The sequence below is a fragment of the Panthera tigris genome, chromosome A1 (genome assembly GCF_018350195.1).
Source record: "Panthera tigris isolate Pti1 chromosome A1, P.tigris_Pti1_mat1.1, whole genome shotgun sequence".
Taxonomy (NCBI): domain Eukaryota; kingdom Metazoa; phylum Chordata; class Mammalia; order Carnivora; family Felidae; genus Panthera; species Panthera tigris.
In genome coordinates this window covers 111,859,425-111,930,435 of record NC_056660.1, presented here as the reverse complement: position 1 = coordinate 111,930,435, position 71,011 = coordinate 111,859,425, and the positions used below count along the sequence as shown (strand labels likewise).

The following is a 71,011-nucleotide window of genomic DNA, read 5'->3' as shown; positions in this document are numbered from 1 at the left end:
CTCAGTCAGTAGTCGGTGGGGCATATGACTCACTGTCTCGGGGCTGTGAGTTCAAGCCCCATGTTGGGTGTAGAGATTACTAAAAAATAAAATCTAAAAAAAAAATAATAAATTGAGTAAGAGAAGGAAAAAGATTCTGTAACATCCTCATCATGCAGCTGAAAGGCATCTTTGATCATTCTATCTTCAGCTATAATTTAGACAGTATAAAAACGAAAGGGGGAGATATTTCACTATCGCTCTGAATTAGCATGATAGAGTACATTGCCTGAATTATTTATTAAAATAAGGTTTTCTTTAAGTGAAAAATCTTTAGCCCACCTCACAGAGTAATCTAGAAGATCTAATTTCAGTTGTAAATAGTTTTATATTTGACATAGAGTCCATTAAAGTAACTTCCAAAAGTTTTTGAACTTTTGAAGTATTTACAAAACTTCACTTAAGTATAAATGCTGTTAAGAGTCACTGATGGCACTGACGTCAACCTCTGATGTCATTTGTTATTGAAACACTTACAACGTGAGTGTATGATTTGCCATCCGAATTGTTCACTGGTTTCTGGTGTTTATTTGTCCACATGTATGTCTGTGGTGCCGCAATACCGTCTCTTGGAGAAACACTAAAATCTTAGCTTAGCTGGTCAGCAATGTGCAGTCCTTTTGTGAGACGCCGACAATAGCACCACATGCAATTTTCACCATGGATTCTTTCATTCGACTGTTCATTCAACAAATACGTGTCATTCACTGTTCAAGACTCTGAAACCCAGAAGTGGACCAGACAGAAATGGTCCCTGCTTTTGGAACTTTTATTCCTGCGTGAGAGGGAAGAGACAAGGAACGAATGAATGAATGCATGAAAAAGACGATTTTATTTTATTTTATTTTATTTTTAATTTTTTTTTCAACGTTTTTTATTTATTTTTGGGACAGAGAGAGACAGAGCATGAACGGGGGAGGGGCAGAGAGAGAGGGAGACACAGAATCGGAAACAGGCTCCAGGCTCCGAGCCATCAGCCCAGAGCCTGACGCGGGGCTCGAACTCACGGACCACAAGATCGTGACCTGGCTGAAGTCGGACGCTTAACCGACTGCGCCACCCAGGTGCCCCAAAAAGACGATTTTAGAGGTTGATAATTGCTATTGAGTAAGCAACACAGGTCATCTGATTCGAGGGATGGGAGGATGGCAACATGAAGATGTCATTCGGAAAAATCCGTACTGAGTGGGTGACAACTGAGACCAAACCCGGATGAAGGAAAGCAGCCAGCCTGCATTTCCCAGTCTGGGAATAGCAAGACCCCAAAAGATGGACAGGCGTTGCATAGAGGAAGAGAAAGTGGCTGTGAGCAAGTGCGACAAGGCTAGAGACAGAAGCAGGCGTCCCAGCACACAGGACGCCACAGGCATGGTGGCAAGTTGAAACTTTGTCTAAGGGTTTGGGGAAGCTGTTGAGGGTCTTCGCGCAAGGCAATGATATCTGATTTATGTTTTGAAAAGATCACTGTGGCTGCAGGTGGATGATGAATCCTAGGCTGGAGCACAGGAGGGAGAAGGGGTACCGGCTGTTTTCGTAGCTTGGATCCTACACAATGGTGCCAGGCAAAGAGGCTGAGTGGGGAGTTGCAACCTAGCCTTTGTGCCACACACCAGGGCCCGTGTCCAGCCTGGGGCTATGTTCACCTGTACCAAGGGGCATCTTTTTCTATCATACACAAGGCACCAGATGGGCAGGAAGCAGCCTCATGGGTGAGAACGGGGTGGGGGGGGAAGAAATTGCAATAATCTTTGCAAGGATAAAAGTTATGGTGGAGAAAGAGAGAAGTGGGTCTAGGACACCTGCGGGGGTGGAGCAGGCAGGACTTACTGATGATTGGATGGGAGACTGAGGGTAAAGGAGGAATCAACAGTGAGCCTTAAACCCATGGGGATATGCTGTTATCACTGACTGAGGTAGGGAAAACTGGGAGTGGACCATGTTCTTTCTTAGGAGAGAGGTCAAGAATTCAGTTTGAGCTAGAGACAGTCTAAGATACACGTTTGATGTCCAATGGTCAGATTTATGAGCTGAGGAAATCTGTAATTCCAAAAGACAAAGAAATTATAGCCTCTTTTCAGATCTTCTTCATGATTCCTGACCCACTGGGGACTGGAGGCAGGCAGAGGGAAGGAACTGGAGTTAGTCTAGTCTGATATTCTTTGCCCAAGGGAAGATTTTTAATATGTTCAAACTCTCAGCTCTCCATCCCTGAACACTTCTCTCCCCCAGGGTGGTGGGAACCCACGGTGCTCTCCCAACTGTGCCTGGAAGGAGGCTTTGTATTTTGTGGCATCCTCTACTTCCTGTAAACTCTATAGCAATGCATCTTATTCACAAGGCCTTGTCCCTGCCTGCCTTGCTGGCATTGACTGTGACCCTGGCAGCCAGTGTGGCTTGGTGAGAGCTTGGTGAAGGCTCTGAGACGCCCTGGCAGACTCGGCCTCATGTGAGCTGGCCCTGTACACCCATCTGCGTGTCGGCCGTGTGCTCCCCCCCAATTCCTGGTCCAAATACCCACCTTGGCTCTGTGGATGTTTACTAGCTCCCTATCCAGCCATGACCCGTGGACACATGGCCAACATGTGGGGATTTCTGAGTTGCATCCTCACCAAGTGGGAACTGGGGATAGCTTTAGAGAGCTACCATCCAGCCTATCGCCGCCTGACCGTGCCATACCGCTGGCTTTGCTCTTATGTTCATCCACCATCTGCTCCCCACCACCAAGGCTGGCACAAAGGCTAACTAGGTGATGCTCTCCATTCAGAGCCTCCAAAGTAAAATGCGCAAGGACTCTCAGCATTGCCCTCAAAAGTGACAACACACCTCCCTCTGCCTAAGTGGAGAGGGAAGATCAGCACCCCTGTGTCTCCCTCTGCCTCTTCTGCCCCACCTTCTTTCCCCTGCAATCCTTTAATACCAGAAGAGGTGGGCTTCCAACTTTCATTCTTCTTGGTCCATGCCTCTCCTGCCCCAGGGCAGCAAGCTTCACAGCCCAGCCAGCAAAGTCAGGGGGCAATCTTCTCTTTACATACTGAATCCTAATATGTTGAAAGATACAAAAATTCCTTCTGGTCTCACTGCTAAACCTTGATGGCTGAGGGAGTGTGAGAAGTGGTGATATGAGAGGCACCTGGGTGGCTGTCGGTTGAATGCCCGACTTTGGCTTGGGTCATGATTTCATGGTTCGTGAGTTCGAGCCCCGCATCGGGCTCTGTGCTGACAGCTCAGAGCCTGGAGCCTGTTTTAGATTCTGTGTCTCCCTCTCTCTCTCTGCCCCTCCCCTGCTGTCTCTCTCTCTCTCTCTCTCTCTCTCTCAAAAACATATAAACATTAAAAAAAATTTTTTTAATTTAAAAAAAGAAGTGGTGATATTATCCTTCACAGGGAGGCAGAATCTGGGCATATTTAAATATATTACACTTGTAAAAAAATTTTTTAATATTTATTCATTTTTGAGAGACAGAGAGAGACAGAGCATGAGTGGAGAAGAGGCAGAGAGAGGGAGACACAGAATCTGAAACAGGCTCCAGGCTCTGAGCTGTCAGCCCAGAGCCCGATGTGGGGCTCAAACCCAGGCACCAAGAGATGATAACCTGACCCAAAGTTGGATGCTCAACCGACTGAGCCACCCAGGTGCCCTAAATATACTACACTTGTAATGCAAGTTTGTAGCTTGTAGCTCAGTGAAGCTGTCAGTGCTAGAGGTAGAATTTGAGAATCATCAGCAGTGGATGGGGCACAAGCCAGGACTTAGGGAGACATCTCAGTCATGATAAAGGAGAGTTGAGAGCCCAGAAGTGAGTACTGGCACAACCCCATATGGAGACGCAGAAAAGGAGGGAAGGAGCCAGCAAAGGATACAGAGAGATGGTGTATGAGGTAGGAAGAAGAGCATGTGGTGCCATTGAGGCCAAGAGAGAGGCAGGTTTCCAGAGGAAGGGAGCACTCAGGGGAATCAAAAGTTCCCAGGAGGTCAAGACTGTAAAAGGAACCTAACCCACACTCTGACCCTGCCCCTGCCCTGCCACAAACTCTCCACTCTTCCTTAGAAGGATAATGAGGCCAAATGGAAATTAATAACAGTAATAAAAAATAATAATAATATGCCAGGTAAAATGACCAGTGGTAATAAAGCTTCATAAAATCATGGCACCATTTTTAATTAATACGATGCTTTATTCAGAGAGTGCTGTGCTGTTTGAGGCAGACTGAAACCCCATTGGGATGACTGAGGTAATGAGCACTGGCGAGTGGGGATCCCCTGCTGTTACTGAGAACTTTTAGAAGTACTCCACAGGATCCTTCAGTTGGTTTCTGATGAAGCATCATGGGAAGCTGAGTAACAGTTTCTTTCTTTGTTTTGCTTATCTTTTTCTGAAACCAACTTGAAAAACACATTCTTTCAGATGGACACCAAAGCACATGCTTTTGTGGGTGGGGCCCTCCTGGGTGCTATGCTTGGCGTCCCTGGTGTTGTGGAGACAGCAGAGGTATAGCCAGAGGTGGAGCCTCCTTTCCCACCAAAAGGAGCTGTGAAGTAAACCCTTGGGGTGTGCATGATAACCCTACTCACCATGGTTCTGAGTTCCCGCGGCCCTACCGCTCCTACCCTGACCTTCGCTTTCAGTTGTGACTATGCACAGCAGGAACTTTATTCATTTTCTCTATCCCATTTTACCTATTTCATCAAACTGGATTATCTACACCATGGAAATAATAATTCCTGAATGGTGTTTGAGTGCAGAGTTTGAATCACCTATTTAATTTACTGGTCAGCCTCTGCAGCACAAACGGTAATGCAAAGAGAGTGGGTTGGATCCTGGCTGTTCCTCTCACTAGCTGAATGACCCCGGAGGTCTAAGTAATATAGTACTTTCGGGAATGGTGGTGGGAAGCCTGGCCGCTAACTTGGGCTGGGTTTCTAGAACTTGTCACTAGCCATGGAGGGAGAGCAGAGCTTTCCCTCTGGGGAAAAAGACTGAGGCAGGAACTAAAAAGAGAGTCTTGTTGAAGAGCTCTATCTAAGGGAGCAGGATAGAGAGGTAGAAACAGAAGCCAATAGTTTGCGTTTAGGGCCAACTAGATAGTTAACCAACCAGCGGGGGTGTGCAAGAAGTAGATCCCCCTACGATCCTGAAATGCTGGTACACAGAGCCCCGCCTCCTTTGCGATGGAGACCAGAGAGGGCCTCTGTGCTGGCTGATGTCCAGCTTCCCAGACAAGAGGGAGATCTGGGTCCGGAGCTAAGGTGAGATTCCAAACCAAGTAGCTCTCAGCCCTGCTGACCGCATTATCCCTGAACAAATGACCCACCCTCTCAGCTGCTAGAGAAAAAGCGTACATCTAAATTTGTCTCCTATTTGTGTTAAGGACAGAAAGAAATCGCAATGGTTGCCACAGGCTCTGTTGGGACCCATCTCGTTTAGGTTATCTTTCCCAACGACTGTTCATATGTATCAGGAAAGCAAAACATTACCAGATATGTAAAACCTCAGCAGTTTAAATAGAACATTCAGAGTGAATAACCCAGGGTAAAAAAATAAATAAATAAATACATAAAAGAGCTTCTCTTTCCTTTGTTTCTCCTTTCTCTTCTCTCTCTCTCTCTCTCTCTCTCTCTCTCTCTCTATATATATATATATATATATATAATTCTTATTCTTACATTGCATTGATAAGATGAGAAGACGAGAGCAGGCAATTATGGCAAGAAAGATAAGAAAAATAATTGCACAACTGAAAAGAAAAACAGAATCCCAGTCGCACTAAGCATGGATAGCTTCCATCTTGCTTTTTGATGCCAGGCTCCAATAAAAGGAATCTGCACTCTTTGCAGAAATGGCTGATTCCAGGACTGGCACAGTAAAGTGACAACATGAGCCTGGAACATCTTGTGGTGCCAGAAAGTAACATGGTGCTCACAAAACAAAACCAAAAAAGGTACAACGGTGGAGTCGAAAAGGACACAGAGGACAAATGAAACAACTCCCGATTACCAAAGCTGGAAAAGTCCAAGTAACAAAATAAAGCAGTAATGGATTGCAACCCGAAATGGAAAACAAATTCTGATGAGTCTATACCGAATTAAATAAGTAACTGAATCAATCAATAAATGAGGAGACAAATGTCCCAGGCAGAATAACCCCAAGTAATTTATGCAGATACTCAGTCCTCAAGGAAGTGAACATAACTCCCCACTCTTTATCTGTATGGTGACTTTTTCCCCAAAGAGTACATTATGGAAGGAGGGGAGAAGAGAAATCTACAGGTGGTTTCTGCCAGAGAATGAAGGTCATCGACAAGGATAAGTCATGCTGATGCAAATGCTCTGATACAATGTGATGAAAATAAAACTTGACTTCTGTGGTCTTCCTCCCTAACCTCAGTTTAATCATGAGAACATCAAGCAAATCCCAAAGTGAGGGACATTGTACAAAATACCTAACGAGTACTCAAAACCATCAAGGTCATTAAAATCAAAGAAAAGCCTGAGAAACGGTCACAGCTAAGAGGAACCTAAAGAGACATAATGAATAAATGTAATGAGGTGTTCTGGATGGGATCTTAGAACAGAAGAGGACATTAAGTGAAAACTAAGGAAATCTGAATAAAATATGGACTTTAGTTAAAAACAATGTACCAAGGGGCACCTGGGTGGCTCAGTCAGTTAAGCATCAGACTTCAGCACAGGTCGCGATCTCACAGTTTGTGAGTCCGAGCCCCACATCGGGCTCTGCGCTGACAGCTCAGAGCCTGGAGCCTGCTTTCGTTTCTGTACCTCCCTCTCTCTCTGCCCCTCCACCACTTGTGCTCTGTCTCTCTCTCTCTCTCTCTCTCTCTCTCAAAAATAAATAAATAAACTTATTTTAAAAACCCCACAATGTTATCAATATTGGTTCATTAACTGTAACAAATGTATCGTGTATATATAACAAATGTTAAAATGTTAACAACAGGGAAACTTGATGTGGGTATATGAGAAGTTTCTGTAGTACATCAACAATTGTCTCGTAATCTTAAACTGTTCTAAGGTAAAAACTTTAATAAAATTCAAAAAAGAAAACCAAAAGACACTGGTGAAGTATGGCAGAGTGTAGGCTGCCTTTAAGGTCTGGCAGTGGGTGTCAGATTTTGGAGAAAGAGAGGCTGGATGGCTGTGTCCAGGACAGAAAAACTTTAGTAGAAGTGAACGTTTCAATGGAATTTTTAATTCATTTAATTTTAGCGGAAAATGCAAGGCCATTTTGTGTGTCTTTGCCATTTGTATATACCATCTTTCTTCCACATTTTCACTGAAAAATGGTGCAGGGTGGCCCTCATGAGCTTGTTACATGCTTTTTGGGATGCATATTAAAATTTAAAAATATTAAAATGGAAATACGCATTGGTGGGAACAAAAACACTCAGTAGAGGTGGTTAAAAACAGAATGGATTCTGCAGATAACTGAACTGGTAATTGAAAGACCCAATCCAGAAGACCCCCCAGAAATCCGAAGTAAAAAACAACGATAAGAAATTCAAGGGGAAAACAAAGCCATGAAAAATAAGCTTAGAAGATTTCAACCTGTGTACGATAGAAATTACAGAAGGGGAAAAAAGAGAAGTGGAGATCAAAGAACAAATAGAAAAATATTTTTATGGGAGAAAGACTGTGATCTTAAGATCAAATGGGCTATGTGCTGATCAGGGATAAAAACAGAATAGCCACAACTAGACAAATTCTGGCAAAACTTCTGAGTTTCAATGATGAAGATCATGCAGGTAGAAAGCAAAGGGTTTCCCAAAACGATTTCCTACAGAGGAAAAAATAATGGGAGCTTCATCAAAGAAGAAACCAAAATGGGGGCACCTGTGTGGCTCCATCGGTTGAGCGTCTGACTTCAGCTCAGGTCATGATCTCATTCATGGTTCATGGGTCAAGCCCCGCATCCGGCTCTGTGCCGACAGCTCAGAGCCTGGAGCCTGCTTTGAATTCTGGGTCTCTCTCTCTCTCTGCCCCTCCCCTGCTCACACTCTATCACTGTCTCTCTCTCTCTCTCAAAAACAAACATTAAAAATTTCTTTAAAAAAAGAAGAAACCAAAATTGAAATTATAGACTGTTAAGAAATCAATGCGAGTGAGCTGACCACATACCAAAATCTACGCGATGCTGCCCAGGCTGTGCTCAAAAGAAGGTGGCCGCTAATCTGGGAATAGCTGTGTAATCCTAGGAAAGTTGCTTAACTTTTTAAAGCTTCAATCCCTCATCTTTAAATAATAATATGGACTGCTTCCATAGTGCTGATCACGTGCCGGACTCTGTTCTAGGGGCTCTAAGAACTAATTTATTCATTCCCCCACAACAGACCTGTAATGTGGATTATACAATTATCCCATTTTATAGCTAAGGAAACTGAAGCGCCGAGAAGTCATGTGCACGAGGCCACAGAGTTAGAAGTGGCAGCAACCATCTAGCTCAAGTCTGCACTCACCATCACTAAGCTACAAATATTTCTTAGGAAGCCACAGACGGTATTGTGAGAATTCAGTGGGATAATGCAAATGAAGCATGTAGCTCTCTGCTTGCCACACGGTGTGGTCAGTAACTGAAGCTAATATTTGTTTAAACACTGACGCAAACATATGACTCAAGGAGCTAGAAGAGGAGCAAGAAGATAAATCTAGGGGTGGCCTGACTGGCTCAGTCAGTAGAGCATGCGACGCTTGATCTCGGGGTCATGAGTTCGAGCCCCACGTTGGGCATAAAAAACAATCTAGGAAATCCAAATCACCTAAGAAGGAATGCACGTGCATAAAATGCCAAATTGGAAAGATGAGGAAAATCATATCCAGAAATGATCAATAAAAAGCATAACCTAAATATCTGAAAATAATCAAATATACACATTTCTTACAAGTTTCATCAAAGAGAAAATGTGGGTAAAATGCACAATCTTACTACTTTGTTAGCATTATTCAGGGATCATTTTCCAGGAAACCACACATAGAAAACTAAGAAGGAGAAAACCTAAAATAGCACTAAAAAGAAAAAAGCATAAAATTCCAAAAAAATTACCGCCCCAAAGCCATCAGATGCACGTCTTCTGGACAAGTTTATCAGAACTCAATTCATTCAGAAAAAAAAATTTTTTTAAAGAAACCTCGTTTTCCATCAAGCTTATTTCCGTTTTCTACTTAAGAGTCTGGAAAAACAGCTTAAGACCACTCAGTGGTTGTTCCTACGCATTAACCGCCGGCCAGTCCTCAGTGGCGGCCGGATGGGGCGGGGGGGGGGGGGGGGGGGGGGGGGGGGGCAGCACCCAGGCTCCGTGGGGTGGGCTGCACCAGCACCGAGGCACCGCTCACCTTCAGACCAGCCTGCCGTGTGGGGGTGAGAAGCAGTAAATTGGGGCGCTGGAGCAGTCCATGCACCCTGACGTGCCTCCCAGGTCAATCCCTCTCAGCAGCGGCCTGTTCTTCCCCTCCAGGGGCCTCCTAGTGGTCGGGGTGAGGCGTGACCGCTCGCCAGTTCCCGGGGAAGAGCGCTGCACATGCGCAGAACTGCCTGCGCCAGCATCCACCGCGTCAGAGCCGCTGAGGGAGCAGCCTGGTTGCTGCAGGGGATGGCAGAGGAGAGTCTGTGTTACACAGAGTGATGGTAGACAGGTTAATGTAAGAGGCCTCCGTGAGAGGCTGGGGTCACCCCCGGGGTCACTAGGCGCCCGAAGCCATCGCTCCTGGATCTGGGTGAGGCTGAGGTCACCCCCGGGGTCACTAGACACCCGAAGCCATGGCTCCTGGATCTGGGGTGAGGCTGAGGTCACCCCCGGGATCATTGGTGAAGGCTCCAGGAGCAAAGTGACCAGCACCAGGAGTGGCTCCAGTGGCAGCAGCAAACTTGCGGATAGCTTGCTGGTCAGTATTCTGGGAGGACAGGACTCTGACATCAGCCAGGTTGTCAATGGCACCAATGGCACAAGCTGCTAGTAGAAACCTCCCAGGTTCTCTTCAGATTCATGACATAGATGTTGTAACTTTTCCTATTGCAAATGCACTGTTCCACTTGGAAGTCAACCTTGGTGCCACCTAAGTGGGTTCCTGCTGCAAGGAATTTGAGGACATCCTCCCCTTCATTCGCAGGACATCAAGTGCTCTGGACATTGTGAAAGTTTCCCTTTAAGTTACGACAGGTACCCAGAACAATGCCGTATAGGTGGGTCAGCAGAAATACAGATTGATATATGGCATAGGCCATGAGAGCACAGGCTCTAGGATTAGATAAATCCAGTTCAAATTGTTAGCTGTGTGATTAAGGGAACTCTCTTAGCCCTCCTGAGCTTCAATTTCCTGAGCTTCAACATCTATAAAGTGAGGCTAATAAAGACTGGAGAGGGCTGAGTGCATTAATACATATGAGGTGTTTAATATATTACCTTGCATATAGTAAGGGTTCAACAAATGGTAGTGCCTTCCCCAATGTGGCCCAAAACAGGAGTTCTCATCCTTTTTTTAAATTTTTTATTATTATTATTTTTTAGTGTTTATTTTTGAGAGAGAGAGGGAGACACAGAATCCGAAGCAGGCTCCAGGCTCTGAGCTGTCAGCACAGAGCCCGACACGGGGCTCGAACTCACCAATGATGAGATGGTGACCTGAGCGACAGTCGAACGCGCAACAGACGGAGCCACCCAGGCGCCCCTTTCATACCTTTCTTTAGTAGATGAACACCAGTAAATTGTACACAGCAAAGCGGGGTGGGGTCCCACAGACTCTTAAGAAACACAGGGGCAGGTTTCAGGCAACAAAGGGCTGTATCAGTGGGAGAATGTAAAAATTCCTTTTACGAGAATAGCCTGGGTCGTTAGTCACCTTTGGTGAGGAGTAGCAGTGTAGAAGGGGTGGGGGCTGAGAGGAGTGGAGCCTGCATCTTGTAACTCTGGAAACTTCATGGAAGCTAAACGGGAAGCACAGGGCCCCAGGTCCATGGCCCCGGAATTTGCTTAGGAGCTGTGAAAGGAGAGGTACAGAGCTCCCACGTAGAAATCCCCCTTCCGGGGGGAGAAACCCCAGTAGGGATAACAGTGCACCCAGCGAGGCTTGCCCCTCACAGTTGGCTGGGAAATAATGACTTGGAAAGAACTATTTGATTAAGAAATTAGTGCTCAAGGATTCTCATAACGTTATCTCTTGGCTATTCAGAAGAAAAGACAGAATGGGTTTTACTTAGAAATTTAGTGTCTTTTTGTGTGTGTCATTTCATGCTGTGGCTTCCTAGAACAAATAACCATTTTTGTTTTATTAGAGAAATAATCCCTGACACATGGGTGTTTAATCACAAAATAAAAATGTCAAACTTTATCTTTGAAACAAAATAAATGGTGGGGTATTGTCTTTTGTCATTTATTGTAAAATATGTAATCTACGCTACATCTTGGTAAGCATCCCACTCTCCAATCTTCTTGATATTTAAAACAAGCGAGTAGTTCATTTCTGAGCTTGGTGTATTTCCTCTGCAGGAGATCATTTGCATACTCACATTCCGGTATCGCAATAAATCCTAGAAGCTAAACCTCAAAAGCTGTAGACTTTGCCTAGATAAACATCTGCTGTTTTAACGGTGTTTTAAAATGCAGAGCTGCCATTTAAATATTCTTAATTCTTTTCATTTTTATAACTGAAGTGGCTGGGAAGATAGAAAAGAATTGCAAAGAACAGTCACCTACCTCTCTCTCTCTCCCTGTTTCATCCTGTACAGACTCGGAGTTCCTACACCTGACCTGCCTTCTTCGTGCAGTTGCTAAGAGAACTGAAAGGGAGAAGAGCTTGAAGAACTCTTCAAAGTTCTGAAGGGACTGCATTGCAGGAGGGTGTATTTTGTTCATTGCTTACTCTTCAAATGCTTTCCTTGCTCAGGTTTTGTAAAGGCTCTATCTGTTCTTTGTTACTGATCCACTGGGAACACATCTTGGTCATTTCACAAATCACATACATTTAATACATTTTAAGAAAAGGACAGCTATTCGTCATTCATTCACTTAACCAGCAATTCCTGAGCACTGAGTATGGACTGTGCCCTGGGAATACAATAATGAACCAGAGTCTGACATCCTATCAGTTCTCCTGGAACTCAGTCCCGCTTGGAGGAAGAGACACAAGACAGCATCACGCAGATCGCAATGACTCTAGCACATGCTAATTTCCATAACTCCTGAGCGTCAAGATGCACGGTCTTCAGCAGGCAGTGATATCTAGCTGGAACTTAGTACCACTTTGGTATTCTTACTGTTACTTTCTATCGTCGCTTTCATGGTTTTATTTTTGTTTTTCAGGACTTTTTTCCATTTATGTAAAACGTTAGAGTTGTTATTGCTACAGTTCTCTGGTCCATCCCTGCATGGTTAGAAGATCGCTTCCGAAGCTGTTGCTAGCACATTCACGCTCAGATCGCAATAAGGTGGTAACGACGGGTTTCAGCTACTTTTGTCTCCTGTTACCGGAAAAGCAAATGAATTCTACAGACGTTGCAACCACCAGAACACGTCACATGGCCACCTGCAGCAGTGCAGCATAGTGACTGAAAAAGTGGGTGTTTGGCTGGGTACATTGCCATCCTGAACTAATCGAGCTTCTATTGGCAAGAAAAGGGCATCGCTACCAGACTCTGGCATAAAAGTATTTGGCGCAGGCTGGCAGGCCTTTGAAACGTCTCCTTGGTGCATACACAGGGCAGACATGGAGGCCAAGCTGCAGGAGGATCTGGGGAAGTTAGCAAGAAGCCATTTTTTTTTTACCTTCTTTGCTACCAAGACACCCCCTTTCCCCATAGTCCAATACCGCTCCTAGGGAACAGCATGCAATGAAAAAGCAATATTACCACATACTCTTCCAGCAGTGGTGAGAAAATCTTACGAGTGTGTCCCACTTGCTAGTATGGCTCAAAATGCTAAGCCAGAGAATCCCCACTTTTTCAGCCTCTAGCGTGTAGAAGATAAATTTTCTTAAGCCCACACACCTCCACATACACGTCCAGAAACTAGATTTGTAACCTTACACAATCATAGTTTTTGAGCACCTGTCTTACTACTTCAAAAACTTCCTTTCACATTCACGTTTTGATTCAAGAGGCATTTAGTGATAGCTCACTGCTCCTCAAGGAGTTTTCCAAGGGCTGAGTATATAAGGGTGAACCAGACCCATACGGGGCATATATCCCAGGGGGAGAGGCAGGCAAAAAACAGAGAAGTAGGGGGGCAGCTGAAGCTGGGAGCCAGAGTTCTGGATTTGAATACAGTGTTTTGTTTTGTTTTTTCTCCCTAGCTGTGTGGCTTTGGGCGAATTACTTGCATCTCTGTGCCTCAATTTCCCCATCTACAAAAGAATGGGAATAACCATAATACTTATAGGGCTACAGTGAGACATCTTTCTGGCTCACAGTGGTTAAGAACAGCTTAATCAAAGGGCTGGGAAGCTAGGATACAGACAGTGTTCTAATCTAAGATATGAAGAAATGGGAATGGCAAATTAGTACCTACCTCATTTGGTGGCTGTAGGTACTACATGACGCAATTCCCGTAAAGAGCTGAAAACTGTGGCTGGTATGCCGTAAGCGCTCAATACAGGTGAGCCGTTATCCTATCTCAAGCACCGAGTTTTGACTTGACAGCTGTGCAGGGTGACATAAGTTCCCTAAAGACACTAAGGAATCCTCAAGACCAATCTTAACAGACACTGTGGCTACATTCTTGCTGGTACAGTTGAAGAGTTCCCTCCTTCAGACACCTGTTTAAAGAGATACTGGCACAAAAATGCCTTGTGCTAGGCGGAGAATCTGGCCCCAGGCATGAAAAACGCTGTTAAGATTTGAGAATAAAATGTAGTAAGATTAAAGTTGCAATGACTTCATCGAGCTTGAGCTTGCAAAAACCCCAACAGAGCAGTTCTCCTGCATGATTTCTCACCCTCCCGCCCCCTCCCTGGCCCCTTCATTATAATACCTGTGACTGGCTATTATATCAGCATTTCCAATAAAGTAAAAAGGGGAAAATACAGACCTGGGCTTTCATGGAAAGTATTCTAACTCACACAACTAGAATATCTGCCTTAAAAAAAATTATGGTTTTTAGATCTTTAACTTTTCCTACAGTATCTCAGTACCCAAATTTTGAAAAGCATCTTTTCTGGGGAATGATATTTCCTAGCACAGTGTAACATAGTCTTTGCCAAGTGACTCAGTTCAATGTATATATGTATTTTTCAATGTCAAGTGGCCCAAACTTACATAGAAGTAGTGGGCACCTGGTATCAGTTTGATGTCAGGGTTTTTCCAGGTTTGCAAGAGGGAGCTTTAAATACGACTCGATTTCAAGGCAACTACAAGCCACCCTGCAGCTCCAAGTCAAGATGCTCCTGTCCGTGGTCCTTGCCTCTGCCCTGCTTCTCTGCTCTGTGGCCAGCCAGAGGTGTTCAACCTTGTCAGGGATCCATGATGTCACGTACCTCATTAACAAACTGCAGGTAAGCTGCAGAGGGGGGCGCCAGTGGGAAAGGGAACTCTTGAAAGTTTAAGTGAGGGGCGCCTGGGTGGCTCAGTTGGTTGTATGTCCTACTCTTGATGTAGGCTCAGGTCATGATCGTGGGATCGAGCCCTGCATCAGGCTCTGTGCTGGGCATGAGGCCTGCTTAAGATTCTCCCTCTCCCTCTGTCTCTCTCTCTCTCTCTCTCTCACTTAAAAAAAGAAGAAAGAAAGAAACAAAAAAATGTAGGTGAAACAAAAGGATGAAAAGCACACCACCCATTATGGGTTCTTGTTTTTCTATTTACTTTAGGAACATCCACCTTCAAAATGTGGCTGTGGCACCAACGTGAGTAAATGCTCTTTTAAGAACTTTCCAAAATGATTTTAATGTTTGCATCTGGAATCTTCACCCTGGGATTATTCTTTTCCAGGTGACCGATTGTTTGTGTCTGCCCATTCCTTCTGTAAGTACAGTAAAACAATATAATCTTGACGGTGTAATTTTAAAAAGTTTTCAAGTAAAAATAAATTGCTCGATTTGATATTTGAAATAAGAAAATGTTGCTTAATTGCAATTGTTACAGTTCAGGATTTCCTTTTAAAACCAGGCCCTTGAATTCTATACTAGATACATCGCTAGTATACATTGTATTTGGTCTGCTTTTATGCCCTTTGGGAAGTTTGAACACTATTCAATACTTTAAAAAGAATCTTGTATGTCTTCTTAGATTAGTGGCCATGTGCACAATTAAATCAAACTGGAGCTGAGAATGTAACAAACAATATAGCTTATATCGTACTGCTTACTAATTTATTTCCTAAAACTCAAGGGTTGCACAAGGAAGTAAAATAACTTTTTTTCTTTCCTATTACAAAACCTCTCTGGGTGCTATACCTTCTCCTTCACTCCTCCCTTCCTGTCTTTTTAGCTGATTTGGGGTGGCCCTCTCATGGTTTGAATGCTGGGAGGACAGGGTGTCTAAGGTAGAGAGAAAACGAAAAGCACTTCCAGAAGGTGATTCCCCACTTTCACAAAGAGTAAGTGAGGCAGGAATTTTCTGGTTCAGGGGAGGAGGAAGGTGCCTCCTGTATTATTATTGTCCCAAGCAAGGCCTGGGAGAATCTGAACTTGTCATCCTCGCTGGGGTCAGATATTACACCCCATCAGCCTGCATCCATTACACGAGACTAGGGTAGGGGGCCTTCTGAGGAGGAACCATGCATTTATAGCCCAGTCCCGCCCTTCAGTTTATGGTCCGTGATTTTAGCTACTGCTAAAACACTGGCTGTATTCAACTGACTCATGCCATCAGACTGGTGTGAGAAAGCTTTTCCTTTCTTTCTCCTTGGGAACCTACTATTACAAGACACGGAGCCCAGGAACATCGGTTGCAACGGAGACTAGAATGAGCTGTTTTCCAGAGTCCATCGGCTTTGTGTTCCTCTGCTGGAACATACTGGAAATCTCCAGGCAGTGACACTGTGGAAACATGGCCTTGACTTGAAATGCTGAAAGTCCTTTCCCACATGGGGAGAGGGACCTGTCTAAAAATAATACCAGTTTAGGTTACATTGGTTAAATTAAGGTAGTGTCTGAAAGCAAGCTCTTTGTGGTTCTTCTCAAAGTGGTCCTCAAGGTGTTTCTTTTAGTAAATTCTTTTCATTTACCAGGACGACTGCACCACACCGTGCTTCCAGGAAGGGCTGTCCCAGATGACCAACTCCACGGTGCAAACAAGTTTCCCCCTGATTTTCAACCGACTAAGAAGAACCGTCAAAGACCTAAAGAGCAGCAAGTGTCAGGTGAATATGTTTTTCCCTGTCTTCCGCTCTGGTTAGTTCTTTTTATGTGAATGTGAGTGACAACTCTAGCTAAACGAGAAACGGCGATAAAGCTGGAATTGGTGGTTCAAGGCCAATACGAGACCTGCAAGAAATGTACTCGGAATGACAAAATTAAAGTGAGATCTGCCCCTATAGCCCTGTAATTCCCCCTGGTTTAAAAAAAACACTCACACCCATGTTACCGTTTACTTCTTTCCACCTATTGAATAATGAAAGAATCTGTCCTGATTGTAATAAGAATCTGAGATCTAGAGAATCAGAGCTGTCGATTTGTTAACCCAGTGGGTGTTGTGGCCTGTAAAAAGAAGATTTTTTTTTTTTCCGACTGGCTAAGAAGGTATTTAAAGGAAGGAGCACTCAAATCCAGATGGAGGCTTGCCATTTGCCTTAAGTGCCCATCAGTATGTTCTCTTTTTCTGCATGTGCCCTGGTCCCTGGAGGGAAGGGAGGACGTGAACTCTTTGGGAATGAGCAAATCCATGTGTGTCCTCAGAAGGCTAAGAGCCTTCACCCAGCTACTCAGCTGAGTTACTTACCATCAACAGCTTGTAGTTCTAAATGCTTAATATATACTGTTTCATGACAATAGCATTTCAGTAACAATTGTTGCAATTATCATTTACCACCTTCACTTCATTTGGAGGAAACAGATGCTCCGTGAGGTTAACTAACTTGCCTAAGGCTAGATACTTAAGCAATGGCAGAGTTGAGATGGGAACTCTGGTCTACCTGATGCCAAATTCCCATTCTCGGCCATAGAGCTCTTCAGTGACCTTGGAAGGACGACCAAAAAAGGATAATAAAACGTTAGGATTCAAAGATTCCTGAGAAAAGGTTCCTTCTAATGAGGAGATTTAGGATTATTTGATAGGTGGGGGTGGGGGGGGGCACCCCTGAAATGGTAGCACAAAGTCAGCCATCTACACGGTCTACACGACATGCTAGCTCTGGACCTCCCCATGCATTTGCTCTATGTCTCAAGCCCTTGCTGTGTGCACACCCCACCCCACTGCACCCCTACCCTGCCTCTCACAGGGCTGCAGGCAGGGTGGTTCCTGGTCCACACTCTTTTAGTCACTCCATTAACTTTTCTCCCCACAGTTTTTTTCCTGTGAACAGCCATGTAACCAAACTGCAACAGGCAACACGCTGACGTTCCTGAAGAGTCTCCAGGAAATTTTACAGAAAGAAAGGGTGAAAGGCACAGTATGAAGATGAAATATTATTTATGCTATTTATTGAATTAAAAAGCCTCCTCTTTGAGTTGGGGCAGGTAAAAACATTAAGTAAAGCCATGATGAATCAAATTCAGTTGTAATAATGTGTTTAAAATTATTTCTGTATTTTGGAATAAATATATATGAAGAAAAAGAACACAATCTGGTTGCTAGGTGTTTATTCACTCCTTGCTGCTCAGAAGAAAGCAAGCTACAGGGGCACCTGGGTGGCTCAGTCGGTTAGGCATCTGACTTCGGCTCAGGTGGTGATCTCACAGTTTGTGAGTTTGAGCCCCGCATCGGGCTCTGTGCTGACAGCTCAGAGCCTGGAGCCTGCTTCGGATTCCGTCTCTCTCTCTCTCTGTCTCTCTGTCTCTCTCTCTCTGCCCTTCCCCCACTTTCTCTCTCTCTCAAAATAAAGTTTTTTAAAAAAAAAACCCTACAAACTCTGTCAAGGGACTGAATGGGTCAAAGCCTCCTGTACTAAGACCCGTTACCCTAAACAGACTGGAAGTCCCACTAGCTGTGCCTGGGGACGGAGAAAGCACAGTTGTGAAGGGTATGTGGGGACAGTCTGACCATTGCTGTTAGGGAGGCTGAAGGCACGCCTGAGGCACCCTGTGTGGGGGCGCTGGGGGAAGGATGCTCCCTGGGCACTGCCAGGGAGTTTGGGGTCCCTGCCTGCGTCCCTGAAATGAGAAGCCACCTGCGTCCCTGAAATGGGAGAAGGCAGTGTGGTAAGGCCAGGAGGCAGGAGCCTACCCGGGAATGTAGGCACGTACACCCAGAACAGAGGGAAGTACTTGAAGCTCAGCCAGGGGAAGACCCGGGGAGCAGACCTCCTGACTTAGAGCACAAAGCCCAGAAAGCTTGGGATCAATACAGTCACCTGTTCACTTGCCAAAGACCTTCAGGTAAGAACCCGCCACCAGCCAGGCGGAGTGCCCGGCTGACGTGCGGAACCTAATGGGGGGTCTACCCAAGGGATCCCTGAACCAGGTTGTTGGCTTGGCTTACAGTGTGGCTGTCTCTGATGGCAAATTCTACATGTCAGCTTGACCAGCCCGCAGGGCGCCCAGATATTTGGCTAAACGTTGCTTTGGGGTGTGTCTGGAGGGCGTTTCTGGATGAGATGAGCATCCGAATTGGTAGACTGAAATGCTCTGCCCAGTGTGGGTGGGCCTCATTCAATCCCACCGAGGCCCTGAAGAGGCAGGGGAAGAATTGGCTCTCTGTCTGACAGCTTGAGCTGGGACATTCTTCTATGCTCGGACAGGGACTTAAAACACAGCAGCTTTCTGGCTCTCAGGCCTGTGGACGCGTATCACCACCCCACCTGTTTTCCTGGGCCTCCAGATTGCAGACAGCAGCTCTTGGGGCACTTCAGCCTCCTCAATCACACGAGCCAATTTCTTCTTATCTATCTGTATATCTATCCCTCTGTCTATTCAGCCTATTGGTTCTATTTCTCTGAAGGACCCTAATGTACTACCCATCTTACCTTAATACTCAACCTGCCCCCCGCCCCAGTACCCCAGATCCTGTCTTCTGTTCCACAGTACTCACTACCTTCTAAGATGCCCTCCCACTTATGACTTTACCCCGTTCGGTGTCTCTCCCTGCTCAAAGGGCAGCTCCCCGAGGACGGAGAGCTTTGCTAGCCCACTGTTGAATCCCGGCTGCCTCCCCGAGCCCGCACTACCCCTCTACCAGAGCTGGCACTCCATAAATATTGGCCGAGGGAACGAAAGCCCTTTGAGACGCCAAAGCAGAGTATGAACTGGTCTGTAGGTCAGGAAAGTGCTCACTTGGAGAAGAGATGGTATCCAGAAACACGTTACAGGTGCTCAGAAAGGAGCGGTCCCTCCACAGAGCTCCAGGCAGCCTCCAAGCTTGGGGTTCACATTATCTGGCCCCTGGGGAGGGAGCCGCCTGCCAGCTGTGTGTGATGCATTGTGGGGGAGGCCAGGTTAGGTCTTGGATTGGGATGGTCTGACAATCACAATCGCCCTCTCCCCCGCTACCTGACGGGTGAGAGGATTGGGGAAGAATCTCCTGTGGGGAGTATTTTTCCAGGTACGGTCAAAATTAGAATCGTCCCCCCCCCCTCCATTGAGCTAAACCATCCTTGAGTACCTCTGACTACAATAATATGGAAAGTTCAGAGCATCAAAGGTTCCTCAAAGAGCTCTGCTCTGCCTTTCACCAGTCACAACGTCAAGCAATATCAGATGTGATCTGCACTTTAAACAGCCCTTGGCTAAAGGTGAGATTCTCTGATACTCTAAGTAGCCCCGGTCCCCGGAGTTGTGCAAACCTTTTAGCGATGGAGTGCCACAAAATTCGGTCCTGCACCTGCGGCTGAGTCCCTCCTGCCTGGGGCAGATGCGGCGGTTTTAGCGAGGAGTGCCTAAGGGCAGCTGAGCCATTCTGCTATCTTCTGAGCTGCAGAAATGGTGTGTACACAATCATAATTATTTGTGGACATCCAATTATAATTATTTTACTTCGCACAGAAAGAAAAGTTTCTTAGTGATTTCTTTATAGTGGCATGCATATGAAAGGGCCAAAAGTCAGATTTTCGTGGTCAAGAGGCTGTCAGAAGGAGACCACTGGTTTAGCCTTTGTCCTCAGTGCTGAAGGCTATCAACATGTTATAGGGGACACAGACCCTGAGACAAATAGACAGTCATCACATCTTGTTGACCCCTCTGCTTCCCCAGATAAGTGAGCAGCATCATGTAGCACTGGTGGGGGGTGGTAGGCAGCACTGGGGCACAGATTCTGCCAAAGAGGATTTCTGATCATCTCTCGTAAGAGTGGGTATGAGACTTCATGTTCCATTATTACTGTTTTTTTTTAAGTTCGTTTGTTTGTTTATGGAGAGAGAAAGAGAGAGAGAGAGAGAGAGAGAGAGAGAGAGAGAGAGAGAACCAGTGGGGGAGGGGCAGAGAAAGAGGGAGAGACAGAATCCCAAGCAGGCTCCTCACTGACAGTGCAGAGCCCAATGTGGGGCTCGAACTCACCAACCGTGAGATCATGACCTCAGCCAAAACCAAGAGTCAGACTCTTAACAGACTGAGCCACCCAACCGTTATTACTGTTTTTTAGTAGCATATTCTAATATCTTCCACATAATTTCCTCTCTAAGACCGGAAGTTCTGGGCACTAAGTGTCCTCAGCGTCTCACCCCCCTTCCTGTACAGGGTTCCCAAAACTGGGATCCCGCTCCCATACACTGAGCACAGAGCCCAGGCGCGGTTGTCTGGTCTGGCTCCCTAGCTGGTCTGTGGACGCCTGTGCACATGGCACTGAGGAAAAGAGTCCATCCAGGCAATACATATATCATTATCTATTAATATTAAGCCTGTAATCAATTACTAAGCCCTTACTCTGTATGTGCTAAGCATGCATTATCTCATTTAATCCCCTAATAACCACAGGAGGTAGGGATTATTATTTCTGTTATATAAGCAAGGAAATCGAGGCTCAGAGCGGTTAAAGACATTCCCAGGGCCCTGCAGCTGGTGAGAACTGGAGCAGGACCCCTGCCCCAGCTGTCTCATCCCAAACCCAAGGCTCTATCCTCTCTGTTCTTTTCTTATTCTGTGTATAGCAGGTGTGTTTCCTCTGACTACAGTCTGAGGGTAAAATAGATTCATAATAATATGGGACACATGCCCTTATCCCAACACCTGAGGACCAGATCGTTTTCAGAAATTAAACTGTTTGGCCTTCTAGATGGGGAACCCATAGCTCATGAGCCATATGTTACCTAACACCCAGGACCTGGGGCAGGATTCTGCAATTAAATACATTAATATTCTGCAAAACGAACAAACAAACAAACAAGACAACACACAGGAGTACTCAAAGCCAGGTGTGGCAGCCAAATGAGTCTCAGCAAATCTTGGGCTTTCAGAGCCGTTTGGATTTCAGAATTGTGATACTTCCGTAGCTCTGGCCCCAAGTATAGGGGGCACTCTTTCCCAAGGGCTTATCTGGAGCCAGTCTGGGCATCTCCAGGAGGGACAGAGGCTCCTGTAGCTCCCTGGATGGCCGCCACATGGGCCTTGGCCACAGGGCCTTCTCTCATCTCCTCCACCTGCGTTTTCTGAATGGCCTCAGACACAAGTCACACGCTGTGGTTTACAGCCTGCAGCACTGACAGCTGCCACGTCACCAGTGCTTGCCCCACACAGGGATCATAGCAAGGACAGACAGACGCTGGTGGTTGGAGATGGTTTCAGAACAATCGGCTGCCGGAGAAGACGGGCAGAGAGATGAGCGGCAGCCCAGTGTCCCAGATTAGTCACCAGTGTAGCTTGGTGGTTTCCCTCAGCTGTTCTGCAAAAGTCATATAACCCACAGGATACACCCCTGCAGACAAGCTCAACCCAGAGTTCTCAGGGCCTGTGATGAAGTGCCCAATAATTACTCTCCTGCCTGTGTCAGGAGAGTTGAGATTTATCTAAAAAGCACTTTGGAGAAAGAAGAACGAATATGTATTGAATGTACCAAGCACTCGGCTAGGCATGTTTTGTGGAATATCTAGTTGGATCTTTGAAAGAACCTCGTGAGGTAGATATAGAATTATTATATATACTTATTCCTAGCGCACAGATGGGGAAACTGAGGACCAGAGAGGTTAGTGTAACTCGTCCAAGGCATGCTGCTCAAAAGAAGTGAAGCCAAGGTTCCCACTCAGGTAACTGAACTCTAGGGCCATATTTACATCTAACCGACACGAGCATGGAAGCTCTCCACGGCGCCAGTAGCCTTGTCCAGGTCGGCCAGGCCCAGGCAGAGTTGTTTCCAGAATATTCTAGTCCAGGGCACACTGATGCTGACCAAACTAAGCCCAGAGGTTACTGGTCTTGACCAGTCCCCATCCATCTGTCTCTTTATTTGCACATCCAACCAATTTGAAGCAGGAAGATACTGTGAAGAAGGCTCAACTGTTCCATTCCATTCCTAGCCTGCTTTCCTCACCTACCCCAGACCAAGGCCTCTCTTCCTCTGCAAAGGGACCCTCGGCAGAAACATAAGGCCACTCACCCACTTAAAGTGTACATTTCAGCGCTTTGTAGTGTAGTTACAGGGCTGTGTGACCATCACCACTGTCTAATTCCAGCACACTTTCATCACCCCCAAAAGAAACCCTGCACTCATTAGCGGCCATTCCCCATTCTCCCTTCTTCCAGCCTAATCAACTAATAATCTTTCTTCTCTGTAAATTTGCCTCTTCTGGATTTTTCCTATAAATGGAATCATATGTGTTCTTCTCTAACTGGCTCCTTTCACTTCGTATGATGTTTTCATTCATGTCATAGCATATATTAATACTTCGTTTCCTTATTGCTAAATAATATTCTGTTGTGTAGATACACTGCATTTTATTGATCCACTCGTTAGTTGACAGACGTTTGGGTTGATTCCACTCTTTGGCCATTATGAATAATGCTGCTATGAGTATTCATGTAAAGGCTTTGGTGACTCCATATCTTTTCATTTCTTGTGGGCACCTAGGAGTGGAACTGTTAGGTCATATGGTAATTCTGACTGGTAATATGGTAAAACTGCCAAACTGTTTTCCAAAGTGGCTGCACCATTTGACATTTCCAGCAGCAGGGTGTGAGGGTTCCAGTTTCTCCACATTCTTGTCAATACTGGCTATTTTCTATCTTTTCAATGATAGCCTTCCCTGTATCTATAAGGTGGTATCTTATTATGGCTTTGATTTACATTTCCCTAATAACTACAGACACATCTTTTCATATGCTCCCTGGCCACTTGTATATCTTCTTTGGAGAAATGTCTATTTAAATACTTGGCCCATGTTTATATTGGGTTACTTGCTTTTTATTGTTAAATTTAAGAGTTGTTTATATGTTTTGGAAATAAGTCCCTTATCTGAATTAAGATCTGCAAATATTTTCTCCCATTTTGCGGGTGGTTGTTTTATTTTAGTGATGGTATCATTTGTAGCAACAAACGTTTATAATTGTAGTCCAATTTGTCTATATTTGATTTTGTCACTTACGCTTTTGGTATTCTGAAAAACCTTTGCTAAATGCAAGGTCGTAAAGATTTATTACTATATTTCCTTCCATGAGTTTTATAGCTTTAACTCTCACATCTAGGTCTGTGACCCATCTTGAGTCAATTTTCATATATTGTGTGCAGTAAGGGTCCAATTAAATTTTTTTTTTGCATGTGGATGTACAGTTGTCCCAATACCACTCACTGAAAAGACTATTCTCTTCTCCATTGAATTGTCTTGGCACCCTTGGGAAAAATCAATTGATCATAAATCAAGGGTTTCTTTCCGGACTCTCACTTGTATCCCATTGATGTACACATCTATCATAATGCCAGAACTACACTCTCTTGATTACTGTAGTCTTAGGGAAGTGTTGGTCTTCCAATCTCATTCTTTGTCAAGTTCATTTCAGCTATTCTCAGTCCTCTGCATTTCCATATGAATTTTAGGATTAGCTTTATTATGCACCCCCTTTCCCCCCCAAAAAAAAGCCAGGTGAGATTTTGGGAGGGGTTAAACTACACCTGCAGAACAATTAGGGGAGTCTTAATATCTTAACAATATTTAGTCTTCTGGCCCATGACATCGAATACTTTCCCATTTACCTAGATCTTTAAATTTTTTTCAGCAAGGTTTTGTAGTTTTCAGTGTGTAAGTCTTACACTTCTTCTGCTAAAATATGCCTAGTTATTTCATCTTTCAGGTGGTATTACAAATGGAATTGCTTTCTTAATTTCATTGTTGGAATGTTTATTCTTAGGGCATAGAAATACGCTGACTTCTGTCATTGATCTTGTATCCTAAAATCTTGCTGAACATGGTTATTGGTTTTAATATTTTTTCAATGGATTCCTTACAGTTTTCTATGTACAAAATGCTATCATCTGCACGGGAGGTGGTTTAGTTCTCCTTTTCCAACTTTGATGCCTTTTATTTCATTTCATGCTTAATGATCCTGGATAGAACCACCATACAATGTTGAATAAAAGTGGCAAAAGCAGACATCCTTGTATTGTTCCTGATCTTGGTGGGAAAGCATCTAGCCTTTTACCACTGAGTGTGATGTTGGCTGTGGACTTTTCATAGATACCCTGCACCAGGTTGAGGAAATTCCTTTCTATTCTACTTGTGGAGCATTTTTTATCACAAACAAGTATTAGACAGACACTGGAGAGGAGAGGATGACAGCAGACCCTGGTGAGTACTGTGCCCACAGCGGAGCCATGGAACGGTGGTGGCAGGACTCCGGGGAGGGGTGAGGACCTGAGAGTGGAGGTCTCTGGATTTCTTGTCCTGGGAGATAGCACGCTGAAAAGAGAATGCCATCTGCCATCTAGTACACGGTGTGGCATAGACAGCCCCAAAGGTAGGTCTAACACAGGCCCCCGAGTTCTGATGGAGAAGCCAAGACTTTCCACAGGACAGAGAGAGGAGAAGAGTGTGGAAGGCCACACTTAGGACTAGACAGGAAGAAGATATGCTGGACTAGACCAGCATAAGACGGAGCGCCTCCCAAGAGCCAGGAGCCTCTCTCTGTACCCCAAGCTGCCAAACCTAAAGTCATCCCAAGGAGAGGGAGGAGAAGGAGAAAACCCTGAACTGACTGCCCTTAACTTGGGAGCTTCTGAGTTGTCCGTGAAAATGGCAAAATTACTTTGTGATAGAACGAAGGCCTGGAAAAAACTAAAAGAAAAATTTTAAAAGCTCCGTTTATGTGTTGTACACACAAGGGTGTGGGGGAATCATTCAGCTAACAGCAGTGAGGCAGGCAGTGAGTGCAGGTCCCGGACTCAACACAAATGTAACCTATAGGGACGTCTTCAGAATATATGGATGTGGAGGGAGAGACCTACCTGGTATGCACTGCTGGGAGGCAGGAGGCACAGGAGCTGGGGATGGGTCCTATGACTGGCAGGAGTGACTGACCCCAAAGTGTGCTGGCCCCTCCCCACTCTTAGCCAGAGGAGAGAAGCAGCAATTTTCTGGATGGTTTTTCTACCTCCCAGGAACTCATGGGCTGGACTCCTCTGCTGGACCAAATGCTTTCTGGAAACCCCTTTGATGGGAGCCTGGCAGCAAGGGGCACTGGAAATCAGCAGGTTGGAGGGCTTGCATCGGTGATTAATCAGACATCCCAGGCATCAGAAGAACCACAGCAGTGTCTGTATCCACCCTGACCTATGCATGGGCATTGGATGTCCATGGGGAAGTCCAAAGGCCGAGAGGCCAGGCATCTGTAGCATTTAGAGTTTGAGCTGTAGAAACGAGGCCCAAGGAACACCACTGCAGCCACCTTGTGTTGCAAACAACCCAGACTCACAGATAAGAAGGCAAGTCAAAACCAGAAACCAGAAAAATCACACAAGCATTCCCCTCCTCTGCCTTCTTTAACTCCTGTTAGTGTGTGTGTGAGCGTGTGTGTGTGTGTGTGTTTTATTTTACAGTTTACAAAACCCTGTTTGCATTTGATTCTTACTAAAGCCCTGGAAGGCAAATAATGGGGACCTATTGTTAATTCTCCCACTTTACAGATGAGATAACTGAGGCCCCGAGCGGCCAAAAGTTTGCCAAGATCACGAAGGAAGGTAGCCAATGACAGACTGGACCTGGAACCTAAAGTATATTTCTCCCTAGTATGAGGTTCGTTCCACCACAGAGAAGAAGAAGGACCACAACAAGGGAGATGGTGAGATCCAGAAAACCAGAAGAGAAGCGTCATGGAGTTCAGATGCTCTCACCGCTGAGGACCATGGTCACAAGCTACCAGAAGCTGACATCTGTGGAGGCTTTTCTTGACCTCTGCTGCCACCAAGTGGTGATTCTTCAGTTTATCAGCCAAGAGAAGCATTGGGGGACTGTTTTTTTGTACAGCAGTGGAAGGGAACAGAGAAATCAAGGAAGACACTTTCAAAGGGGAAAGAAAAATAATCTAAGGATGTTTTCCCCACTGGGATGTAAGCTAAGAATGGCAAATAGATTAATCTGTGCGCCAGTTCAGACTGACTGGTGATGGCTGCCCAGGGTCCTAAGCTGAGGATTCTGAAGTAGCATTCGGCTCATCAGGAAAAGCCTCTATGACTGATTAGGGATGCCTGTCGTAGGCACAAAAGTGAGAGAGGCGTCATGGACACAGGCCACAGGACAGCAAAAGAGCAATGGACTTCCTACATGGTTCTAGTGAGAGAGAACATTTAGAATAATGAAACCATTCTGGAAACCAGGCTGTGGACAAAGTACTTTGTTTTGTTTTGTTCTCCGTGTGGAAATAAGGCCCAGAGAATGCCCATCCCAGCACGCTCACTAACACCATTCTGAGGCGCCCCGTCAGCAAGTGCCACCGGAGTCAGGTGCCCTCCTTGCCCACCAGAGGCAGCAGGGCATAAAGAAGCATGACGGCCATCCTTGGTTTCTCTTCTCACCTGTGTGGAGCGGGTTCTTTGGGCCAACACCATCTATAGAGATCTAAACAGAGGGAAGAACGAGAGTGGCCAGTATCCTGTGGAAGCCAGGCAGAAGCATCTGATTCGGTAATGACCTGAAGAGGTCTTCAGTGTTTTTATTTGGAAACATGCAGTTGAGCTCCTCCATGAGCTCCCAGTGAGTGTAACAGCAGGCATGGGGACAGGGCCAATCTTATCCTCCTTTGTATTGGGGCCAGTGGAGATCGGAAATAGCTGGTGGTCGGTCAGTGGTCCAATGGTCCAACGGTTCCTTCCCAGGCAGCAGCTGAGTGGCCGCAGCTGGGAGGTAGGGAGCAGAGTCCTCAGGAAAGAAGGGATTCTGAGGTTGGCACCGATGGCTGAGGGCCCACCTGACCCACAGCACGGGTGGAAGAGAGGCCTTCTTTCCCTTAAGTTCACTACTGAGGAGTCTAGAGATGTCATGCCTCCAGCACCAACTTGTAGCAAAAAGAGGCTCTGGTCAGATGACACCAGCTCTGGCCAGGTGACGCTGGCCCTAGAGGAAAAGGGTGAAAAATAAGGCTTTCATCAAACCCAAGTTATCAAGCAGGATCTAAGGGTCAACAATCCATTGGGAAAACTGTGTATATGAAGCAAGAGTTGGCAGGGCATCACCATGAGGGCAGATGTGAAGGGCTAGGAGGTTGTCTGAGGTCATCTATAAATGCTCAAAAAAACGTATTATAGGAAGAATGTATCTTATTTCCTGGGAAATGGACTTTCCAGGATTTAAAGGTAGATCCATGAGGTGTGGAGCAAGAATGTCAAGTCAGGAGGCAGACCAGCATTATTCCAGGAAGCTTCTGGGATAGGAGATCCTGGTGGGACGGTGGGGATGGCCCAGCTGGACTCATGGGCTTCCAACAAACCTAAGAGCTGACTTTCTGACCAGGGTTGGGACCCCACTTCTACCACCCAGGGTCATCTATCTCATGTTGTCTGAGTCTGGTACTCCCTGAGAACAGGTCAAACTAGCCGCATCCCAAACAATGACCTCATGCCCCACTTACTGGATTTGCCATGGTCCTTGGTTCACTCGTGTGTGTGAATTGGGGGAGAGGATAAATTAAAGTGAAGTGTTCCTCCTCCACGGGAGTTGGTGGGGGCTGAGGGAGAGCTCTGCCCCTGCCCCTGCTTGTTGGAAGGAGGCCGTAGGTACTGTGGTTTGGACGCTGCTCCAATGGAGTGTAGACAATGGAAACCATTCCATGCCATCCTACCACTTGCACCCAGGGACTCAAGATGGGCACCCTCCTGCCACCGATTAGGGACCGTAGGGCTCTGCGGTTCTCTAACATACACCACCTCTCACTCTGCCCCCAGTCTAGACCACAAGGGAGGCAGTGGTTTCCAAGTCTTCAAAGAGTAGATGCTACTGCTGCTGCCTAGCGGACCTGCCCATGATCTCAGAGCTACTCGGCAAATTCCAATCCAGGGCTTGATAAAGGACCTTGGGGCTGTTAGGTTAGAGCAGGAAGTTGAAACAAACTGAAGGCTTGTTCAAGATGAGGCTCCAGAAAAGTCATTGGGAAACCCCTTCTTCCACCCGGGGGGCCACAGCCTCCTGTCTCACTCTAGCAGAGGCAAGGCTGACACACATCTGTGCCTCTTGTACCGTGAGAGTACTTCCGGAAAGGGCGGCTTCCAACTGGGGTGGTCGCTGCTCTGAAAGGCTAAATCCAGGATGGTCAGAATTTGGCTTGCTAGAAACTTATTCCTTCCTCCAGAAGTAGCCAACCACCAGGGCGGTCACAAGTTGCCGGGTGTGACAGCTCGGGCAAGCGTCCAGCCACTCTGGGATCTGCCAGGTCTTGGCACAAAAACCACCTTGCTGCTGAATATTTAATGACATGGAAAAAATGGTCTTGAACTATTAAATGGGAAGGATGAGTTACAAAATATTGCAGAAAATAGGTTATTTTCTTGTGTTCTGTTTGTATTTTCTATTTTTTCTGCAATAAAGAGGCACGGATTTTATGACAGGATTTTTTTCTTTTGAAAGCTATTTTCACCTGTTCAAGGTGGAGAGCAGCTGATATCTGAGCAAAGCTTTAAGAACCAGGCCGTTCTTCTTCCTCGCCCTGGACAAAACCCACTCAAGACGTTTAATTATGCAAAATGTGTTACTACTCTTTTCCTTCTGTAAGAGAGAGCCAAAAGCCGGGAGAGCTGTGAATGTGGGTGCTTTAGTGAAAAGCTAAATCATCTGATGAAGCCGGCATTCTAAGCCTTGTTCTGGGCTCAGTCTCATCGGCCTGATCCATCACACCCTTCCCTTGGGTCTAGGGTCTGGGCCCGTCCACGAATGCTAGCAGGCCTCTGCTGGCCCAGGGAAGGCAGCAGAGAGGACTGCGAGAGCTTTCTGACAAAAGCCATCCTTCTTGAGAGAATTTGTAGTCGCCAAGGCTGAAGCAAAATGGTTTCTTGTTGACTAGAAAATTCAGTGACTCATTCCACCTTGTCTTCTCAGCTCTGCAGGACACCAGTGTGGAGCCAGAGAAGGAGAAACAGGGAGGAAAAGAAGGGGAGGAGCTGAGGGGACGCTGGCACTTGATTGCCCGTCTTCTCAGTGATGTTTCTGAGGGGCCATCTGGGTGTTGGGCTCCGCGTGAGGCACCAGTGACACAGAGGCGGAGAAACAGTGGCAGCTCTCCCAGGACTGCACGCTGGCTGAGGAGTGAGGAGAGTCATCAGCAGGTATGATGCAAGGGGATGTGGTAGGGGCTGAGAAGGGACTGTTGGGGAGTGCCTAGAGCAGGCACAACTCATCTTAGCGGAGGCATCGGGGCAGGCTTCCTGGAGGAAGAGATTTCTTGACCAAAGCCCAGATGACAGAGAGGAGTTGGTAAAGCCAAGGACAAGAGGAAGGGTGTGACAAGAGGGTGTCAGGCAGGGACAGCATGTGCAAAGATCCAGAGGCAAGAGTGAGAAAATTATTTTAGGGTGCTGGTGATGACGGGTTAAGGACTAACACTTTACCTAAAGGGCAATGGGGAGCCACTGAGGGCATGTGACTAAGGGAGTCACTTGGTCAGGTTTCTTTTTTTAGATCCCTTGGGCTGTAGTGATCTTTCTGCAATGAGAGTGGGAGAAAGAAAGAGGGGGGAGGCAGGGAACAAGGACAGAGGCTGTCCTCCAGGGCTGTTGGAGCCCGTTGCTGGCTCTCAGACTCACGATATGAGTCCAGTAGGAAGATGGAGAGATTCTGGTGCCCTGTGGCAGGGGGTGGACACTCTAACTTAAGGCCTCACTTCTGGGCCTGGGCCACTGAATTTGTATAATAAAGTGAAACACACTTCCCTTCAAGGGTTGTTGAAGCTGCTGGATGGGAAAAGAGATGGGCGAGCTTACTATAAACAGGGAAATTCTGTGCCCATCTCAGTTCGCGAGCACCCAGCTCACCACCAGTCACAGGCGAGCATTTCAGAAGGGCTTTTTGATGACAAGAAGGTTGGCCACTGTGGCCCCAGAACTCACACGGATCAGAGAGGAAACAAATGGCAGGGATGTTTCAGAAAGTCACAACGTGTTCATGGCAAAGAAGACAGTGTCAAGCTCCCAGGAGGTACAACGGGCTGGGAAGGAAACACACTGACCTGGCGCTCAGGGGCTAGTCACGGCGTGGTCCCTGCGGATTGCCTGCAGCGAGAACTCATACCCGAGGAACATGGCAGCGCTCATGGGGAAACCACGCACAGCGTTCACTGTGATGCCTCTGAAAAACACCTTTGGCAGAAGGTAACGTTATCACAGGGGACTGACCTGGACCCTCCGCAGGTGCAGAGAGAGGCTGGGGATGCTGCCCACTTGTCCCAGGCTGGACCCCACAGAGCTCAAAGGGTCCTTACAAGCGAAAACCACCCCGGATGCCCCCTAGTCATGCTCCTGTCTCAACCCATGTCACCTGTGATGGGGTTTCTCCTCCCAGGCCTGGTACACATACAACTAAATACTGTGGGCAAGCTGCTGACCATGAACACCCACATACACTTGTTTAATTGCTGCTATTTCTCATGTATGTACCCCCACACATGTGCACGCGCACGCACGCGCGCGTGCACACACACACACACACACACACACACACACACACACACTTCTCTGGAACCTGGAAATCCGAGCTCTGCACTCCACTCACTCTGCAATGGTAGACAGAGCACCCAGTCAGGACCAACCATTTTGACAGGATGTCCCCCAAGGGGCAGAGTGGGGAAGAACTCAGGCCATACTTTTCAGACACTAGGCATGAAGTCGAGACACAGCTTTGCCATTTAATAGCTCTTGCTTGGGCAAGTAGCAAAGTCTCTAGAACTCAACTTCCCAGCTATAAAATGGGGGTAATAATACTATTGACTTGATATGGCTGTTGAGGGAATAAATGAGAAGAAGCTCTTAAAGCGCTTGTACAGTACCTGCCATGGACCTGTTGACTATCTTCATCATCATCATCATCATCATCATCATCATCAGTAGCCATCTTTACACAGGATGGTACTCAACCTTAGATCATTAGTGTAAGTGCGGAGGAGTCCTGGCCTGGCCTGTACTGATGAGCTGCTTAACTCAGCCTTTTATACAAGAACAGGGTATTTGTATTCTATCCCTAGGGCATATGATAAGATACTTCACTTCCTCCCTGAATCTTCCCATTGAGTAGATCTGATCAGTGTGATGTAGTTCCAGCCCTTGCCCAGTTTAAAACCTCCTGGGGGCGGGGAGATAGGCCCCATTTGGGAGTAATTACAATATAATCTAGAATGTGATAAGAACAGCTAAGGGATTTGGTGAGGGGTGCGGTGGGGAGGAGTGGTCCTTAAATGTCTTCCCTAGACAACACATCTAAAGGAAGCCCTACTCAAGCGTAAAGGACCCAAGAACTGTCAAGCCTATGATATAAACCTGTTATCTGACCCCTGTATATTTACCAAGTGTAATAAATAGAACTGATACTGTAATTTTATGGAAGGAGAAATCCAGCCCTTTTATATTTCCCCAGTTCTCTCAGCTGTCAGGCACTGTGGTTTCAGGGTAGGTACAGGCCTCTGTCATTGGTCAGGATGTCAGGATGTCTTTCTGCAGGAGAGGCACCTGCACCTTGGCCTTCCATGGCAGCCTGAAAGATGTAGCTTGGTTGTGAAGGGGAGAGAATGGCTTCTGTGAACTTGGGGGAAGCTTTGACCCTCACAGAGAAGGGAGATGATGGACAAGGACCCCCACAGGTAAGCAAGTGGCTCAGCCAAACCCTGGAGTGATGCAGGCATAAGGCAAGGAGGACCCTTTAACATCAGGGCTGCTCTTTGACGTCTAACCTTTCTGGAATTCCCCAAGCTCACCCACATTGACTGAATAACAGCAAGGAACTGGCTCGAGCTCCGAGAGGAAAATTCCATGCTGGGTGCAACAGACACTCCCCTGTGGGCCTGGGCTTGACTCTGTTCTGTGAGGCTGAGCCAGGCAGGGCCCAGCTTGGAATGTGGATCTCCTCTCCCACAGTGCTGGGCCCTGAGGGAACCATGGGACTCTTCAGACATATGGACATGACCTCCCTCCAGCAGCTATGGTTTGCTCTGTTGTAAGGCCCGAAGATGGCAAAGCACACACCTGGTGGCTTTTATCCCAAGCTTTCTGAATACAAAACCACCAGACTGAGTCCTCATGAAGCCTCAATAGTTCCACACTGCCCAGTGTCAAGTCTACACCCTTTTCTGGCCTGCCAAGACCCCTTTGCTCTGGCCTTGCACTTTATCTGGGCTGCCTCTTATACCTGACATTCTGGGTAGGTTAACAGCCTGTCATTCCTCTAAGGAGCCAGCTCTTTCCCACCACTGGCTATCTTCTGCTCCCTCTGCTGGAATGTTCCCCAAACCTGGCTATACCTCTAGCGGTCTTCCCATGGGCACTCCAAGCTGGACTGTGGCCCGTTGTCTTCTGTGCACTCAGTATCTCTGCTGTCACAGCACTTCTCACACTGTCCCTAACCACCCATAATTTGTCTGTACCCCCATTAATAATCCCAGTCAGGGCAGTGAGAGCAGGGCTACGGTGTGGTTTGCCTCAGAACTTATCATCTATACTCCAGCATCTACACTTCGGAACCCCCAGCATCTATACCTTGGAACCCTCAGCATCCACACCTTGGAGCCCCAATCTACACCTTGGAACCCCCAGAATCTATACCTAAGAACACTCAGATCCACACCTTAGAACCCTCAGCATCTACACCTTGGAACTCCCAGCGTCAAATGCTTTTCTTGGCCCAGAGGGTCTGTTATAAGTCTCACTAAAGGAATCAGTGGATGGATGAATGGATGGATGGACACACGAATGAACGAACAAATTCCTTGTTGCGAAAAGGAAACAGTTCCAAGCTGAAAGAGGGCTGATGGTGGTAGTGGTAGTGAGGGATTCCTAGAGTGGAGGGAGGGTTCCAGTCCCCGGATGGCAGAACCAAAGGGCAATCAACTCTGGTGCTTCAGGAAACTTCTCTTCCTACAAATATTCTTCTCCACCTCTCCTTAGGGAGGCATAGAGACTGCCTAAATATTCCTCCTCCACCTCTCTCAATCCACTATCACAAACCCCCTCAACAACAGCCCTCTCTGTGCAGCTCAAAGATGCCAAGTCACTCCTCTGGCCTCCTTATTTCAGATGGTAGCTCTCCAAGTGTGAGCAACGGCCCATGTGGCCCATGACGATCATCACAGCAGGCAGAGTAGACCCAAAAGTTCCAGAGCTTTCTTTTTTGATTTGGGAATGCCCCCAAAGTCCTAGACTTCTAATTCCCTCTATCAAAAAGGGAATGCTTTACTGGTAGTCATTAAGTGAGTTGCAAAGAACTACCAGATATGGGTACCATCATCATTATTTTACTCCATTCTAATTCTTTATTTTCACTGAGTTCTTCTTCCATGGTAAAATGGGAACAGGCTGGCTTACAATGCCTCAGTGAGTGGCAGTAAAAACTATTTGGGAGTGGGTGGCCCATAGAGCCAGTGCTACAGCCATCTGTCACTGGGGACACCCCTTAGGCCCCAGGAAAAGTCATTCCTCTTGCTGCCAGAAATCTGATTGTGAGACAACCCAAATGTCCAGGACTGTGTGGGATGTTTTCTTCATGTTACGATTTCTGTTTATATGCAAACACATAATACAAACATATATAAATATACCTATCCACATATATTCTCACACTGGCTGTGACTATTTTTGGAATATATTGTAAGAAACTCATAACAGTGATTATCTTTGAGAGAAGACTGAAGACCAAGGAGGGACATTTAGACAGTATATCATCTTTTACCTTTTGAAGCTTCCTATGTTCATATATTATTCATTTTTAAAATGAATAAAAATTAAAAAAATTACTTTCAGTCAATGAGTGGTTAATCAAGCTAAATACGGCTGCCTCTGTTTAAAACCTGTCTCTGAATATAAACTGAACCAAATGCTACTGAGATTAAGAAATCTATAATCTGACCTCAGTTGCCTTCCCAGACTTTGTTTTTAACAGAGCAAAGTAATTTTTGGAGGAAATAATATCAGCAATATATTTAGCCTCTATAGACTTTATAGAATTATAACATTAATATTTTGATACATTAACTTGAATTTTTTGAAACATTAATAATTAATAGCAGACAAAGTATCTCAAATAAAGAAGCATCCTATGCGAATGTCTCTTATGTGTCCCTCTGTAGTTGACTGAATCACAGACTGTGCTTCTACTAAAATAATACAAAAGACAAGTGAGGTGAGGATTCTAGGAAGGTGGCAGAATAGGAAATGCCAGCCAACTGTTTTCTTACCGAGATAAAATTTGCACTGATGGAATCCGTCTGATGTAACTTTTTTGAAATTCTACAGTTTGGCGAATCCTTACAACTTCCAGGAGAAGGTTTGCACAGTAAATATGGTTAGGTGCAGCCAATTTTAGCTCTTAGCAAGGTAGCACCTACCCCTCCCTCACCCCCAGACCTGTGGCAGGCAGCTGGATGTACGCTGGAGGAGCAACCTGCACACATAGCTTGTGGAAGCCAGAGTGGGCAATAAGGACCCTGTTCTCCAAATATTAGAGATCTATGTTTTGATCACTGACTGCTGTTTCTGATCACAGAGGTGTAAACAGGGAGGTAGTCATTATTGTTTCACTGATGCAAACCCTTCCTCCTCTGGCTGATGACCCTTTCGCCCTTCGTTTTTCTCTTTTTCCTCTTTGGGAGATAGACATTATAGACTATGACATTAAAAAGGAACTGCATGTATGGGGAAAATTAGAAAGTAACCGTGCATACCCAGAGAAAGGCTCAGAAAAGACCTGAGAAGACCTCGAGTTTACATTTCAGGCTGATCTTTGGCATAGAGGCCGCCTAAAACAATTACAAAAATGTAACAATCGACAAAAAAAATAACAAAAGACACCAAATCTGATTTCCAGAGTTAACCCATTATTAGATTCAAATGTCAGGTTTCCAATAAAAAATAACAAGGCCTCAAAGGAAACAGGAAAGTATGGTCCATTTAAAGAAGAAGAAAAAATAAGTCAAGAGACTTGTCCCTAAAAAAGACCTGACAGCAGATTTACATGACAAAGACTTTAGAGCAAGGGTCTTAAAGATGCTTGAAGAACTACACGAAAATGTGGAGAGAACCAAGAAAATAATATATGAACAAAAACAAAAACATCAATATGAAATAGAAAACCCAGAAAAAAACCCACAAAAATTCTGCAGCTGAAAATACAATACCTGGAATGAAAAATTCACAATAAGGATTCAAAGGTATATTTGAGCAGGCAGAAAAAAGAATCAGCAAACTTAAAAATAAGACAACGGAAATTATTGAGTTTGAGAAATAGAAACAAGATTGAAGAACAGTGAAAATAGCCTAAGGGATCTGTGGGAAACTATCGAACAAACCAATACATGCATTGTGGACATCCCAGAAGGCAAAAGGAGACAGGGGCAGAGAATATTTGGAGTAATAAAGGCTAAAAACTTCCTTAATAAAGGCCAAAAACTTCCTAAATTACTTCCTAAAAACTTCTTAAATTTGATGAAAAACATGAATATAAACATCAAAGAAGCTTAACCAACTCCAAGCAAAATAAACTTAAGGAGATCCAAGCCAAGACACATTATAATAAACTTTTAAAAACAGGAAGATAGAAGGAACTCATTACATAAAAAGAATCCTCAATAAGTTTACCAGCAGATTATTAGAAACTTGAAAGACAAGAAGGCAGTAGTCAACATATTCAGTGTTAAAAGAAGAAAAAACAGTCAATCAAGAATCCTATATCCAGCAAAACTATCCTTCAAGACTGAGGGAGAAATTAAGACATTCCCAGATAAACAAAAGCTGAAGGAGTTCATTATCACAAGACCTATCCTGCAAGAAATGTTCAAAGGTTCTCCTGGAGAGTGAAATGAAATGGCACTAGAGAGTAACTTGAAGCTGTATGAAGATCTAAAGACCTCAATAAAAGTAAATACATAGAGTAATGTCAGTATCATGGCAGTACAAGACGTCCCTGTGTTGACCCCACCTCAACAACAAAAACTGGACATCCATCCACAAAGACAGGTGCCTCTGAAGGAGTCATGGGATCCAGGACCACATGTCAAGTACCCCAGAGTCCTGTCCCTCTGTGTATCAGGTACTAGGCAGACAGACTTCAGTACTGTCAGTGGAACCTGCAGCAGCCTATGTATGACCTGGCTCCAGCCCCCTCAGTTGCTGTCTGGGAGCACCTCGAGAACACTGCCTTGCTTAGTCACCTACTGATGAGAGCCTTTGTGGAAGTCCAGGTTTCCAGAGAAGTTCCAGCACTCCACTGAAGCCAAATATACATACATATATATATATACATACACGTATATATACATACACGTATACATATATAAACATATATATACACATATATGTATATATATGTGAGTATATGTGTGTATATATATGTGTGTATGTGTGTCTGTGTATGCATACATATACAAGTAGATGTATGTGCAGACAAAAGAGGCTTTGTGGAAGTCCAGGTTTCCAGAGAAGTTCCAGTACTCCATTGAAGCAAAAAAAAAATTATCTTATCCATCCACATACATACACATACATATATACATATATACGTATGCATATATTTGGGGATGCGACACATATAAGCAAAGACCCAATGCTCAGTAGTGACATTTGCACTAATTAACTACTAATACTAAAGCCAATGACAAGTAACTCTTTTTAAATATACTGTGTTATGCACGAAGCTAGGCACTTTTTGTATTTCACTGACAAATATCCCCCTTGTTCACGGTAGGGATGATTATCCTTGGAAAAACAGAGGCCGAGCAGTGAAGCAACTTGCCTGGATGTTCCCCCCAGCTCAGGCTGCCAGGCTGCCTTTAAACTCGAGTCTGCTGACTGGAAGGGGCATGGATTTAAATGAGCCCTTTGGGTGCAGGGAAGAGGAAAGAGAAGGGAGACAAGGCCATGTTGGAGGCTGCCTCATAGTTGAGACCAGAGGTGATGGTGTAAGGACTCAAGTGGGATGAGAGAGAAGACAGACCAAGTGACCAGACACTGGGAGATGTGATGACTCAGGTAGCTCTGGGGCCCCCAGCTTGCAGGAGAGTGAGGCACTGAGCAGTGAGTGAGGAAGCAGCTCTCAGCCTATCCCTATGAAAGAGAAGCTTTGGTGACACACAGATGTGGGTCTAGGTCCTGGCTCTGCCATGCACCAGCTGTGTGACCTCAGGTAGGTTACTAGTCCTCTCTGAACCTCTGTCTCCTCCACCAGCCTGGGGCAAGGAGTAAATGAGACAAGAATCTCAAGTCGTGCTTGATATGGTAACTGTGAGCATTTTAGTTTCCTGATTCCCCTCTCTGCAACCTCATATACCCCCCAAACGTCTGGCCCACCTTCCAGGGACTGACACTGACCCCGCATGACTACTGTGGGGCTTACTTTAAGACCTTCCTTCTGGTAACTCTGGGAGATACAATCCAGGACACCTTTGTATTTGTTTAAATAAACCCCATCAGCTTGGAGTCGACTTTTCACGACATCCATAGGAGTCGCTGTCCCCCAAGAAATTGCTCCTGTAAAGAGAGAGACAAACAAGTGTCAGGGACTGGCTGGTTGGGATCTGGAGGGGATGTGGCTCCCTGCCCATTTCCACCACTAACAGGCTTAACAAGCTGCTGGGGGAAGTGGAAAGAGTTCAGTCAGGAGCTGCAAAGGTTTCTCTGAACCTCACTCGTCACTTGCTGTGTGTGGGACTTTACAGAAGTCTCTGCCTCCAGGCCTTGGGTCTGCCATCTGTAAAGTGGGGGACCAGCACCCATCTTCATGGGGTTACTGTGAGGACAAATAAACGGATGCACGTGAACATCTAGCACAGTGCCAGGCCCACAGCCAGAGCTTCCTAAGTGGATGCCTTTATTAGCAGCTTTTACTGGAGAAGCAGGAACAGGCCCCACCAATACTCTGCAGCGCCCTTCCAGGACACCAAGGGTGAGAGCCCAGAGCGACGCCTGAGGCTGAAGGCTTGCAGCTCCCCAGAGACAGAAGCGACTCTGCAAACAGAGAAGCTAAACAAACACTTGCAGGTAGGCTGCTTGCCAGGGAGGGACCAGCCCAAAGATGGAAAAGAGCAGGGGGCAGGTCTTTAGAAATCTTGTGACTTTTCCAGAGGTGTGACACAGAGGCCTTGGGACCACACAAGCCTGGCTCATCATTGGTGGAGAAGCTCAGGTGCCGCAGTTTGAGCACCTTTGTGACTTGAAAGGACTCTAGGAAAAGAATGCCAGGTTATTGTATAAACACAGAAACTGGCACATTTGTGGACAGGAAGAGAAAAACAAACTGATGCCAAAGTCCAAGGCAGCTGTTTGCAAGGTTTTGTAATTGCTGCCCAGGAGCTCCCAAAAGCGGCCCTAGCCTGCCCTGGGCCCTCTGCCCATCCCAGCCTCCAACCCCCATGGCCTCCTGCCCGTGACCCTCTGGGAACCCTCTGGACCTCCCCTTCCTCTTGACTCCTGCCAGAATAACAAAGCTGATTCTCCTGGAGTCTGTCCAGGTGCTGCCCTGGCATATTCCCTGGCTCCTTAGCCCATGGGCGAGGGTATTACAAAGTGAGGTCTGCCTACCAGGCCCCTCATACCTGCTCTCACCAGAAATGAGAGCGGATGGGGCCTTGTTTGTCCTCAGTCGGCAAGTGCTAAGCCCTTACTAGGAGCTGGCTCTGGCCAGGCCGCAGACACACGGGGGCAGCGGGCTGGACACTGGTGTTTGGTGGCTAAGACATGGGCTTTGTTAGGTGTTTGCTGAATTTTGAGCATAGCTAATGAGGAGGAGGGGGAGGAGAAGCAGGAAGTGGAGGAGCAACGACGATTTTCTTCTTTCCAGACCTTTCCCCACAGCATCACACATGCCACGTTTTCAGCCTTCTTAAGAAGCAACCCCCTGTTGGCTTCCACACCTGCTCTGGCTCTAGCTGCATACCTCTCGACCCCGTCCCCCTCACAGCACCACCAAGCCCCTCAGAGGTGTCGTGTGTACTTGGACTGTCCTGTTTCTTCCATCCCCTTCTCTCTCGATCTCTCTTCAATTGGGTGTTCACGCCCTTCACCAACATGGGTCTTGTCACAGTCCCTGATGACCTACATATGGCTAAATCCAGGCAGCAGGAACAGCAGGTGCAAAGGCCTCGTGGTGGGGAGGAGCCAGGCACAGTCATGCCATAGCAAGGAGACCAGCGTGGCTGAAGCAGAGCACGTACAGGGGCAAGAGCAGGAGCTGAGTGCAGACGGGCAAGAGACAGCTGGATCATACAGGGACTGAAAACCACTGCAGGAACATTGATTTTTACCCTAAAGGAAATGGGGATGCTGTATGAGTTCTGAGAAGGGGGGTGAAGAAACCAGTCCATGGTCACAAGCTGAGTAAGTATGGATTTGAACTGGGATCTCACTGACTACAGAGTCCCTGCTGTACTGTCTGCATGCACTAGCTGTGTGCCTTTGGGTGGGTCACCTAGTCTCTCTGAACCTCGGTTTTCTCATCTGACAAATGGGGAGACTGATTCCTCCCTTACAGAGCTAATGAAATGCTCACATTAGAAAGGTTTGCTATGTGCCGACATTGAAAAAAGGTGAACCATGATAACAGATTTCCTTTTCAGAGCTCAAGGAGACCTGACCCAGAATGAAAGGGGAGAATATATCTTCTGACCGAAGGTTCAACGATCCCAAATAGGGACTTGCTGTTCTCATAGGTCCATAGGGAAGGAGATGCAGAAAAGAGGGAGACCATTCTCTATTCCCAGCCCTTCCTTTGTTTGGCTAGGTCTGGCATATAGCAGGTGTTTACCAAATACTCACTGGATGAGTAGCTAGGTGAACTGTGTCCTTCCCTGGGGCAGAGAAGGGCATGATGGGCTCCCCAGCCTTCCCAATACAGGGGATCAGCACAAGTGCAGGGGTCAGTATGGCTGCCCTTACCTGCCACGCCGCCTGCCAGCCACACAGCACAGAGGCTGGGGCCTGTGCAGGCTTCGGGTGTGATCCAGTCATTCAGGAACACATAGGGGATGAAGTAGAGGCAATAGCCGGGGACATCCCTCAGCAGCATGGCGCCAACACCCCGGTACATCCCTGCCAGGCCCTCGGTCCGCACGATGGTTGCAATGCAATCCACAGGCCCCTGGTAGACTGGTGGCTTCCCAAGAGTCATCGCCCTGGGTCTCAAACCAAGGTTGGCTGCAAAGACAGGGAGGAGAAGATGGCAAGCGACCTGAGGTCAAGAGACTGGCCATTCTCCGGCACCGGACCCAGCCCAGCCCACTGACAGTTTCCACTCACATGGCCTGTTGGTTTTTACCAAAACTGCTGACCTTGGCAGCTCAAACCAAGATTCTCAAGTCCCAACAGAAAGCCCCTGCCAACATGTGTAGCCAGATTGGAGACAATGCCTGCCAGGTGATAAAGTACCAGTTGCCATAGGATGTCCAGAGGTTTCTGGTCAACCATCACTATGTCTTTGTAAGCAGCAGGGACTGCAGACTGTCTAGGATCAAATATGACAAGCTGTACCAAGCTCCCTCTTAAAAAAGAGGTTGCAAAGTCCCATATATTCTGTGTGTGTGTGTGTGTGTGTGTGTTTGTGTGTGTGTGTGTGTGTTTGTGTGTGTGTGTGTGTGTTGTCTGTGGGTGTGGGTGTGTGTACTTGTGCACAGTGTGGTAAAAGAGCATAAGAGATTTGGACCCAGACTATTCTGGTTCCAAATCCTGAGCCCACTACTTAAAAACCTTTCAACCTTGGTAAGCTACCTTTTGTTAGCCTTTGGTTCCTTATCTTTAAAAAGAGAACAGGCCAATATTTATTGTATACAAAGTTGCCAAGAGAGTAAATCTTAAGAGTTCTCAATTCACAAACACAAACGGTAACTATATGACACGATGAACATGTTAGCTAACCTCACTTTGGTAACCATTCAACAAATACACATGTTTATTAAACCTACGCAGTGTTATTTATATCAATGTTAATTATATCCTAATAAAGCTGAAAAATATTTTAAAGGAAAAAAGATAACAGGTGAATATAAATAAGGTAACACCTATAAAGTGCTCAGGTACATTGTAGGAGTGGAATAAGTTATCAACAGATTATTACTGAGACTGAGGTGACTGGCATAAGTAGGGGGCAGGATACAGGGGCTGGAGGGCCAAACATTCTGTAACTCCAGCCCTGGTCAGGCTGTGCCCTGCAACAGCTGGAGGGCAGCCCTGATGCCATTGGCTCCTCAAAGTCCAGGGGCACAGGGCCACTATCTCCTTGTCTACCTCTGGGGTGTCTACTGGCAGATTACGGGGTATGGTGTCCCTAGCTTCTTCTAGGGCTGTATGCAGCCAGCAAGCAGCGACTCCGTCTCTTCCATATAACCCTTCCAGCTGGCTCTCCCGTCTCCATCTCTGATGCTCATCTCCCCTTCCACAGACCCTTTGGCTCAACTTTGCTTCAGGACCAGAGAGGACTCCCAGACCCGCTGCAGATAAAGTGGACTCTTATTCTCAACACTCTCTTCTTGAAGAACTCACATGGCATGACCAGGAAGGACACAGAATGAAAGCCTGCCTGTGACACACACCTATTTTGCCACCTGGGTTTAGTTCCCTGAATGTGGCACCTCAGTTTGGTTTTACACACGCTGACAAAGAGGCAGCCACGTTCATTACACAGTTGAATTTCTAAGCTCCCCAAATAGTCCATCTTTATCAGATGAATGGTTGAGAGAAAATACTCAGCTTCATGATTCCAGAGTCCAAACTGCAGATTTGAGAATCAGGTGCAACCTGTCCTTTTACCCCTCCCAGAAGGAGGTGGGGTACAGGGGGAAGTTCCTATCTGCCTGTGAAGTGTGCCTGAACAAATGAATCCCACATTTTCTTTTTGTGTGGGGGGGAAGAGAGTCATAATCACTGTCATGTGTGCTTGGCCAACTACAGTGTGGGCAGGAGGCAGAGTCCCATCCACTTTCATAGCAGATCCCCCAGGGAGTGAGCAGGGGTCGTGGCCACTTTTGGGGGCAAAGGGTCCACTGAGCTCAGAGCAAGGTCAGACACTATGGTCTTTGGAAGCCCACTGAGAGGTCACTGGACACCCCTTCCTTTCCCAAATCCACTATAATGCTGCTAGGGTCATCCTGGGAAATTTGGGTATGAAACAGAACAGATGTAAATGTACCAACATATAAACTTTACCTGTGTCATGCTTATGTCCAAATAACAGTGACCTGACCCAGGAGTCAAGGTGTTCATGAATCAACTGAAGGTATGATGTGGCTTTCAGAAGGCACTGATTGAAGGAGCGTGTCCTGATAATATTCCGCTTGTTTAGAGGTATGGATGTTTAAAAAAAATACTTGCCCAACCTCCAGCATGCCTTGTCAACAAAACACCTGAACATTTTTCCTTTTCTTCCCAGAATAAGCGATAAGGAAATTCTCTCATATATTCTCCCAGGTTTGTAACATAAGCAACCTAGCTTTCATTGCTTGAGAAATATCCATTTATGACTATGAAAGCAATGTAATTGCCATGGTGACTACCATCACCTGGAATACTGACACGAATCTGAACCAGCAGCCAATGCCTTCTGGACACCAGTTGATGCTGCAAAGGCCTTGGAACTCTTTCCAGCTCCCTCATCACCAATGGTAAAGCACACACACACACATACACTTATCTGGAAATAATTTCAAATTTGTAAAAAAAAAAAAAGTGCAAAAAAGAAAAACTGTACAAAGAACACCTTTCTATATCCTTTACCCAGATTTACCTATTGCTAACATCTTACCATTTGTAAAATGTATGGTTTGTGTGCTCTCTCTCTCTCCCCCTTCCTCCTCTGCCCTCCCTTCTCTCTCTCTCTCTTCCCCCCCTCCTCTCCCCTCCTCTCCCTTATCACTGAACAGATGCCCCTGTCCCAATGCATAAACTTTGCCTGGGCTGTGTTCTTCTCCAGGTAACAGTGACCTGACCCGGAATGAAAGGTTTCATGAATCAGCTACGGGTATGATGTGGCTTCCAGGAGTTACTGATAGGAGATGTTGGATAAAAATCTTCCTTGTTTAGAGGTGCCAATGTTGGAAAAATACTTGACAAACTTTGAACCGGCATTGTCAACGAGACCCAAGCTTGTACTTTTTTCATTCTTTTCCCCAAGGTAAGCAATGAGGAAATTCTTTTGTACATACGTGTATATATTTTTTTCACACATACATACATAATATTATTCTCTGAGCCATTTCAGGGTTAGATACAAAATGGCCTTTTACTCCTAAATGCTTCAGTATGTGTTTTCTAAGAATAGGAATATTGTCCTACCTGCTACAGTAATCAGAGTCATAATCTATATTCACAATACCTTTACCTAATATACTGTCTATACTCAAGTTATCACTTGATCTCATACTGACCTGTATGGCATTCCTTCTCTCCCAAGGGCAGGATCTTGTCTAACCAGGCACTGCATTTAGTTGTCATGACTCTTAAGCTTCCTTTATTTATTTTTTAGTAAACTCTACACCCAATGTGGGGCTTCAACCTACAACCCCAAACTCAAGAGTCTACACATTCCACCTACTGAGCCAGTCAGGTGCCCCCAGATTCCTTAACTTGGATCATTTTTACAGCTTTTCTTTGCTTTTAATGACACAGGCATTTTTTAAGAGTATGCTGCCTCCCTTCTGATGAATAGACCCTTCCTCATTTGGGGTTTGTTTGAGGTTTCCTTGTTATCTCATTGAGATGATGCATTCTTCCACTGCACTTCCTCCCTGTTTTCACCTCTTCTCCCATGAGGACTAATGACTCTCAGGAGCCCCTGGTCGTCTTCTCTGGCCTCGTATCCTGGTTTTTATTAGTCTCTTTTTTAATTCAGATATAATTTACATTCAATAAAAGATGTTGCTTATAGGTGCACAGTTAATGAACTGTGACAATTGCATGCACCTGGGTCAACACACCTTACTGAAAAAATGACGTCTTACACTTGAAACAAACTGTTTTGGTCCCAGTAAAGATTCCAAGCCTACCTACCCTCTCCTGCTTGCTTTACAAGGTAAAAGAACTCTGTGGCATCAATGACGTGTCACTCAGTGAGAAGCAAATCTTTCAACTGGACGATGGTTGTTAGGGCCCATCTGCATTAGCAACAGAGGCGTGATGATTCACACGGGACCACAAAGCAGAAAACAGCGGGAACTCCTATCAGCCGCTCCAGCCAAAAGATGCTCTGAGGCTGGGCCCCGGGAAGCATGGCCTAAAGAGGCGGGGCTTTGGAGGCGTGATCCAGGGAGGCAGGAAGTTGGGAGACAGGACCTGGGGAGGCGTGGCTTGACAGGCTGGTCCAGGGAGGCGCGGCTTAGGAGGCGGAGTCCAGGGGGCGGGGCTTGGAAGACAGGTCCTGGGGAGGCGTGGCTTGGCAGACCTCAGAAAAGCGCTGAATCAGAGTTCACAGTTAACTCTATTTAGAACAAACTTGGGTGACCTTTAAAAGCGGACTTGGGAGGTTGCCGGCAAGCAGCGCTGGGAAATGTGCACAACTGAAATCCGTGGACCTGCATGTTGTTTGTGGAAGGAACTGGGGAAAGGAGGTGAGATGCTGGGGTCAGTACTCTGTTCACACTGAACCACCAGCTCTGAGACTGCTGTTCTTGAACCTTCAGGGCTTGGCTTGGGGGTGTACAGGTGCATGTGAAGGGATTCACATTAGACATATTTCCTTCTAGGACAAAAGATGTTTCGTTTCTCTAATTAGAGTTTTTTGTTCTAAAATGAGGATAAATTATAAATCAAATTTTGATCATTTCTTATCATGAGGCTTTGCTATCTAGACCATTTTTTCTTGATATTTTTTTTTTCCTAAATCAAGACCCTATTACCTTTTACTATGACAGGTGTGGATTAAACACCCGAAACACTGAGGGCATCTGTGGTTTTGTTTTCCCAAATTCAGTGAGGACAAACTCAAGCCCCCTATACCAAGACAGGCAGGATGCTCAAAGTCAATGAAATAGACCCCTACCATGCTCGTCATCTTCATCCAGGAGCAGAGGAGAGCCTATACAGTCCTAAAAACATCGCTTCTCCTCCAGGCTCCCTCACCTTGTCTAGCTGGGTCCCTAACATTACTCCTTAGACCACACAGTGAGGCTGTCTGGCTCCACTGCTCCACACCAGGGTCAGGTGTCTTGCTTACTGGTCCCTGCCAGGGCCAAGAGGTTCCTCTGAAGGCAGATGCCTCTGCACGGGGTGGGGGTTTGTATGTTTGGCCAATCCTAACAGGTACCCTCGCAGCCACCTCTTGGGAGTTCTCCCACTTCAGAGGGGCTGAAGCAACCCAGACGCAGGCTGGGGTCCCCACAGATTTGCCACTGTTGCCCCTCTTCTCAGAAGCCCAAATACAGCCACAGAATACTGCTGGGCCCTTCTGAGACACAAACACCAAACAGTTTCATCTCTTTCCCTTCTCAAATAGTGCTGTTTAAGTTCTTCAATGGGCCATGACTGTGGAAACAGGACAGTCAGCTGAAACACAATGGCGAGTCACTGATCCACAGCGGTAAGAGGCCCAGCCACAAGGAACACAAAGGCCTGGCCATTCTCTGGAAGGGACAGAGCCACCAGACCTTTCCCGTGGGTGCATAGAGATGGGATGGGAACACAACATTATTTCTCAGCAGGTCATTTTCTTTCTTTTTTTTTTTTTTTTTAATTTTTTTAACGTTTATTTATTTTGGAGACAGAGAGAGACAGAGCATGAACGGGGGAGGATGAGAGAGAGGGAGACACAGAATCTGAAACAGGCTCCAGGCTCTGAGCTGTCAGCACAGAGCCCGACGCGGGGCTCGAACTCACGGACTGCAAGATCATAACCTGAGCCGAAGTCGGACGCTTAACCGACTGAGCCACCCAGGCGCCCCTCAGCAGGTCATTTTCTACAGAAAATCCTTAACAAATAAGCCATCCACAGACAAGGTCCTGCTGGTCCCAGTCAGTGACATGCAGGTTTACCAAGTTTTCTGTGTTCAAATACTTCTAGGCTAGCGGACTAGCAAGTTGGGAGCATGGACTTATTTCAAGGGACCCACAAATCGGTTAGCATTATAGATTCACATAATTCCTAAAATATCTCACATACATGTATAACCATTTTTCTCTTATGTGTAGGCGTTATTGGGGGGGACATGACAAAAATGTACCTAAATATACTAATTATCCATAGTAACTTCTTGCCATAGGTGCTTGCTTTATCCATGGACACTTAAAGTACAGCTGCTCTTCTATGGGTTGGACCCCATTTAATGTATTTTATTTATTTTTATTTATTTTTTATTTTTTTTATAAATTTTTTTTAACGTTTATTTATTTTTGAGACAGAGAGAGACAGAGCATGAACGGGGGAGGGGCAGAGAGAGAGGGAGACACAGAATGGAAGCAGGCTCCAGCCTCCGAGCCATCAGCCCAGAGCCTGACACGGGGCTCGAACTCACGGACCGCGAGATCGTGACCTGAGCTGAAGTCGGCCGCTTAACCTACTGAGCCACCCAGGCGCCCCTGTATTTTAAAGGTATTCTTAGGAAAAGCTGGGATCACCCCTCCCAGTGCCTGCAAAGGCGCTACCCCCTATTAAAAGTTCTGTTCTAGATGCTGCTGTTTTCTGAACATGTTGTTGTATCCTAACCGAGCAAGGAGTTTCCTGATGACAGGAATCCCACGCTACGGCCTGTCCTAGAGCACCGTGACCCTGTACCTGACACAGTGTCTGCTTTGTGCCTCAATATCCACTCAGTCAACACTTGAGCATCTGACCAGGCAGCTCTCAGGACTTAGGCCTCCCAAAGTTTCTCTCCCTAGCTTGGCATTCATCCAGTCCTGGTCCTGTCTGGTCCTTGTCCCTGAGGCTGTAGATACCGGAAGAAACTCCCAAATCATGGTCCCGGCTACTGCGCTATTCCAAAATGTCATGGAAGCATGCCGTACTGTGGATATACATCCTCCAGCAGACAAGCCGGGTGTAACTTCTATGATGTGGGTTTACGCAGGCTGGGCAAACCCCTCAGGGCACTTCTTCGGAATGTTACCAACCGGGAAGCTCTCGTTCACTTCCTGTTTCCAATGAGTCCAGCAGTTTCCTTATGGTCTGAAGAGTCCAAGACAGGCAGATGGTTTAGTAGAAAGAGCCCCGGATTAGAAGCAGCTGGGGTTTGCTTTGTTGCTCAATTGCCATCTACTGTACAACCTGGTGGAAAAGACTCAACCACTCTGGCCCTGAGTTTCCTCATCATCTACAAAAGGGGAAGGATAAATAGCCTGTCAATTTCTTTTGGCTTTTGTGAAAATTGAGTGAGCATGTTGACAAATGAACTTTACTTGAGGCGGATAGTCACTCCTATTTTTAGCGCCCCTATCCTGATACGACTCCAGATTCTCGAAGTGCTGGTAGTACCAACCTCGGGCAGCAGTGGCCTGAGGCCAAACCTACTGTGGGAGATTGCGGGAGACGCCCACGCAGGGCCAGAAACTACCAATGCTAACGTCAAGTCTGAAATCAGAACACTATTTGCCCTCGTCAATTGATTTAGAGACCAAATGGATATGTCACCCAGGTATATCACCTGCACAGTGGCATGTGTTATGTTGTACGCACCTTCATTCATCTCTGCTAGCGGTGTGGGACCACAGTTTGGAAAAGATTCAGCCAAACCATCCAGAATTCAAGGACTCCTCTTGAACTACATGGCTAAAGGCCTGGCCTCTGCACACATTTCCTCCTTTCACTTTAGGGCTGCTATTGCTCCAGCCCTCACGTACCACTGGCAGTTCACAGCCTACATAAGAAGAAGGCTCAGGCTGTACGGTCCTGGCTTGTCTCCAGTCCTTTGACATGCTCCAAGGGTGCCTGTCCTCCCACACAGGCCCTCTTCTTCAGGAGTTAAATGGACCAAGATTGAGGGAGTTTAGCATCAATAATTCCTGCCCTGCAATGGCAAAGTCTTGAAAGATCTGCTCTATCAGAAGGCTGCTCCTCCCCAAGGCCAACCTGCCTGAAGAAGAGTGTTTTTCTTGGCAGCCACACATCTTTATGGTGGCAATAAAACTCTGTTGCCAAAGAGACAAACCGAGGTAGTCAGGGCCTCCCAGACATGGTTGGTGACTTTCCCAGCCGGACATCTCTGAAGATTCAGAAAAATCGGACAAATGGTTCTACCCCATCTTGTCATCATGCAGATCCTGAAGCCCAAACAGGCTTTGTATGCTGGTGCGTGGTTGATGATCTTGCCTGCCCAGATCTAGCCCTCACGTGGCCCTCCCTGCTGTCACCACTCCAGCCCTATTTATCTCACCTAGGCATGTTCAGAAATCAGGACCTTCTTCTCCTCAAATCCTGGCCACACTCTCCCCTTCATTCTGTTCATATAATCTTGAACATGGTAGAGTCAGGCCTTCCAATGAGGGCTCCCTCAACCTCCTTCCTCTGGCCCTGCATCATCTGCTTTGCTCTTCTCTCACAACCTGGAAACGGAAAGGCTTTTTCCTTCCCCACCCTTTGGTCTCTGTCCCCAGTGTCACGTCCTCTTCAGCAATTCTCCCCTCTTGATTCCCTTTACACGACATTGGTGACAGGGGCCTCCCAGGACTCTGCCTCCAGGGACCATGGAGGTGGACAGCCGGGAGCAATGCCCCGAGACACCATGTAACAGCTGAGGGAGCACAGACACGTCACACGACCTGAGCCTCAGTTTCTCTATCTGTAAGATACAGAGAATGGTATGATGATTTAAAGGCGGGGTGCACGTGGTAGGGGCTCAGTAACTGCTGACTATACAGCTGCTGGTGTTGCGGGAGCTCCTTCCTGGCATTTTCCCACTCATCTCCACCCTCTTCCTTTCTGCGGCTCACTTCAGCTGTCACTTTGCTGTCACACCCCTGACTATTGCTCCCACCCTGATATTCCAGCTGCAGTACCTCGCACAGGAACCCAGCCAAACTCAGCATGTTCTCACTCATGCCTGCCCTCCTGCCAGTCTCCAAAACTGCAGCAGGGACAAGAAGTGTATACGGGTCACCTGCTCCACGCCAAGCGCGGCCTCAACATACTTCACGTGCCGCTTAATTCCCCGTGTGGGAGGCTTCCTCCCTGACAGTCACCCAAATGGCAAGTCCTGGGTCATTTTAGACCCTTCCCTCTCTCCTGCTTGGCCCACTGATTCTCCATCACAGATGCCTCCCATGGACCACTCCCCTCTGTCCCCAAAGCCCTGGGCCCCCTGTTCCCTGGTCTAAGGCTACAGCCCCCAAAACAACCCATTCACCTCTCCTTCTGAAGGCCGGATCCACCTTCCTACCACACAGCTCTGCATGGTCATTCTGGTGTCCAATATGCCTCTCTGCCTGCTGAAGGGCACCTTAGCCCACCCTCGGGTAAGAAATCCAAGCTGTTCAGGGGCGCCTGGGTGGCTCAGTTGGTTAAGTGTCCAAATTCAGCTCAGGTCTTGATCTCACAGTTCGTGAGTTCGAGCCCTACATCAGGCTCTGTGCTGACGGCTCAGAACCTGGAGCCTGCTTCGGATTCTGTGTCTTCCTCTCTCTCTGCCCCTCCCCCACTCACACTCTGTCTCTCTCAAAAATAAACATTAAAAAATTAAAAAAAAAAAAAAAAAAGAAATCCAAGATGTTCACAACTCACTCTGCACCTTCCCCTCCCTGCCCTAACCAAGAACGGTTCACTCGTTCTGTCACATGCCTGCTTTTTCCCGCCTCTGACCCTGTCCCTACAGGTTTCCTCTGTTTGAAACCCCTCTCCATCACCACATTTTCCTCTCCAAAGCCTAGCCAATATTCAAACACCCCATCAATGGCCACTTGCTCTCTGGAGTCTTCCTGACCTGCAGAGCCAGACTCCGAGGTGCCAGAGCCTTCCATAGGCCCTTCTCATTTTGCTACACCCCACCAGACTGTGTGCTCCCTGGAGGCAGGGGCTGTGCGTCTGATACCTCTGATTTATCTACTCTGGGTGGCTCACAGCAAGAGCTCAGGAAAGGCTTGTGAATGAAAGAATCAGAGACTGTGTTCCAACAGGTATAACACTCAGCTCTCTGCCTTCAACTGGGCCTGGTGAAATTAGAGGCTGGTCAGCACAGAGTTAATGCTGAGCCCTCCTCCTCTAGGCCCCAAACTCTGCCCTCCTGGGGGGTTGAGGTCTTTGTGATACGCACATTAATCAGGCTCTTGGTTAAAACACAGACCTGAAAGCTCGAAGATGGAGAAGTGAGTGTGAATGGCCATAGACCTCCAGGATATGACTTGGCCCAGGCGGCAGAGGGATTGCTGGCCTCTGGGACCACAGCCCTGAATTCCAGTTCAGGCCTGGTAGGGCACCCAGGGAGGCTCATGCCCACACACAGTGTAAGGATGACTTAAAAGGGAGGGTTTCTTCACAGGTGCCTTACAGTCCAGGCCACATCCAGCTGAACCCAGGCCAGCCTTTCCTTGCTGGCCAGGCGGCAGGGGCACCAACAGAAAACCTCTGCTAAGTTATAAGAGTTTTCGTGCGGGGTAACTGCTGTTTAGTATGCAGCGGCAGTCAGAGCCAGACAGAACTTCCCTCTCAACTTCGGCAACTGCTGATGTAATTTGGTAAAACGCTTCTGTAGAACAATTTCACAGTATGTGCCAAGAATCTTAAAAATGACCAGAACTTTTGACTCATTCATGAATCAAAGAGCCCACACATTTAGGGAAACAACCCTAACTGAAAGCAACTCCTTATGGACGCGTTGCCTGAGCACATTACTATTTTCAAAAGAGAACAAACGGTCAAAAACCTAAACGTCCATCACGGGAAAGGTGGTTACAGAAGTTTAATAGTACAGCTAACACTTATTTCATGTTTTCAACGAGCTAGGCATTGTGCTAAAATAGTCACGTGTGATACATCATTCCGTTCTAACCCTGTTATGAAGTAGCTAGTATGGTTATGCCTGCTTTGCCGATGAGGAAACTGAGGCTGGGTGACGTTAGGAGAGCTACCCAGGGGTCCTGGGTTCTCATGGAGATAGGATTAGAAGCAGGCAGTCTAACTCCAGAAATTGCATTTTTGCCACACTGTATCATCCCTCTCGATACATGTGTGTCTGTGGGCCTTGTGTGCACAGAGATGCACATCGATTTTAAATATTAGTCATCTATTTTAAGTAATTTTATATGCCATTTTCATAAATGGAAAATATTTGTTATAATATTGACTTAAAACAGAATATGAAACTGTCTACATAAGGACAACCTCTTAAAATATTTTAATTAAAATACTTTATATTTAAATATTTAATTAAAATATATACTTTATTTAGAAAAAGACACACATTACTGTAGTAACAGTGATTATATTTGGACATTCTCCCTCTACATTTAATGTTCTGTCTTATGTACATTTTTTTTTTAAGTTTATTCATTTATTTTGAAAGATAAACTACAAGTCAGGGAGAGCCAGAGACGCAAGGGGAGGGAGGGAGGGAGTGAAGGGGGGGTGGGGGAGGGAGAGAGAGAGAGAGAGAGAGAGAGAGAGATTGAGAGATTGAGAGAGAATCCCAAGCAGGCTCTGCACTGTCAGCACAGAGCCTGATGCGGGGCTCGAACCCACAAACTGTGAGATCAGGACCTGAGCCCAAGACAAGAGACAGACACTTAACTGACTGAGCCACCCAGGAGCTTCATGTCTTTTGTACCTTTTCAACCACGGGTCACCACTGGTAGATAATCAGGATGAGCTCCCTGGTGCTATATTTGCAAGCCTTCAGCTGAGCTGAACTCTGACCTTGACGTGGCCTCCATTCTACCTATCACATGTCCCAAAGCAAAGATGCCAGAGACCCCCGGCACCCAGCTTCAGTATATGGGCACAGTCTCTCACGGCCCATCGTCTCTACCCAGGAAGTGGTTTGGACAATTCTGGGGTAAAGCCACAAACCGTGGACAATCCCACAAGCCCTGCCCAAGGCTGCCTGCAAACGCCCAGCTCAGCACAGTCACCACACGGAGCGGGCCTGACCCAGAACCAAGACCACAAGCCGCTAAGTCAGGACCAGCCACACGCTGATCCAGTCCACACAGTGCTTCGGGCTTCACAGCCTTGTGTTTGTGTCTGGTTTTGCTTTTAATTAGTTTGCCTGACAATTTCCAATCCAGGCCATGCGGCAACTGGGACCTGGGATGGGGTCATAGCTGACCCCTCAGACAGGATGTGAGCCACCCTTGCCACAGTCCCCACCACTCCCTGCTGCCTTCCCTGGCACCAAAGCTGACTCGTGCTTGAGCTGCTGCTTTTGCAACGGCAGTGATAGCGAAAGTGAAACGTGTTCTGTGTCCACATTTCAGTCAAAAGAGGAAAAATGAAATGTAGGTTAGGAGGGCTGTGGGTGTCAAGGAAAACGGAAGTGGGTACATTTTCCAGGCACCTCTGCTCACTTATGGTACCTCCCAGGTCTCAGTGAGTCTTTGAGCCTTCCATCTCTGGCCTAGAGGGTTTCTGAGGGACGAGGAAAAGAAAGCCGCGTCCTTCCGCTTTCCTGGAGAGGCTCCTGGCGCAAAGTATTGCCTGGTGGCACAGGGCCAGCCTCTTCTGCTCCATACCCTGCAGCATGATAGCTACCAAAGACCTCCCCCCAGCCCCACCCCCGCTCTCCCACCCCAGGCAGCTGGACTGGGGGTGAACAACAGACCAGGCAGACACAGAATTCACACCCATCCCTTGGATTCCAGGAGCGGGGCCTATTACTTTAAACAATGTCCTTTTGGAGACATGCTCCCAGCCCACTTTCTCCCTCAAGACCGATGCTAGATTTATGGTAACTTTGTGCCAAGGCCCGAGGAGTGTTATCAAAGCTGCTTCTACATCCGGGCAGACAAAGAAACAGCACCAGTGGGCCCTGAGTCACTCCACTTCCCCCCGGGGGAGGAACCTCAGGACATGCCTCGGGCTCCCCTTTGTAAAGGTCTAGGAACGGGGTTGCTAGGAAGATGAGACTCACACAGAGCTCTTCACATGGTGCCTGGCACAGGATACAGGTTCAGTAAATACTAGCTACTCAGCCCCCACTGCTGTGATCTGGCTGAGCCCAGACGAGAGGCTTGGGGAGCACAGCTCAGGCGGATGCTGCATTCCTAGTTTCTACCCTCCCTGCACTTGCTCAGGTAAACCACCTCTGTCCTCACACCTGCCAGCTAAGCCCCAGGGGGCCCAGGTGCTAAGACTTAGAACTGCAGAGCTGAGAAATGTTTGCCTGCAGGAAATTCCCCTGTCCTCTTATTAAGAGCCTCCCCTGAGCCCACAAAAGGCCAGTTTCCTGGCACATTGAAAAGGACAGAATAAACACATGTTCATTTTCTGTTGCTGCCTCGAGGGATTGACTAAAGACAACGAGTTTCCTTCGGGCATTCCGGATGAATTCACCATAGAAGGCTATGGGCAGGGTTCCACCCATACAGGAGTTGGGCCGAGAAATCACATCCCTCCTCCTCCTCCGCATCCTGGTGGAGAGGGACAGGGAGGGCACACTGGTCTCCATGTTGTCACTGCTCGGAGAGCTTATCCAGGAGACAAGGCCCCAGAAGGGTCTGGACTTCCCAGGTGGGCAGTTTGGGAGGACTACAGCCTGGGAGGGCTATAGCCTGGGAGGGCTATACGTCAGGCTCTCTTGGTTGCTGGTGAGCAAGCACAGGTGACCCTCAGTGCTGTGCTGGCCCACAGCACATGCATACCTAGTGTGCTGGGTAAATGAACAGGGCTAACAGCTATACAGACCTTACAGTGTCGAGCTGGGGTGTGAGTTGAATGGCACACACACGGTCAGGCATACAGTGAGCTGTTGCAGCTGCCCAGCTCCCTAAAACTGGCTGGTTGCACCCAGCTTTGGGACCCTTCTTGGGTCTGGCCCTTCCTGGACTGTCTCCCATCCTTCCTCCAGGAGCCAGAGGCTTTTAGCCTGGCCTCAAGATCCCCTGTGGTTCAGGCCTGCCAGGTTATAGCCACCATTCTAGCACCCTCTGTGGGGAAGGTTGGGGGTGGGAGAGGGCAGGACAGAGGATGGAATCACTTAATTTGCCTCCAAATGTCCCAGGCTTTCCTAAGGAAGGCATTTCTTGAGAAACACCTCCCCCGGTGTCCGGGCTGGCTGTGCCTCGCCTCCCCCAGTAGGCACATGCACACCTAGCCCTTTTTCCTCCCTTTCCGGGGTCAAAGTGCCCAGGTTGTGAAGGACGCAGGTCTGCCCCCAGGAGCAGAAGACTCATCAATGGTAAATCTTCCAACGTCCGATCCCAAAGAGTTTTAAGACTTAAGGAGAGAGTTCCTCTCTGCCTGAGATGGACATAAAGCTTTCCTGAAATAGGACAGAGAAAACACCAGGCTGGGAGCCAGGACTCCCTGTTCTCAGTCTCTTCATGATGTTCATTCCTCTACATCTTTGCTTTTGCCTCTGGGACAGGACCAGATCAGCAAGCTTCAGACATTTCTGTGAGGTGCAATGCTTCGACTCAACTAAATTGTACCAAGACATGACTCAGTATGTCAAACAGGTGGAGGTGGGATCCCCTTGCCCCGCAGGTCTCTTAGTGGTCCCAACACGGGTGTGCTGTAACCCTCCAGAGGAGCCAACCTGTTTGTTGCCCTGTGTCACCCACATGATGACAGTGACTGTGGGCCTGGGGGGTACTGAGAATCCTTGAGCCATGACGCAACTGGTTAGGGCAGCTGGTCCCAGACCCTCCACATGCCCCAGTGGGGATACCAGCATCATGCTCAGGGAATGTACAGCCTTGTCCCGAATACATCCTGGGCTGGACAAGATGTGCGGGCTGAATCAAGGCAGAAGAGCTGCTGGGCTGGCTGGAATGCTCCCCAGTGTATTACGGGGCTTTGACTGTAGAGCCCAGCTGAGCCCCAGCCTCTGAGGGCAGAGACGTCACATACAGGTCATTCAAAAGGCTGCCAGGGAGAGGAGTCTTATCCACGAGAGCTGTCAGCCCAGACCAGACATCTGAGGTGTCAGGAAGCACCACAGATCCAGCCCTTCCATTATACAGAAAGGAGACGGTGGCCCAGGCAGGGGCGTATCTTACCCTGATGAGACAGAGTGCAGTCAGAGTCAAGAACTGTACGTGGAGGGATTGAAACCTAAGGCCCCCAGCTTATCCTTCCGTGCAAGCTGGCACTTTCTACTCTGCACACCAAGTGCCTTCCCGTTCTTTCCATCCTCCTTTATCAAAACCACTCCCAGGAAAAGACACAGAAACTCCTTTCTCAGCAGAGAGGAAGCAGCAGACTCGGCATGTGGTACAGGGTTGCTGTGTAGCACACCAAGAAATGAAGCTCTAACTACAAAGTCAAGGAGGGGGAGAGGAGTGACCCCTCACCCCCTACAGCTGGTGGTCTAGGTATGAGACGTCCTGGCTGCACACCCTGGTGTTGTGGACAAGTGTGTGGGTTTGAGATCCGTCTGTGAGTTCCTCAGGTCCCCATGCCTGATTTAATGCTCTGGGATGCTCTTTGAAAATTCTTAATAAGTTTTCGATAAGGAATCCCACATTTTCCTCCCACACTGGACACTGCAAATTATGTAGCTGCTCCTCACCCACCGGTCATTAGCTGTGTGGCGTTGTATAGGTATCTCAACCTCCGAGAGACCTGGTTTTCTCCTCTGCAAAATGGACGCAGTAATAGCACCTGCCTTACACAATTGTTATGAAGACCAATTAAGTGAACATACACAGGGCTCTAGGTAGGCACCTGGCACAGAACAATTGATTAATCATCTAATTAATGATAGATACTACAGATAAGAAGAATAATTATAGACTATCACGTGACCATGCAGAGGCTCTGCTCAATGAAAAGGACATTAACAGCTGCATCCCAGACCGGCGAACCAGCCAAGGGTCGCAGGTACCCAGGCATCAGGACCCCTCCCCTACTCTTACCTTCCTGAAATGGCTGTGTTTGCATCTGCAACCGGATCTTGATGAGGTCTACGGGCGTGCCCAGCCCCACAGAGACCACGCCAGCCACCATGCTGGCCAGGAGAAGGTCAGACAGGGTGCCGGACGGGCTGGCCCCGGGCTCCCTGCAGTGGTGCTGGCTGAGGAACCTCTGCGTGTTACTGAAGACCCCAAACACCGCAGAGTTGTAGACCGCGATGCTGGCAAGGGGAAAGGACATGCCCTTGAAGAAGCCGAAGACCTGTGGGAAAACGAGGGCAGTGGAGCATGAGGGCCCGGGGACGTCTGCAGGCCAAGGCGCCGAGCTCCCCACGCTGCGCTCCGCACAGTCCCTGCCCGCCTGGGAGCCCGCAGGCTGGTGAGGTGACACTACAGGAAAAATAAATCATTATGACAGCGACAAGAATACAAGAGGATGCTGAGTGATAGGAGAGCCATGGCAGGTGAGGGGGTGCTCTCCAGGGCATTCTTGCCCTGGGCGGAGAAATCAGCGCGTGTATGCAGTTTTGTTTCCTGAGTCTAGGTGTCCTGGGCCTGGAATCTGTATTTGCCACCAGGGTGGCCGTGTTCTTGGGCTGGATGGATACCAGGCTGTGAGGAGCCCTAGAGGGTAGCACAGACTTGCCAAGCACCATTCTCTGAAACATCTGCCAGGTGCCAGGGGGAGATGGGGACACCATAAGAAATCCTCGCTGCCCTCACTGAGCCTACGCTCTGGGTGCAGGAAAGGGGAGGGGGACAGGGCCAGACAAACTGACAGGTGACTAAAATTCAATGTGCCAAGCCTATGGGGAGGGTCTAAGGGGAGCAGAGTCCTCAGAAGGTTTCTGCACATACACAGAAACCACAGGAGAGGGGGCTGCAGGCTGAGGAGAGGGTCCTTTCCACACTGCACTCTTTTTTAAAAAAAATTTTTTTTAATGTTTCTTTATTTTTGAGACAGGGAGAGAGTGACGGAGGGAGAGAGGGAGGGAGAGACAGAGAACGAGCTGGGGAGGGGCAGAGAGAGAGGGAGACACAGAATTTGAGCTGTCAGCCCAGAGCCCAGTGCAGGGCTTGAACCCACAAACTGTGAGGTCATGACCTGAGCCTAAGTCGGACACCTAACCGACTGAGCCACCCAGGCTCCCCTCCACCCTGCACTCTTGAGGAACATCACAGACACTCCTCCGAAACCTGGAAAATTCCAGAGGCCCTTGGAGGAGTTAGGCCAGCACATACTTTTAGCTCTGTGCCAAAAGCGAAAAAGCACCAGGAAGCTGTTGTACAAACTCCAGGGCCGACACAAACCTGCTAATCCTGACCTAGGTGTTTGCACCCTGTCAGAGGCAGGACGCCTCCCACGCACACGTTCACACACAGCCTGCCTCAGGTCCTCCCTCCAAAACAAGTCCTCCAGATAATGTGGGACATCACTTAGCCCCAAAGTGCTGAGTCTCCAAGGAACGCCCACAGTTCCCACAAAACCCCCGGCGCTGGGACATTGGCTGGCAGGCAATGGGGACCATGTGTGCCAAAAAGCAGAATTGATGGCCACCTTTCAGGGGAGTGACGAATTGCACGTCGCCGGGAACAGCGAGAGTGAGGTTTGTAGTCCGTTGTCAAGCAGCCTATCAAGAGAGTTAGAACACCCAAACAAAAAACACACCTTTGAGGAAAATCTCTGAGAGCGGATGGATGGGAGGCTCCCGAGCCCCAGGGCACCTCCTATGATGGAGGCCGTGGAAAAGGTGGTGGTCAGCAATGGGGCCACATTTCCAGGGACTCAAGGGAAAGCCCAGGGCTGCCACGGGGCTTGTAACTGACCACTTCTTTAAACTGTCATTTCAGGGGCGCCTGGGTGGCTCAGTCGGTTAAGCGTCCGACTTCGGCTCAGGTCACGATCTCACAGTTCGTGAGTTCGAGCCCCACATCGGGCTCTGGGCTGACGGCTCAGAGCCTGGAGCCTGTTTCAGGTTCTGTGTCTCCCTCTCTCTGACCCTCCCCCGTTCATGCTCTCTCTCTCTCTGTCTCAAAAATAAATAAACGTTAAAATAAATAAATAAATAAATTGTCATTTCATCACAAATCAGAAAATGTATTTTAAACTCCCCAAAGAGGGGCCTGAGAAAGTCTTCGGAAAGCACAAGCTAATTCTCAAGAAGGGTACCTGATACCCTCTATAAGATATTATTCAAAACTGGGGCACCTGGGTGGCTCAGTCAGTTAGGTGTGCGACTTTGGATTTCAGCTCACGTCATGATCTCAGGGTTTGTGAGTTCGAGCCCTGAGTCAGGCTCTGCGCTGACAGGGTGGGACCTGCTTGGGATTCTCTCTCTGTCTCTCTCTGGCCCTCCCCCGCTCATATGCATGTGTGTGCTCTCTCTCAAAAATAAACAAACTTAAAAAAATATTATTCAGTTTTCCCCTTGGAAAAGGAAAATCTTGGGCCTCCTGGTCTCAAGAAACCTGAGGTACAAGTCAGCGCTGGACATCTGGAATCAGAAGGGCCTGGCTCCCGCCACAGGAAGGGAAGCCAGTGAGCGCGTGGTTTAGTGGCCTCTCGTTTGGCTTTGACAATGGACGGGTCACCCTGTTTTCACAGGACTTCTCCTTCCTGTGACTCCAAATTCCAGACAGGTTACACAAAATCGGGTCTCTCTCCAGTAACACTGCACGAGGTGGCAGGGTTAAGTTTAGGTGACGCACGACACTTGAGGTGTGGTGGTGTGAGATGAGGAGGGAGGAGGCAACGCTGAGCCAAAAGCAATGATCAGGCCTCCCACCCGATGGGCTGGCATCAGGACCGTGGCCACGGTGCCCGGGCCTGGGCAGGCTTCGAGCTGTTCGTTCGTGGGAGTCCCTGGCGGGTGCGGCTCCAGGCCCTGCCCCGGGGCGGGGGGCACTTACACTCTCCCTCCTGTACACCGTGCGGATGCAGCTGATGGTGTCCCCATAGTTGACGCCGGCCTGCAGGCGAGTCTGTGGAGAGATGCAGTGACGTGAGGGCCCAGGCCGGGATTATTCACATCCCCACTGCCCCAGAGACGCTGACCTTGTGGCGCCGGGGCCCGGAGAGGGGAAGGCCCTGCCCCAAGTGACCTGGCCGGTGAGGAGGGCTGGGTTTCTGTCCGCACCAGGCCTGTGCTCTGTCCTCTACCCTCACCGCATCCCTCAATGTCCCATTCAGACCTTGCTGAACATAGTGTAAGTCTTCCTGGTCTGAGAGAAGAACAAAGGCCCGTTTGTTGTTCCAAAGTGATGCCTGAATGATCAACATGTGACCCCTGTCTCTTGACTACAAAAACTAATCCGTGGCCCTGCTCTGTCTGCTGTCCACACTCTGCTATCCTCAGTCCGCAGAGCGACTTGTCCTTCTCACCCCCTGGAACCCCCACATCTCCCCGCTGGAGGATGGGCTGGTCTCCCCACTGGCCTGCTGCTTCCCTCCCACCCCTTCACCTGCATCTGCACAGCAGTCACGCTGTTCTCTTCCAACCACAGTGAATCGCACCACTGCCATTCAAAGTTCACTGGTGGCTTCCCAGCAAACCTAGAGAAAACCCCACCCTCTCTGCCAGTGCCCAGGAGGCCTGGGACAGCCTGCCTCTCACCCTTGCATGTCATTTTCTCCATGCCCCTGCCGTCTGTGCCCACCACGTGGCATGTCCCCAAGTCCTTAGAATGTCCCTTTCCCCCTTCCCCTCCCTGCCTGAAATTTCTATCAGCCTTTCCTTCCCCCCAGAAGGCTCTTCCTCCAGCTCCTGCTCATCTTTTCGGTCTGAACTTAAATGTTGCAATGGTGTCCTTTCTCTGTTTAATTATGGCTTATTTGGGCTCCCTCTCTATGGCAGGGTCATCTCATATTTCCCTCCTGTCCCCAAGCTGAGCATGGCCCTAGCACGTGTCCCCTTTGCACTGGATGAAGGAGGGGATGGAGGGGAAGATGTGGTGTCCTGTGATGGAGACTGGCTCTGGTGATCAGGGGCATGAGTTGACAGCCACAGAGGGTTTGAGGAAGCCCACAAAAGGGCCAGGGCACCCCCCTTGAAACTGGTAAGAAGGAGCCCTGAGAACCACAGAAGGAATGATCTGGACCCTGCCCCCTAGAATCCAGGGTCCAGGGACCACGAAGACCCACGGGCAGACTAATACTCTACACTAACAGCCTGAGCTCAGTCTGTAGACAAGTAGCAGAAACTTAGGCAGAACACACATCATAAAAGTGACAGCCTCTGAGGGGAAAATCATGGGTGATGTTTTTCTGCACTGAACTGCATTTCATTTTCCAACTTTCCTACGATAGACAGGAGTTACTTTCATTATTTTTAGCTTACATAATTTAAAAATAATTTTCAGTGCACAGCTCATGTGGGAATACATTTTCTTAATAAAAAAATTCCAACATTCTCCCTCTGCACCCCCCCTCTGAGCTAATAACCATGGCTAACAGCATGGCTAAGAGCTCGACATTCATCACAACAGTGTTAGAAACCCAGCTGGCCACAGGCAATCTGTAGCACTCTTACAGGTACGATACGCAAATGGTATCCTATGTTTCATAAAGATTGCTTTCATAATCAGAGAAATGTATCGATGGACTCACTCAACCAGTACTATTGAACGCCTGTTTTATAACAGTCACTGATTTACTCTCAGGAAATTCAGCGGTAGAGAAAACAAACTTACTGGCCTCCTGGAACTTATACCCAAGTGGGGATGGAAAAAACAGCCAATAAAAGGTAATTCCCAATCAAATATATATGCCAGATGATGACAGGTGCCATGGAGAAAAAGAGACCCAAGGTCAAGAGTGTGGGCTGGTTGAAGGAAATGCAATATTAAGTCAGGTGGAGGTGAAGACACCCCGGAAGGTGTAGCAAGATGAGAACAGGGCATTCATGGTCTTCCCATTAAGCAGACCCACAGAGGTCTACCTGGGGGTGGGGTATCCCCAACCAGGATGAGAACGTAGGCAAGGGGAGGTGGGCACGGGCCTCTTTCTCGTCCCCATTTAAGACTGGCATAAACAGGCCGAATGCCCTCTCCCACTGGCCCCAGCGCTGATAGGGATGCCCCTGGGTACCGAATCCACAAAAAGGTTGAGTCCCCAAGAAGAATCAAGTTCCACTGAAAAACTCACGGGCTCGAGTCACTCAAGCAAACCGTACATGAGTCAAACCCAGATCACAGAATAGTTTCAAAACCATGGAGCGATGGTCTCCCCGCCATGCTGAGCGCCTGAGGAGGCTGCCCCTGTGGCCAGCAGCACAGTGCACCATCATAACAGGTGCCTGTATTCAGTGTAGGACAACTGCACTCCTGGGGAAACATGGGGCATCCTACAGAACTTCTCTCACGGAACCCCACAAACACTAGGCAGCATGGATACTATCCCCTTTCACAGATGGACAAAGCTATCTTCCTCTATTCGCTTCCTGTTGCCACTGTAACGAATTATGACAAACGTAGCGGCTTACAACAATGCCTACTTGCTCTCCCATAGTTCACTAGCTGGTCTAAAGGCAGCTGAACCCTGATTAGCAAACCCTGGTAAGTCACACTGCATCAGGCATATACCCCAAATGCCCCAGGTGTGCCGAGAGCCAGGTGAGAATCCAGATCCCAGCTCCACGGCCAGCAAGCAGCCACGGGCTGGCTCTCATACTTGGGTGAGGTAGCCAAGGGCAGGGGAAGGAGCCTGACTAGGTCCTCTTAGCTGGGCTCTTCCAAGGGCAAGCCCTGGGACCTCGGACAAGTCACAACGCACTCCCGACATCCCAGCAGGGGTGTTCATCAGGATGCGAAAGTCTCACTCATTACTCCAGCCTCGGTGCCACGGCGACAATCTTCACGACAGCCCTGCCGGGGGATGCTCTTTGCCCATTTTTCAGATGAGAAAAGCAAGGCGTGGGGAGGGTAAGGGCTGTATCCTGGGCACGGGAGAATAGGTGGGGAGGCAGAGACTGTCTTCCAGGTAATTCAGACTCTGAGCCTCTTGCCTGGACCTTTCTCAGAAACTTCAGAGAAAACATCAGCCAGAAGAAAGGAAGGAAGGCTCCTTGTTCTGAGGAGTTACGAGGGCCCCGGGCCACATCCCCGGATGGCATGCAAGGCCAGCCATGCAAGCTGGCATCACCAGGCTGGTGTGCTGAGTGAAGAGGTTCTCAGGCTGGGCAGAGACTGGATTTGATGTATCAGGAAGGGGCAAAGTGGAGAGGAGGACAGCTCCACCTTTTCAGGTGGCCAGACTTGCCTGTGTGGGGAGGGCATGCCTCCAACAAGCTCCACCAGCCCCTGGTCACACTGAGGGTAAGGGAAGGACACTCTCCCCGGGAGACACAATGGTTGCCTGTGCCAGGAATGTAGCCGGAAGGCCTACGGGGCAGGGATTGGACATGTTTTGTCTCCTACTGATGCCTTGCTATCCCCATACTGCCTGCAAAAACAAGTGTCTAGTAGGTGCTTGATGTATGAGCAAAAGACAGGGCCATAGGGGGATACAAGGAGCTAGGAGATATCTTCAATTATTCAAGACAAATGGGCTGACGCCCCGTCAAGAAGAGAGCAGGCTGGGGCTCTGACCTAAGAGGGGCGCACTGTCCCAAAGGGAGGAAGACGGGGAGAAAAGGGACTGTAGCAGCCGGCTGGGAAGGGCCTGAACAGCTCCTCTTTGTGCACAATCCAGCCAGAGCTTTAGACATGAATGTTCAATTCAGGGGTGAGAAGGCACTATTCGTGACCATGCTCTTAGGGTAAGGCTCTGAGTCCTGGGGACAGGTGGCAAGGATGGGGGTCACTCACCTCACTCTTCAATGCTTTAATCTGTTGTCTGACCTAAGGCAAGCCCCTTCCCCTTTCGGGCTAGCTTCTATATCTGTAGAACAAGGAGCATGGATGATCCCAATGTCAGAGGGCTCTACTGAGTCCTCACACTCCATGCACTACATCACCTTACAACAGTTGCCAACCCCAGCCCAAATCCACAGTCCTAACATGATACTGAAGGCTTCCAGAGATTAAGCGCTGACCCACCTTTCCTGGACTCTGATCCTATAGGTGCTTTCAGAAACCTGATGCATCAGCAACACTGGCCACGCTTTTCCCAGGCGTGGCCCCCAGGCAGTGTCCCCATCTCCGCCTCTGCCCGCACTGCTTTCCATGCCTAGAACATCTTTTCTAATCACCTAAAACCCAACCTTACATTTTGGACTCCGAGGCCACTTCACATATGAAGCCTTTCCCAGTTTCTTAGTTCCACAGAGACTAAGGGGATACTCACCATTGCCTTGGCCCCCTCCCTCACAGCCCATGAGAACCTCAAGGCAGAAATGGAACATTCACAAAAATAAAATCACCGCCAAGTAATGAGAGGAGAAGGATGATCCAAACCAGTCTTCCTGGCGCCCCACCCCCCCTGGGCTGGCACACAGAATCTTCCCTGGGCTGGAGACTGTCTTGGGATCAGAAACAGCAGATGCATTCCTGGAGGCAGACTCACTCCAGGCCCCCTTCCAAGAGGTAATGGCAAACGTGGTTGAAGTACCTTGACCGTGTCCAGAGGGTGACCGACAATGACGCTGGCTGCACCTGTAGATCAAAGAAAAGGACCTCGTCACTCAGCCCCTGGGCTTCTCACCTGCGCGGGCTGCCTCTTGGGATAAGACAGGGGCTCAGGCACTCACATTCACTCATTCACTCAATGCCCAGTTGCCTCCCCCACCCACAATGTGCCGGGCACTGGCAAAGGCACTGAGGAAGGCAGAGAAAAGGAAGTGAAACCTGGGCTCTGCCTCGAGAAACGAGCACCCCAAAAAAGGACAGTGAGGGTGCTGGGAAAACTGGATACCCGCATGCCAAAAAATGAAGTTAGACCCCCTACCTCATACCATACACAAAAAATGAACTCAAAATAGACCAAAGACCTAAATGGAAGTACTAAAACTATAAAAATCTATAAAAAACTATAAAAATCATTTACAAAATGCAGGAGGAAATCTTTACGACCTTAGATGGGCAACAGATTCTCAGGACACTAAAAACACAAATAACAAAATAAAAAATGAGGTGGGTATCGTAAGAATTAAAAACTTTTGTGCAGCAAAGGACACTATCAAGAAAGTGAAGACAACCTACGGACTGGGAAGAAATATCTGCAAATCATATATGTGATAAGGCTCTAGTATCCAGAATTTATAAAGAATACTTACAACTAAAAAAAAAAAAAGAAAGGATTTTTTTTTAAGGGCAAAAGATTTGAATAGGCATTTCTCCAAAGAAAATACAAAATATACAAACGGCCAACATGTAAATGAAAAGATGCCTAACATCACGAGTCATGAGGGAAACGCAAATCAACATCACAGTGATAGACAGTCCCCCTTGTCACCTACTAGGATGGCCCTAATTTTTTTTCTTTTTTTAAGGAAAATAAGAAGGGTTGGCGAGGATATGGAGGACTGGAATTCTTGTACGTTGCTGGTGGAGATGCAAAATGGTACAGCCACTGTGGAAACAGCGTGTCGTTTCCTCAAGAACTTAAACAAAGAATTATCACATGGCCCAGCAATTCCACTCCTAGATAGATACCTAAAAGAACTACAACAGGCCCTGAGACATGTCCATGAACATATGTGAGCACAGCAGCACTATTCATGATGACCAAACGGTGGAAACAGCCCAAATGCCCATCAGGGGGTGAGTGGGCCAATAAAATGCGGTAAATCCATAAAATGAATGTTGTTAGACATAAATAGGAATGTAGGGCCGATGCTCGCCATCACGTGGATGAATGCTGAAGATGTGATGCTGAGTGCAGGAGGCCAGACACAGAAGGTCACGTATCATCTGACTCCGTTTACGTGGATTATCCCAAATAGGCAAATCCACAGAGACAGAAAGTGGACAAGTGGTTGTCAGGGCCTGGAGAGAGGGGAGATAGGAATGACTTGTTGGGTCCAGAGACTTCCTTGGGCGTGACGAACATCTGGAACTAGACCAGAGGGAGCTGTTGTACAACACTGTGACCATACGAAATGCCAGTGAATCGGGCACATTTAAATGGTTAATTCTACGTTATGTGAATGTCACCTCAAATAAAAAGGGGAGGGTGTGAGGAGAAAACCCAGAAACTTTTCGGTTACCTGAAAGGTTACTTCATCTTTTCGATACCTCACTTTTAGCACGTGTAGGTGGGAGTAGCATCAGCACCTGCCTCACAGTTCCATTGTAAGAATGAAGAGAGGTAATGATTGTAAAGTACCAGCAGAGAGAGATGCGGGGGCACCTGGGTGGCTCAACCGGTTAAACGTCTGATTTTGGCCCAGGTCATAATCTCACAGTTGTTGAGTTCGAGCCCCGTGTTGGGCTCTGTGCTGACAGCTTGGAGCCTGGAGCCTGCTTCAGATCCTCTGTCTCCTTCTCTCTCTGCCCCTCCCCCCGCTCATGCTCTGTCTCTCTCTCTCTCTCTCTCTCTCTCAAAAATAAACATTAAAAAATTAAAAAGAAGAGAGAGAGATGCTGCCACTATCCAGTTTTGTTTTGTTTTGTTTTAAAGAAGGCCTCTCCTTTAAAGGATACTCTTGATTTCTCTTCTCACAGAAAAATGCCAATTGACACACATAATCACAAGGCCTGCAGTTTCAGAGGGAAGCAAGGCTGCCCCGAGGCCACACAGATGAAGACGCCCTTATAGAAGCTGGTGACTGTGAGGTTGAAATGGGAACCAATCCTCTATGACAAATTCCCCGTCACCCAGATAAGGAAGTTTCTCTGCTAGCAGCCATGATTTCATCAGGTAAAACAGTGCTGGAATACTAGATGGGTACCGGGGCAGAGGAAGCAGCTAACACCAGAACAGGTGTACCCTTGGTCTAGAACCTCCAGATCCCTCTCAGCCCCTCCTTCCCACAGAAGTGGGCAGAGGCAGAAAGGTGACAGCGGGAAGTTCACTCTACAGGAACCCCTCCCAGCAGGGGAAGAAAGGACCTCTGGTCCCAGACTCCAGTTGTTTCCTCCCTAGTGAGTGCAGCCTTCACTACAGTTGTCTCTTGGCCCAGGGAAGCAGACCCAGAGCCCATCTTGGACCTGTGTCTCCCTGCTTATTCATTAGCCCACCCACCTGAAAGCAGGAAATGCAAGATAAGAAACAAGACAATCAGGCCAGTGGTTTCCAGACCCGAGGACCTCACAGACCAGTGAAACTTCAAACAAAATGTAAAGGATACGATGGTGAGATTTTATTATGCAAGTTCATTAAGAAAGAAAATAGGTACAGATGAGTACAGGGGTTAAGACGGCCTGGCATCAGACTCTCTGCTCATGCCAGACACATGGCCTTGGACAAGTCACTGGATGCCCCTTTGTTCCCATTTCCTCGTCTGTAAAATGAGGATCTGTACGATGAGGATGTAAAACCTCACTGGGGTTATAAAGAAATATATAAATAGATAGAAGACCAGACATTGTATGATTCAATTTATATAAGATGCCAAGAAAAGGCTAACTTATACAGCCAGAAAGGAAATTCACGGCTGCCCAGAGGGAGGGGATGGAATTTAACTATAAACGGGCATGAAGGATCTCACAGGGAAGAAAATGGGCTAAAACAAATTTATGGTAAATGGCTGCATCACTGGTAAAGTCGCTAAAAATTACGGAATTACATACTTGAAATGAGTGTATATTAGGATATGTAAAATAACCTCAAGAAAGTTGTTTTAATATTTGTTTACTATTTATTTATTTATTTATGTTGATAGAGAGCATGCGTGTGGGTGAAGGGCAGAGGGAGAGGGGGAGGGAGGGAGGGGGGGGAGAGGGAGAGAGGGAGAGGGAGAGAGGGAGAGGGAGAGAGAGAGAGAAACAAAGAATATCTCAAACAGGCTCCATACTCAGCATGGAGCTGGATGTGGGGCTCGACATGGGCTCCATGAGGGGCTCAACCCCATGACCCTGTGATTGTGACCTGAGCCAAAATCAAGAGTCAGACACTTAACTGAGTCACCCAGGTGCCCCACAGTGAAGTTGTTTTAAAAATACATGTGTGTGGGGAGTACCTGGGCGGCTCAGTCAGTTGAACGACTCTTGATTTCACTTCGGTCATGATCTCACAGTTTGTGAGTTCGAGCCCCTCATGCGGCTCAGAGCTGACAGCGCAGAGCCTGCTTGGGATTCTCTCTCTCGCCTCTTTCTGACCCTCCCCCACTAGCAATTGCTCTCTCTCTCCCTAAATAAATAAATAAATAACAACTTTAAAAAATACATGTGAGGGCCCCTGCACTGAGCAACCGACTCTTGATTTTAGCTCAGTCAGGACGTTATCTTGCAATCATGAGACTGAGCCCGACTTTGGGCTCCACACTGGGTATGGAGTGTGGTTGGATTCTCCCTCTCCTTCTCTCTCTGCCCCTCCCCAGCTCACACACTCTCTCTCTCTCTCTCAAAATAAATAAATATTAAAAAATACATGTGGCACTTAAACAGCCTCTGCTACCTACTAAGTATTCAGTTATTACACTCTCCTCACTTCACAGAAGCGAGAAAGTCCCGAGAGCAAAACACAAGAAATGTTAACAACAAGAAAGTAAGGACCATCGCAGAATAAAGGACCATCCACTGCTTACTTCGTGACTTGGGGAAGGCCCCTGAGTCATCACAGACCTAGAGCTACTCTGACAGCCTCACCCTCTAGGGCATTTCTCAAACCCAGCCAGGGGCAGCCCTCCTGAAGTTGGTCTGGCTACTTAAGTGGACAGCCTTAATCAGGGAAGGCTCTCCCTCAGGGTGGGTGATGGTTGGCCAAAGGGGTGGCTCAGTAGGTTAAGCATCTGACTCAGTTTTGGCTCATGGTCTCAGAGGTTCAGGAGTTCTAGCTGGGCGTCTGGCTTGCAGAGCCTGCTTGGGATTCTGTCTCCCTCTCACTCGCTCTCTTTTGAAATAAACTTTAAAAACATTTAAAAAAAAGAAAAAAAAAAGAAGAGGGCCTGGATATGGCCAATGAGCCTCTGGGTACAGCCTCCCGACCCCCCCTCGCCCCCCCATGGTAAAGTTAGGACACGGTGGTCTCAGTCTGACTCAAGACAGCCTGTACAAAAAACCTGCTTTTGATAGAAGGAAAGACCTCTGCTCATGACAGGGAGAAGCAGGGGCCCTGCAGCCACCTGTGGGTGGACAGAGGTGGGAGGGGCCACCAGAATGGGACAGAAGGGGGGGGCGGGAATACTATCTGTTCTGTGGCTCTCGTTTCATTTTCATTTTCCTACAAATCTCCTGGTCTTCTCCATTTCCAAAACTCTTGGTGGGGCACAAACATGCTAATTATAGCCTCTGCCTCAGTCCCTCAGGTTTTTAGTTTTGTTTTGGATTCTGTCTTTGGGCAGCGGCTGCATTTGCCAGCACCCCTTTTCTGATGATCCTCTCAGACGGGGCCAAAAGAAAGCTAATACTTAACAAAAAGGGAAGTCCTTCTCAAACCCTCCCCAAACCTGGTCAGTAGCTGAGAAAAGAGGAGAACTAAATCTACTGGAAAGAGAAGATCAGAGAAGTAAGGAAATCAATGCAACTCTCGCCCACGCAAGCCCATCCCAGGTCCAGCAAACAGCGGCTCCAGCAGCCGCTCAAAGGGACGACCTCGTCCAAGAGTGCTGGGAGGAGAGACCGGACAGCCGACAAAGGCTGAAAACGGGAAGGGTTCCTCCTATCTGGCAACGGGCACCTGCCGCCAGGGGCTGGTCTCCCAGACCGCCGGCACGCTTCAGCCAGCGCTCCTCCTGGGAACCGCCGGATCGCGAAGCCAGGCGCCCTCCCGCGCCGGGAGCAATCGCCACCCTCACCCACAAGCTCTTGCAGTCAGGACCCCAACCTCAGGCACACACACCGAGTCTCCGAAGGGTGTGTGCGCGCTCGGACTCTCCATTGGCTGTCGGCTTCGACGGCCGGTTTAATCGCTACGGGAGCCGCTTGGGCGGGTCCTCACTTTGAGGCAAAGCCGCAGCTCGGAGAGTAGCTGCGAGGCTGGCGGGGGTCAGCCCCGGCAACGGGCGAGGCACCGCGAGCACAGCGAGGCCAGCGGCGGAGGGGCGCTCGGGCAGCAGGCGGCGCGCACGCTGCGCGCCAAGCGGAGGCGCACCGGAGCGGAGCCCCCAGACCCCAGCACCGTGTGTGAGCTCGGCCGGCTCTCTCTCCTTCTCCCTGGCCCGGGCGTCTCCCACAAGCACACTCACCTCCTGGGTGGGGGTGGGGGTGGGGGGGCTCCCTCCCATCCAGGGCCGGGCTCACCTCCGATCCAGCCCGCCGCGAAGTCCTCCAGCTGGAAGCTGCCCATGGCCACAGTAGCGGCGCCTCGCGCTCCCGCAGCCGGGTGGGTGCCCAGTGAGAGTCCGCGGGGCGTACCACCCGCCGGCCCGCGCTCGGGGGAGGAGGTGGGAGACTCGGGCGCGCCGTAGGTCCTACTTCGAGCCCCGTCTCCGAGCACAGGACCCGCGGGGCGCCAGCGCTCACCTCTCCAAGGGCCCGTGGCCGCTGCTAGCACGCCCCCAGCGGACCTTAAAGGCGCCGCACCTCGCCCGTCCGGGACTCTGGGGCCCGCGCGGGGCGTTCCCTTAGCCCGCCCTTCTCCCGCGCCCACTCCTTGCCACCACACGTCCTCGGCGCCTTGAGGCTCAGATGCCCGCCCCCGCCTCGCTCACTCCTCCGAGACACTGCAAGTGGTGTCCGGGACAGTTTGGCAGGACTCATGACAAGAGGTAGAAAGGCCTTATCCAAGGTGGGGAAGTATTTGATTACAAACACCAAGACCTGAGATAGGATTGTTTACCTGTGAGGACACATCCTCTTTCCAAAAGAGCACCGAAAGAATTCTAACGGAATGAGCGGCTTTCAGCTGGGCCACAAGTTCTTAGTTGTGATGATCTGATTGGAAGCCAGAGACAGTTTCACTAGACACAGGACACACGATTTTCCATGCCCGTTTTAGAGGTTAGGGACTCTTTCTCGACACACCCTCCACACCCCTCTGCCTAGCCCCAGGTTGCAGAACCCCATCTATCCATGAGTAATAAATAGTGTGTGGAAAGCACTTAGCCCCAGGCTAGGTTCCAAGTCAGCTCTAAATAAACATTAGCTATGAGGATGTCTTCAGGCCAGGGTCTGTGCGTGGAAGGAGGGGGGTGCTTTATGCGTGGTCCTGCTTCCCCTTCATAGCAGCTGTGAGCAGGCATTACTATCACCCCCAGTGAGGGTCAGCTTTGTATCAACTTGGCTGGGTGGGCAACAGCACCCTGTGATTCAGTCAAACATTAATGGACCGCGAAGGTATTTTTGTAGGTATGGTTAACACCTAAAACCAGCTGATTTTAAGTAAGGGCGTTTATCCTTGA

At 48.0% G+C, this 71,011-nt stretch overlaps 2 protein-coding genes and 1 pseudogene across 3 annotated transcripts; 1 reads left to right on the top strand and 2 right to left on the bottom strand.

Annotated features, from left to right (window-relative positions):
• Positions 1 to 9,604: 9,604 nt before the first annotated feature.
• LOC122230508 lies at positions 9,605 to 10,180 on the bottom strand (annotated as a pseudogene).
• A 4,239-nt stretch (positions 10,181 to 14,419) lies between these two features.
• On the top strand, positions 14,420 to 17,592 carry IL9 (interleukin 9). Its single transcript, XM_007077952.3, has 5 exons — positions 14,420 to 14,533; positions 14,846 to 14,881; positions 14,967 to 14,999; positions 16,207 to 16,338; positions 17,482 to 17,592. Exons 1-5 carry the CDS (start codon positions 14,420 to 14,422, stop codon positions 17,590 to 17,592), a joined length of 426 nt encoding a protein of 141 aa, XP_007078014.1.
• Positions 17,593 to 26,872: 9,280 nt separating this feature from the next.
• SLC25A48 (solute carrier family 25 member 48) lies at positions 26,873 to 70,146 on the bottom strand. 2 transcript variants are annotated; one of them, XM_042984377.1, is made up of 8 exons: positions 69,912 to 70,146; positions 64,180 to 64,223; positions 59,544 to 59,615; positions 56,637 to 56,895; positions 40,596 to 40,853; positions 38,059 to 38,192; positions 30,698 to 30,827; positions 26,873 to 27,597 (listed from the first exon to the last, which is right to left on the bottom strand). In XM_042984377.1, exons 1-7 carry the CDS (start codon positions 69,955 to 69,957, stop codon positions 30,705 to 30,707), a joined length of 936 nt encoding a protein of 311 aa, XP_042840311.1. In that variant the 5' UTR covers positions 69,958 to 70,146; the 3' UTR covers positions 26,873 to 27,597; positions 30,698 to 30,704. The 2 variants fall into 2 exon arrangements, with proteins under 2 accessions (XP_042840311.1, XP_042840317.1); XM_042984383.1 differs by lacking the exon at positions 26,873 to 27,597 and adding an exon at positions 29,185 to 29,771.
• Between the last annotated feature and the right edge of the window lie 865 nt (positions 70,147 to 71,011).

Coding starts and splice junctions, on each gene's coding strand:
- IL9 (XM_007077952.3), top strand. CDS start 14,420: ATGCTCCTGTCCGTGGTCCTTGCCTCTGCCCTGCTTCTCTGCTCTGTG. Junction 14,882..14,966: donor AATGTGGCTGTGGCACCAAC/GTGAGTAAATGC, acceptor ATTCTTTTCCAG/GTGACCGATTGTTTGTGTCT. Junction 15,000..16,206: donor TGTGTCTGCCCATTCCTTCT/GTAAGTACAGTA, acceptor TTCATTTACCAG/GACGACTGCACCACACCGTG.
- SLC25A48 (XM_042984377.1), bottom strand. CDS start 69,957: ATGGGCAGCTTCCAGCTGGAGGACTTCGCGGCGGGCTGGATCGGAG. Junction 64,224..69,911: donor CGCGGCGGGCTGGATCGGAG/GTGAGCCCGGCC, acceptor TTTGATCTACAG/GTGCAGCCAGCGTCATTGTC. Junction 30,828..38,058: donor ACCAGAAGGAAGGTCTTAAA/GTAAGCCCCACA, acceptor CTTCTGCCAAAG/GTGTTTTTCAGAGGCATCAC.